General features: G+C 42.6%; 2 protein-coding genes across 2 annotated transcripts in view; both read right to left on the bottom strand.

Annotated features, from left to right (window-relative positions):
* The window catches only part of st6gal1 (ST6 beta-galactosamide alpha-2,6-sialyltranferase 1), a 27833-nt gene extending 12289 nt beyond the window's left edge, over nucleotides 1–15544 (bottom strand). Inside the window, exons 1-5 of the mRNA XM_079248217.1 lie at nucleotides 15408–15544; nucleotides 13977–14064; nucleotides 3667–3873; nucleotides 2705–3067; nucleotides 2352–2616 (exon numbers count right to left, since the gene is read on the bottom strand). Of these exons, the coding sequence (XP_079104343.1) occupies nucleotides 2352–2616; nucleotides 2705–3067; nucleotides 3667–3873; nucleotides 13977–13988 (847 nt within the window). The 5' untranslated portion in view covers nucleotides 13989–14064; nucleotides 15408–15544. The remainder of the gene's footprint in view (nucleotides 1–2351; nucleotides 2617–2704; nucleotides 3068–3666; nucleotides 3874–13976; nucleotides 14065–15407) is intronic.
* Nucleotides 15545–19546: 4002 nt separating this feature from the next.
* ncf1 (neutrophil cytosolic factor 1) lies at nucleotides 19547–32711 on the bottom strand. Its single transcript, XM_079247200.1, has 11 exons — nucleotides 32628–32711; nucleotides 32438–32518; nucleotides 32255–32330; nucleotides 25858–26023; nucleotides 25695–25753; nucleotides 24944–25066; nucleotides 22306–22413; nucleotides 22118–22235; nucleotides 21537–21644; nucleotides 19894–20072; nucleotides 19547–19796 (listed from the first exon to the last, which is right to left on the bottom strand). The coding sequence occupies exons 1-11, from the start codon at nucleotides 32703–32705 to the stop codon at nucleotides 19633–19635; spliced, it is 1260 nt and encodes a 419-aa protein (XP_079103326.1). The 5' UTR covers nucleotides 32706–32711; the 3' UTR covers nucleotides 19547–19632.
* Between the last annotated feature and the right edge of the window lie 39378 nt (nucleotides 32712–72089).

Raw genomic sequence — 72089 nt, forward strand, 5'->3', positions numbered from 1 at the left:
GATTCTCATGGTGACGAGGTGGAACGGGAGATTCTCATGGTGACGAGTTGGAACGGGAGATTCTCATGGTGACGAGGTGGAACGGGAGATTCTCATGGTGACGAGGTGGAACGGGAGATTCTCATGGTGATGAGGTGGAACGGGAGATTCTCATGGTGATGAGATGGAACGGGAGATTCTCATCATGATGAGGTGGAACGGGAGATTCTCATCATGATGTGGTGGAACGGGAGATTCTCATGGTGACGAGGTGGAACGGGAGATTCTCATGGTGACGAGGTGGAACGGGAGATTCTCATGGTGATAAGGTGGAACGGGAGATTCTCATGGTGATGAGGTGGAACAGGAGATTCTCATGGTGATGAGGTGGAACGGGAGATTCTCATCATGATGAGGTGGAACGGGAGATTCTCATCATGATGTGGTGGAACGGGAGATTCTCATTGTGATGAGGTGGAACAGGAGATTCTCATGGTGATGAGGTGGAACGGGAGATTCTCATCATGATGAGGTGGAACGGGAGATTCTCATCATGATGAGGTGGAACGGGAGATTCTCATCATGATGTGGTGGAACGGGAGATTCTCATTGTGATGAGGTGGAACGGGAGATTCTCATCATGATGAGGTGGAACGGGAGATTCTCATCATGATGTGGTGAAACGGGAGATTCTCATGGTGATGAGGTGGAACGGGAGATTCTCATGGTGATGAGGTGGAACGGGAGATTCTCATCATGATGAGGTGGAACGGGAGATTCTCATCATGATGTGGTGGAACGGGAGATTCTCATGGTGATGAGGTGGAACGGGAGATTCTCATGGTGATGTGGTGGAACGGGAGATTCTCATGGTGATGAGGTGGAACGGGAGATTCTCATGGTGATGTGGTGGAACGGGAGATTCTCATGGTGACGAGGTGGAACGGGAGATTCTCATGGTGATGAGGTGGAACGGGAGATTCTCATCATGATGTGGTGGAACGGGAGATTCTCATGGGGATGTGGTGGAACGGGAGATTCTCATGGTGATGAGGTGGAACGGGAGATTCTCATCACGATGTGGTGAAACGGGAGATTCTCATCACGATGTGGTGGAACGGGAGATTCTCATGGTGATGTGGTGGAACGGGAGATTCTCATGGTGATGAGGTGGAACGGGAGATTCTCATCACGATGTGGTGGAACGGGAGATTCTCATCACGATGTGGTGGAACGGGAGATTCTCATCATGATGAGGTGGAACGGGAGATTCTCATGGTGATGTGGTGGAACGGGAGATTCCCATGGTGATGAGGTGGAACGGAAGATTCTCATGGTGATGAGGTGGAACGGGAGATTCTCATGGTGATGAGGTGGAACGGGAGATTCTCATGGTGATGTGGTGGAACGGGAGATTCTCATGGTGATGAGGTGGAACGGGAGATTCTCATCACGATGTGGTGGAACGGGAGATTCTCATCACGATGTGGTGGAACGGGAGATTCTCATCACGATGTGGTGGAACGGGAGATTCTCATGGTGATGAGGTGGAACGGGAGATTCTCATGGTGATGAGGTGGAACGGGAGATTCTCATGGTGATGAGGTGGAACGGGAGATTCTCATCACGATGTGGTGGAACGGGAGATTCTCATGGTGATGAGGTGGAACGGGAGATTCTCATGGTGATGTGGTGGAACGGGAGATTCTCATCATGATGTGGTGGAACGGGAGATTCTCAATTAAGACAGTTCTGGGGTTAAAGAAGGGGGATCAACTCTGTTTGAAAAGCTTGACCAGTTTTTGACCAGTGGGTGTAAATAAGAGTGTCATCAGCATAAAAATGTTATGTAGAAAAAAACATAGCAAAGCTATTTACTGAGAGCAGACTGGGTCCCAAAATTGAACTTTGAGGAACACCTTTAGGCTTTATCCACAAAGTCAGGTCAGACACCAGACATTAGGGTAGTTCTAGAGGAAAGAGTGGTACAACCTGGTACCAGAAGATGGACCTGATAAAGTGTTTATTTAATATAATCTGAGTTTTTGTTTAATTGTCTGTTAAAACCAGGAAAACATGGTAAGACATGATTTCATTTGTGGTTGCTTTTAACCAGGCATCAAACTCTGGATTTATTTATAGTTTTGGTTAATTTGCTGTATGGAGGACAAATAAAGACGAAGGAAAACAGCTCCGAATATCGACACATAACTCTTTGCTGAACTGGTTGCATCTCAAAACAATCTGAGCAAATGAAAGTTTTACAGTAAGAGACAAATGGGGAACAACTGCTGAAAATTGTTGATTTTTTTAAAAACCAAACTGCATTTCCAATTTCATCAAAAATCAGACCCATCGGAAACATCCCTTACCAATCTCCTTGCCAAGCCCAGAGTTGAGCAGCGACCCTGCTGAGGACACCACGGCGCAGCTCTTGTACGGCCCGAGGTCAGAGGTCAGCTGCTTTTGAGGCAGTTGAGCGGCCCAGGGCAGGGTAGCGAAGGGCTGGAGGTCTGAAGTCAAAGTCGCCACTTCTACCTTCCCCTTAAGCTGGCAGAGAAGCTCGGGGCCGCTTAGCTTCGGCCTGCTGGAGTCGCCACCGGGGCCAGTCATCTTCACCCCATATTTATTCATCGCCTGATAGAAAGTCCACAAGTAAACCACCAAGAACCAACAAGCTGCTCCGGTTACCAAACCCAGTGTGGGTTCTGGTGGGAAGTCTCACCTGGTAGTTCTGCACCACTTTCTTCAGCCTGCTTCCCAGCATGTTGCTGCTCATCTCATCGTTCCACACTTCTCCCAGAAGCCCATGAGGCCCAAACAACTCCCCGCCTTTGCCGCTCAGCTCCCCTTTCCTCCGGCCTTTGAACAGGGTCTCCAACGCTCGGGTGAAGGGGCGGGGCAGCAGGTGAGAGAAGAACCCAGAGGACTCCCGTGTCTTCGATGTCCGTTTGGATGGAGAGTCCCTGCTCTCATGGGTGTGGTTCGGTGAGGAGAGGACGGGGATGGGACGGTTAGGATCACCTGGAACGACACCTGGGAGCTTCTTAAGGTCGATGAACATGGGTTTGGCTCCACCTCGCAGCACCTACGGTGATTATGAGACTAAAGTTAGCTTAAATAGCAGAAGAACCAGAATTGTGTCGACACGTAAAAGAAAACACAGCAACGAACTGGTTTAAAGTTGTTCTTTAGGCACTTTTTCCACACACCCAATTGTTTCCATTGCTTTAGTTTCCTGTCTGAAAAGCAGCAAAGATCAGCCAGTCTGACGGACAGAAAACAGGAATTTAGCAGCGACCAAGGGGGTTCCAGTTAGCTGCTAGCGGTTAGCACGTCTCAGCATGGAGGCAGAAACTGGACATGTGGAGGACAAACAAATCAGGACTAAAAGACTATGTACAGGATCTGTAATCCAGCAAAGACCTGAACCAGGACCTGAGAGGTGCATCTGCAGTTGGTCAAAACCTCATCAGCTGGCTGAAGGTAACTGATGCACCGTTGAGCCTCCCAGCTCTTCTGCTGGACAAACATGGCAACATGCATGCTTCACAGTGAACCTCCACAACGATGACAGACGTGCTTCGTGGGAAACAGGACAGCCAATCCCAGAAGAAAGTCATGCTCTTACTGTACAAGAAGTGTGTCCAAAGCTGCAGCATCTGAACAGCAAAACCAGCTACAAACCTTGATGACGGAGTGCGTGCGAGGCTGAGCTCGGGTTCGTGCTCGGACCCCGAAGATGGCGTCGGTGACGGGCACGCTGTTTTCAGCACAGAGGGCGTAGAGCAGAGCCATGGAGATGCAGAAGAAAGCCATGCAGACGGCTCCGCGGCGAGCCCGACGCCTCAGACGCCACAGCAGGCTGACCCGGTCCATCGCCGCTCCGGGGATCTGCAGAGGAAACAAGTTGCTTAAAGCGCCAGACAAAAATAACCACATGGAATCAGGAACTTTTTACTCCCCGTGGAATTTCAATTTGCCAACATACTTCTTAAAACACCGTCAGCCATCTTTAAACCGTTGATTTAAGGATCCTCAGGCAGCACTGCATGAAAACGAGACATGATCCTCTACTGGGAACCAGTGCATGGACTCAGGAAGATTCAGAAACCACTGTCTGTGAACACAGTTCAGCCTGAAATGCAGAGTTGGGCGATACGGCCAAAAAATAAAATCTCAGATTTTTTTAAACCAAATCCAATTTCCCATTTTAATTGATTTATTCCCCTTACTGTAATGAAACAAATAGTAATAAATTACAAACGTCAAAAATTATTCTTTTTCAAAAATGCTTTTATTGCAGCCAGCCGAGGAGTTTATCTGAATTTAAAGAGCAACTAAACAAGCTGTTGAACTAGATTATAAAAAGAGATGCAGGCGCTGCCGCTGTAAACATTATAAGTAACAACATGTTTGTACTTTGTGCGTTTCCTCTGTGAGATAGTTTTTAACTTTTGATCAAACATTTAAAAATAGGTCTCACTTCACTTGTGTAACTTTATTCTAAAATAAAAAGCTAATAAATAATAAATAAAAGTTCCTCCTTTTGGAATAAAAATAATAATTCCTTTTAGAGTATTTTGACATTAAAAAACTAAAACAATTTCCCACGTTGGCAATGAGGGAATAAAAATGAATGTTTCTTTACACTTAACGTGTGTTTAGAAAAAAATTGACCTCTTTGATACAAAATACTACTTTTAAAAAAATCCCTGAATGTTATTAAAGCTATATTTAGAACAGACATGTATTATTACATTCTTGCTGTTTTTTGTTTAATTTACACATTTTTGGCAAGAAAGACGAGTCTGTCAACTTCATCTGGCTTCAGACCCCTGTAGCATGTGACAACACCCCTCCCACACTGAAAACCCTGCGTTTCCATTACAACTAGAACTGCACAAAAAACTAAGTATCGCCATAAAAACCCTCTAATGGAAACACCTACATCTAAATAAAAGTCTCAAATATTGTTAAAATCGACCAGTGACCAGGTAAAGATGGCACGGTGTGGAATGAACAATTTCAGAGTTTTAGAAAAGAAAGTGAGAAAGAAAAGCTTAAAAAATCGGAAGCAAATTCTACGCAGCAAGAAGAAAAACGCTACGTGCCCACTTCGCATTAACCGCATTTTTGATGCATGTGATGCTAATGTGATGAACATTGTTCAATGGAAACACACGCAAATCACAAGTGTTGTTTGTCGAAACGTACAAATACCGTTTTTATTTAGCAAAAAAATGTAAAGGAAACGCAGAGAGGGAACTTGTTGTTCGTTGCTAGCTGCCATGTTGTGTTTATGCGTTTCTGTGGGAAACCAGCGGGAGCGCACTGATGTCACTATAAGGTACGGAAGCCCAAAAGGTGCTGGCGGGGCAAAAAGAAATCCAGATTTTCATAAAAATAAATCTCCATAAACAGCAAATTCGAATTAATTGATTAAATTGATTAATCGCCCGGCTCTAGCTCCATCATATGTGAAGAGGATCCAGATCTCTGATGGGATGGGGGGTTACATTAGTGCCGATGGAGTCGGCAGCTTCCACATCTGCGAAGCTCCGTTATGCTGAAAAGCACATGAAGGTTTCAGAGCAGGGGTGTCCAAGTCTAGTCCTAAAGATCAACCATCCTGCAACTTTCAGGTGCATTTCTTCTGGCTGGATGTCGCTTATTTGGCCTGCTAACCAGACATTATTCATATCCAGTGTGTTGCAGGACAGCAGATCTTCAGGCCTGGACTCGAGGCACCTCTGCTTCAGAGCATCTGCTCCCTTTCAGACGTCGCTTCTACGTTCAGAACACAAGTAGCTCAACGGTTTCCTCCGAGTGCAAAAAGTACATAAAGCCTAGAGAGGAATGAGAGCGCCTTCGGTGCCCCGAGCGAAACCAGGGAGAGAGGAGGAGGAGGAGGAGGAGGAAGAGGAGGAGGAAGAAGATGGTTGGATTCACAGGAGGACAGATGGAAAAAGAGCAAGACAAAAAGAGTCAGCAGAGAATGAGAGGAGGAGTAAAAAAGGGGGGATGGAAAGAAGAGAAGCAGTGAGATTCAGCAACGTGACTGGACTGTCAGTCACATCTAATGGACGTGAAGCCGCTGAACCGTACGAGTTAAAGATGAGCAGAGGGGCTGAATCTTCCCTCTTCCCATCTAAACACAACAAGATGCAGCAAAACGTAGAAACTAGTTCGCCTCAACAGGAAAATGTTCGAGTTTAGTCGCGAACAAAGAGACAGAAAGGTGCGGAAACGAACTGTGGGAGCAGAAACGAGTGACCTAGAAATCAGACAAAAGGGAATTTGCAACATGACTGCATAATTATGTGTAGACTCCAGCCGACAAAACGGTTTTCAGCTCTTCCAGGACGGAGCAGAATCCTGGCTGGTATGGAAACCACTCCCTTTAAATGGAGAAACTGGCTCCTGTCAGCGCTAAAGACACGTCTGTCGGCAGTTTCTGGCAAGTTTATATCTAATAAAAATGAGCCAAAAAGAAAAAACGATGCAAATCACTTTTTATGTTTTCCTTCCATTTAAAGTTTTATTTAACCCTTAAAGCGACCACAGAGGCAGAAGCAGAAGCAGTGTTGATGCTGGGTTCATACCGTCTCACGCTTGGCTCTGCGAGGTTTTGCTTGTTACCTTCCTACATTTTCCAGCTGCTTCCAGTCTGCTTGGTGACCATGTTGCTCTACGATGAATCGCTTTTGCCTGACGGCACCATTCAAGGCTTTACTGGGATAAAGGCTCCCTGTGGAGATCCAGTCATGGACCATCAGAGAAGGGACTCAGGGACAGGCCTGGGAAGTGATGGAGGGGTTATCTATCCCATCACATCCCAGCGATGGGAGGTGAGAAACCACAACCTTGACCTGGATAAGCAGTAAACACATCAGTGAGCTTTCTGCAACCTAACTACAGGCATGTGGTGAACCAGAGTGGGGCAGGAAGCAAGCGGATCCATAGACAGCAAACAGCAGAGTGCCATGAAGTCAATACTTCAGTTCTGGGTTATGTCTATCCATCCTGCCGCCAGAGGCAGAACGAACGGGCTGCTGCACAGAGAACGCTCAGATAACGTCGATATATTCCGGTTCTCTCTGGCCTAGATGCAGCGCAGGGACTTGTGGATTTTAAGGGACTCTGTATTGAGCGGAAAAAGGACTCTGGTGACACAACGGTAGCCGAAGCTCAAGTGATTGGATGAAGGTTTCTTAGCCCAGGTCTTCAGGACCTTCTGGTCTGCATGGTTTAGAGGTAACTCGACTCAAACACACCTGAATGAAACTAATGACTTGTTTTATACTTGATGAGGAAATTATTAGTCTGAAAAAACCTCCAAAGCTCTTTACGTCCCTGCGAGAACTTTGTTGTTCTTCTAGGGCTCGGCGATATGATGATATATATCGTTTGGACGATAGAAAATGTCTATTCTTTCATATGAGGCTCTATCGTTTATGCAGAGCAGGATAATTCACTAAAAGATGAGCAGGGAAATTTCTGTTGCATGGATGCAGTTTGGATATAAAAAGACCGACGTGGAACCGACAACAGACTATCTCACAGTCCCAACAAGGGACTCTGACACAACTAACTCATTTTATCTCCTGCGCAGGAATCAGGATAAAGAATACAGAATAAAGAACAGAGTCAACGAGCAAAAGCAGCGTCAAGTGGAGGCGAAAGCTCAGAATAAACTCCAGACCAAACGCTGCAGCAGGTGGAACGTCCTACGGCCATAGTTCCCCCAGATGGAAAGAAATCACTGCTCCCGTTGCCTAGCAACATCTGATACATAACTGACTTACACAACATTATAGAAACAGTTTTATATAGTTATTTATATTGTTATGGGGATATAAAAAGAGCTATTTTGTTAAATGAGATTTTGGTCATATCGCCCAGGCCTAGTGTGATGGGTGGCTGGACTTACTTGTGTACGACGCTTGTAACCACAGGACACCACTAGGGGGCACATTGAGCAACCCGGACCAGATAAAGTTGCCAAAAATTGTCGAGTGTAAACAAAAACTATAAACACGGCAGCAATAGAGGAGGTTTGCATTTAGTTCTTTCTGAGCACACAGCAGAAAAGTTTAGCTAGTCTTTTAAAAACCTTCCGACATCTTTCCTGCCGTCGACCATAACGGCTTATTTCTGCTTGACGAAGGAGACAGAAACGCAGATGGATGTACAACGGCATGTTACGTGCATAATTTTGTCCATTTTTAAGTAGCTTAGCTATCTGTTGCGTGACGTAGGAAACGGGGCAATACCACCAGAAACCACACGGGGGCAGTGTTGAGTTGTACAGCTGAAAGACACAAACCAGAGAAGATGAGAAAGATGAAGAAAACGATGCTGTAAACGGCAACTAAATGATACCCGAAGAAGACGCAGAAGTTGAGAACAGCAACAAACCTTGTGGTTTTATTATTCCATGTCTGGTGTTTTCTGACAGTTGTAAACAACTTTATAACGGCGCATTATAACGGCACTGCTGTCGTTGCTTAGCAACATCTGACACATAACTGATGACTGACACGAAGTTAGATCACACGATACCTCTCGGAGTGCCACAAGAAGAAAATTCTGTTTTCATCCATGTCTGCAAGAACAAAATGACGTAATTTTCTTCTCGGGGCCTCGACAAGAAGAAAAAAGTCCCCTACCTGGTTGCAGTCGGCAACGTGGAGGAAGTTCTGTAAATTAGGAAATTATTGTTATGTTGCAAAACTGAAAGAACATAAAATTGCTTTGCCTTAACGTGAGATCGGCGTGTTGTAACGAGAGAGAGGTCGAGGTTTAGCGAGGTTTTTCACAGCCAGTTTAGCAGGCGGGAAGTCGAGCGGACTACATGCTGGACTGATGCCCTGGTCTGTCTGCAGTCTACAGGAGACTGTTCACTGTTCGCCATTACTTAGTGAAAAATACCAAAACTAGTTTTGGAAACACTTTCTGTTCCCACAGAAGTCCCTCGGCAGGCAGTTATCTCTCACGTGAAAACAAGCTGTCTGTACATCATTACGCTAGATGTTCGTTTCGCCTGAGCGATGCCGAATAAAAGCTACGCGAAGAACGTGAGAAATGGTCAGAAGTAGAAGAATGTACGATTTTGCAGTTTTTCTCGATATCCTTCATACATATTTTTAATTTTTGATACCGATACCAACTGATACTGATATTTTGGGAGCAATCGTACCAAACAACAACGATACATGACATCTCAGATATTTTCTCATTTTGAGTTAGAGGAGACGTTTGATTTATAATACCTACATGTTGTATAAAGGCTGAGTCATTAAACAATTAAAAAACGATGCAGATCATTTCTGATGTTGCATTTCAATGTCGATATCGGCCGAAAATATCGGACATCTCTAGTTAAAAGCTAGTGGGCCTTTTGTAATGACTGAGACAATGCAGTGTGTTCTGAAAACCACTTCTGGTCTGTAGTCAGGAGAGAAGGTCTCAGTAGACGTCTGAGCGTTCCCCTCACCCGATCTGAGTGCGTCCATGTTCGACTGTAGAGCACTGGACGCTCGTTGCGTCTGTGAGAAGCTAATCTGGCCGGTTGAGGTCGTTGAGTTGCTCATTTTGGCGTTCCTCTGGGCATCACAGCAGGAGATTTCCAGTGTTAAACTGATTTGTTTACTAAACAAATCGAAGTCTTGATTTGTTTTTCCCCACAGTTTCTCATGTAAACAACCGCAGTTTGCATTTACCAACTTCACATTCTTCACTCTGTGTACAAAGGAAAAGCACTGACAACCTGTTCTCATGTGGGAGTGTGGGTAGGTACGATATCGTCTCAGCCCTGAACTCCACTGTGAAGAGACAGGTAACAATAACAACATGTGATGCTACAGTTCATCACTGGACAACAACAAGTATTAATTTATTTACCTAAAACCTTTTAGAAACAAAGTTCAACATTATTTAACCCAACCAGTTTGCATTTACCAGCCTCCACACAACACTTCCCATAATGTAGAAAGACAAGTCATCAGCAACATGTAACAGCGGGGGGTCATGCTCGCTTTTCAGCTTTCTGCATCACAACAACAGATATCTTTGACCTCCACGGATCTTTTTATCACACCAACTTTACCACCTTTTTCTTGTGTTTTTATGTGAATGGTACATGATCCATCAGTAAGTCATCCAGTATTCTTCCTCTCATTGAAGAAAAAGTACATATGTGCTTGTTCTTTCTTTTACTTTGTAAAGAACTGATGTTAATGTGGAAACAGATGTTTAGGTCAACAATCATCAGTGGAATAAACGTGAGAATCAATAAGCACTGGTGCCTTCCTGCTTCCTTTTTGACATATTTATCAATCAATTATATTTCTATTTTCTTGCGTTTTTATGTGAATGGTACATGAAATATTAATAAATTAATAAATATATATTGTAAAATATCTGTTATATGGGCCAGCTTATTTTTCATAAATTAAAGAAAAAAACATTAAAAGATAATCATCATTGTATGTGTCTGTAGTAGTAAAACATTGTATGTTTTTTAATTATCATGCATCAGGGTTGTGGTGACGTCATGCTGGAAGATGAAACATGATGGACAAAGTTGTGCGGCAGCTTGGCCCCATTTCAGAGCTGGTTTTAAACTGGTGAACCAGTCCACAGCTGTCTTCTAGCTCCTTTCTGGGGTACGGTCAGGTACATGTCCGACGGCATCATGTGTCCTTCCTCTTCACACAGCTAAAAATATGTATCATCATCATCCTCATCAGCTGGTAATTTGCTAAAAGTCACCAGAAGCATGTGGAACTAACTTTCCTTCACATCAGAGGCGTGAAAAACCTGCAGCTGTGGTCTACAAAATGGCCGACGGTGAGGGTAAAGCTGGCGTCAGAGTCGTGACGAGGCGCTGCAAACAGATGGCGGCATCACCCGGCATCTGCTTACACATGTCACATGACTTCTCAGGCAGATTTATGTCCACACACACGTTTGTCTGGTTATCTTTGTGGGGAAATGATGCCTGGACCTGCATCGCTGAAGGTCTGGCAGAAAGCAGCTTCTCTCCTCCTGAGCCCCACAGTCTGAAGCCAGACTCACGAACAAACACACACAGTCAGCAGAAATGTGTGTGTGCTCAGACTTACGGAGGCAGAAAGTACACGATTAAAAGGCAAGAGTGTGTTTTAATCTGTTCGGGTGGAGTAAGAGGGAATTAGACGGTTATGCAGCAGGATGCAATCAAACCAAGGAGCGGCGGATTGGTTGGCCGCAGCATGAAATTTATCCCTAATCCCTGCAGAGCGCACAATCCAGCTGCAACAGCAGAAAATGACACGCTGTCCCTGCACGGCAATGGAAATGCAGCAACACAGAATGGAACCGATAAACTGCCTCCTTATCAGGAAATCTCTACTGGATGTGGACGGATACCTTCATCCAGTGACTGTGGAGACAACAAGCGCTCTGCATGAAACGCTACATGAAGCACTACATGAAACGCTACATGAAGCACTACATGAAGCGCTACATGAAGCAGTACATGAAGCACTACATGAAACGCTACATGAAATGCTACATGAAGCGCTGCATGAAGCGCTACATAAAGCCCTACATTAAGCGCTAATTGAAACACAACATGAAATGCTACATGAAGCATTACATGAAATGCTACATGAAGCACTACATGAAGCGCTACATGAAGCACTACATGAAGCGCTGCATGAAGCGCTACATGAAGCCCTACATTAAGCGATAATTGAAACACAAAATGAAATGCTACATGAAGCGTTACATGAAGCACTACATGAAGTGCTACATGAAGTGCTACATGAAGCGTTACATGAAATGCTACATGAAGCGCTGCATGAAACGCTACATGAAGCACTACATGAAACGCTACATGAAGCACTACATGAAGTGCTACATGAAGTGCTACATGTAGCGCTACATGAAGCAGTGCATGAAGCGCTACATGAAGCGCTACATGAAGCCCTACATTAAGCGATAATTGAAACACAAAATGAAATGCTACATGAAGCGTTACATGAAGCACTACATGAAGTGCTACATGAAGTGCTACATGAAGCGTTACATGAAGTGCTACATGAAGTGCTACATGTAGCGCTACATGAAGCAGTGCATGAAGCGCTACATGAAGCGCTACATGAAATGCTACATGAAGCGTTACATGAAATGCTACATGAAGCGCTGCATGAAGCGCTACATGAAGCGCAAATTGAAACGCAACATGAAATGCTACATGAAGCGCAACATGAAATGCTACATGAAGCGTTACATGAAATGCTACATGAAGCGCTGCATGAAGCGCTACATGAAGCACAAATTGAAATGCAACATGAAATGCTACATGAAGCGCAACATGAAGCGTTACATGAAACACTACATGAAGCACTACATGAAGTGCTACATGAAGCGTTACATGAAATGCTATATGAAGCACTACATGAAATGCTACATGAAGCGTTACATGAAATGCTATATGAAGCGCTGCATGAAACGCTACATGAAGCACTACATGAAACGCTACATGAAGCACTACATGAAGTGCTACATGAAGTGCTACATGAAGCGCTACATGAAGCAGTGCATGAAGCGCTACATGAAGCAGTGCATGAAGCGCTACATGAAGCGCTACATGAAATGCTACATGAAATGCTACATGAAGCGCTGCATGAAGCGCTACATGAAGCACTACATGAAACGCTACATGAAGCACTACATGAAGTGCTACATGAAGTGCTACATGAAGCACTACATGAAGTGCTACATGAAGCGCTACATGAAGCAGTGCATGAAGCGCTACATGAAGCGCTACATGAAATGCTACATGAAGCGCTACATGAAATGCTACATGAAGCAGTGCATGAAGCGCTACATGAAATGCTACATGAAGCGCTGCATGAAGCGCTACATGAAGCGCAAATTGAAACGCTACATGAAATGCTACATGAAGCGCTACATGAAGCGCTACATGAAGCGCAACATGAAATGCTACATGAGGCGTTACATGAAGCACTGCTTCATGTAACGCCTCATGTACCTTGAGCATTTGCCCAACTACATATATGGGGAAAGAGGTGGAGCTGAGAGGGGGGCTGTGAGCATCATGGTGGGTGATGGACATCGAGCGAACTCCGAGCTTTCTGTAGCTAAGAGCTAACCGAGCTAACCCGCAGATAATAGGAGCTAACCAGCTAACTGAGGTAAGCGGGCTAAAGCTAAGTCACGTTGTTTACCGGCTAAAAACCGCGGTTGTTCTACGTGCTTCTTACTTGAAGCGGGAGATCGGGTACCTGTCAATCAAAAAGACACGCCCCTAAATATGTCGAATTTCGGGATTAAATTACTTTTAAACGGGCGAGTTAGAAAAAAATTCACTCCCCCCACAGTTGTGGGACATGAACGTAAACCTGACCTATTAAACCGAAAATGGATTTTTGAACCAGGTTGTAAACATGTTTATTTCTGATGTAAACATGTTTATTTCTGCTGTGAAGTTGGTCTTTTTAACATGGGAGTCTATATTGCTCTGTTTTGTAGCCCCTAGTAGATGAAGGGGGAACTGCAGTTTTATGCACTTCCACATAGGCTTACTTTTAACCGCCGGAGGCTCCATCCATCTTTCTTGTACGGTCTATGGTCCAACTACATGAGTCCAGTCCCTGGCTGGATGATCTCCTGCTTTCTCTGCAGGACATCCAGCAGGTGATTCCGTTTAAATGCCTTTCCAGCCTTTAATCCTCAGCGACCAGCCGACACCGGAGCCAGGATGACCCTGTCTCCTTCGTCCTCTTTGGTTTGCAGCATTTCTCTCGGTTAAACCCGCGTGATTCATGCAGCTGGAGGAGTGTGACACCTGCAGCGGCCGTTACTACCTCTGGAGGTGTGAATCATCACATTCAGACTCAGTTCCACTTATATTCATAAAGACATCATCAGCACGCCGTTCCCTCCTCGCCTTTACGCTGGAGAAGACGAAGACGGGACATTACCTTGTAGCCCATGATGAGTCTGCGAGCGTAGGCGGTGTTGTTGTTGCTTAGAGACGGGCTGCAGCCGCCAGGTTTGCCTTCATCCCCTCTGTGGATGGAGACAGACGGACATTTTTACTGCTTTGGCTTCTTTTGAACACCTGAAACTAGTTGGTGTGTTTGTGTTTGCTGGAACACAAACATCACATCAGATGCTGAAACTGAGACATTTACATTTACAGTCAGATGGCAGCATTTTCCTAGGTGTCCTACCGTTTATGGAGGGGCGTTATGTCCACTGTAAGTTAAAGAAGTTTCCACATTTACTTTAGACTGAAACTCATTTCGGCATTAAAAACACTCTTTTTTTATTTCTGACAAGGCAGGGAATAATAAACAACAAAGTGTTTTCTGTTTTTGTCATGTGTGTTGCGTGTTCGTCTCTCATTTCAGTTCCAGGACTTTGTGTTTTGTTTTGCTTTCAGCCGGTCTGACAGCTCTTCTGCCACGCTGACCTCTGTTCCAGCTGCTTTCATTGTCTGGTTTAGTTGCAGCTTTTATTTCTGATACAACCTAAAAGGAGTTTGGCCGAATCAAAGGCAAAATATTCTGCGTATCAGTTGTGTAACTGTGGAATAACATGGGATATTTTCTGAGGGCAGAACTGGGAAATGCCAGCAGTCCCAGTCCCTGCAGGACTCAAGATGGAAGCGCTAATGAGAACGTAGCTGAAACTGTTCTGCAGGTTGCTCTCTGTTTACTTTCCAACCGTTGTAATATTTTAAAGTTGTCGTTATCACAAGTTCTAAAGCTACAAAGGTATTTCAAAGTTTTTATTTGGACGTTTTGTCCTTTTTTCCTTCATTTTCCGAGAATTACAACAACCTATGACCTATTTCAGAGTAGAAAAATGCCCCTAGAATGTCACAAAACATTTTGTTCCCATTTCTGTAGTTTCATGTCTGAAAACCAGCAAATATCAGCCAGTCTGACAGACAGAAAGCAGGCTTTTAGCAGCACCCAGGTGACAAGGCCATGCACCTATTTCCCATTTCCCCAGCGACATCCACAATATAAAACTGTTCATATTAATAACATTAACGTCCCTTTTCTGTTGCTTCAGATTATCCAGATTCTTTCATGGCAAAAACCAAAACTATCAGTGTCAAAATCTGACAAAACAACGTGCAGATATCAATGATTTACTGGGATTTCAATTCAATTTTCATCCTCCTGCTGAGACACATTCATCATGTGATCAATGCACGACTCGCAAAAAAAAAAAATGCACATATATATATATATATATATATATATATATATATATATATATATATATATATATATATATATATACACACACACACATATAAATAAATAAATAAAGATAGATAGATAGACAGACAGACAGGCAAGCAGTCGGCCTGAGGTGTTACATTGTTATTTGTTAACCTGACTTAATTGATGCTCCTCCGCGACGCTGCGTCGTTCCTGTGATTTATCGTCGCTATGGGACCGAGCAGCTTGACGTTCCCGCCGCCATGTTAGCGGTGCCTCCGCTCGCCCTGTCCGGGTCGGCTGCGGGTGTCTGGTGGCATCTGGAAGACTGACACCAGGAGCTGCGTGGATCTTTGTCTTCTTCTCTGTGGTCTCGTCACAGCGCGACCTGCTGCGGCACAGCGAAACAAGTTCGCGAAGAGCGGAGAAGGATGTTTCCGGTGAGGGTTTTCTAAATAAAATGAAATAAAAAAAGGCGCACAAACCGAATATATGTTTGCTTGATGTATTGCTTCATCGTAACAATGCTTATTTACTGCAATTATATTATAACTGTAACTGTTATATTGTAACTGTTATGATTTTAAATGAACTTACATTTATAGTGAAAATTTATTTGTTGGATAAACATAAAAAATTAGCCAATTCTGCTGTCCACTTTTTGTGGTACATTTATGTCTAAATTAAAATTAAAAGCAACTACACATGATTGCTAAACTTATTTTGGGAATGAAAGTAATGTCTCTTACTTTTAATTTTGGACACAAGCTGTGGGTCGTGACGGAAAGAACAAGATCTCGTATACAGGTGGCTGAAATGAGTTTCCTCTGCAGGGTGGCCGGGCTCTCCCTTAGAGATAGGGTGAGGAGCTCGGTCATCCGGGAGGAGAACAGAGTGGAGCCGCTGCTCCTCTGCATCGAGAGGAACCAGTTAAGATGGCTCGGGCATCTGGTCAGGATGCCTCCTGGACCTCCCTGGTGAGGTGTTCCAGGCACGTCCCACTGGGAGGAAACTCCGGGGAAGACCCAGGACATGCTGGAGGAATTATATCTCTCGGCTGGCCTTGGAACGCCTCGGGATCCCCCCCACAGAGTTGGCATGGATGGATGGATGGATAACGTAAAACTGAACTAGATTTTCACTTGTTTATCTGCCTCACCTCCAGAAATTCTCCATCCAAGCGGAAGTTTTTGTAGTATATGAGGTGTATTATAGACAGAGGAAAAACTATACTTACACTTACTTCTAACAGAAGTGACAAAGTCACAGCTGTAAATGGGCAAGTATTTTGCTAATGTGAAATTCTGAAGTTAGAAATTTTCGTTTGACCCTACAGTTCAATCGTGCATTTTATTTTGAAGGGAGAGAATTATCTTTACTTTTCCGGTTCTGTCATACTTAAATCTTTGTAACTTGTGTATTTCTGCAGCAACTGAACGCACGCAATCTCTGCAAAAGAGGAGGGAGTGAGGGTGAAGAAGCATCCCTGCTTCAGCCATCAGTCTGGGCTCTCCTGTTAATAATGTGATGATGTTTAAATAACAGAGTTTTTCACCTTTTCTCTTCACGTGAACTCTGAGCTGCGTCTCAACAAGTGACTTAATATGTAAGATGTAAACCAGACATGTTGCATAATGTATACCGTTGATATTAGCTCAATTACTTTAAATATTTTATTCAATTTTATGGACTACTCAATACAATCAATTTTACCAAGGAAATAAAAAGAAAAGCGTTCCCTGACCGGGAATCGAACCCGGGCCGCGGCGGTGAGAGCGCCGAATCCTAACCACTAGACCACCAGGGATGATGAGAACAGATGGACATGAAAGGGTTTTCAACATGAAAGCTGTAGTACGTTTTTTTTTTTCGTTTTTTGTTTTTGTTCTTTTTTTTTTTTTTTTTTTTTTTTTTAAATTTCAGGCATTCTCTTTCAGCCAGATGTCTATTTATCCAGCTCCGGAAGAAAATTATGGTCTTTCGAGAAGTACAAAAAGTTTGCTTAACATTCTTCTTGTGTTAACTTGTTGTTACCATCCCCGGGGTTAACGTGCCGGTTTTGACCCGTGTTCCAAATCAGCTTTGGGACATTGTTACTCGGAAAATATTTCTGCCTCTAGACGACTCCCAGAAACTATCACAAAAGAGACGGATAACGAAACCAGTATAACATGAATGCCTTTATAGATTCAGATTAAAACATGAGAGTTTTCAGAGGACCTCGTGGCGCAACGGTAGCGCGTCTGACTCCAGATCAGAAGGTTGCGTGTTCAAATCACGTCGGGGTCATTTCTTTTCAACTTTGTTGGTATATTTAAATATGTGCTTTGATAGTCCATGGGCCAGACCAGATATCGGTACCACTCAGGGTGACGAAACTTACTTATGATTTTTAAAAAGATCTATGTCTGTAGATGATATTTTGGTATGATAACCCTTTCTAACTGGCAGCTGTATCATTATTATCAGCTCATGAAGTTACCCGACCCCCATTAGAAAATTACATGTAAACTCTGGTGCATGTCCTGGTTAAACTTTGGTATCAGACACCTGTCAATGTTTAACAATATTGTCTTTGGTATCATTCTAAAGGGTTTTTTTTAACCCAGTTTTCATTCAAGCTAAGATGTGAATCTCTCGGACCAACATAGAGGCCACTGTAATCCTTTAAACAATAGACAACACTCATTTTTACACAGTTTTCACCTAAATTATATCCTATCTTTAAGCACTGTGTCATCTGAGAAAAACAGGGAAACAAAATATAATATCTGGAATACTCCCAGGGCCATAAGGATTCAGAAAATGTATAATATGCTAATATTCTTATAATGCCAGAGGTGATTATTAACATTAAACCAAATGATCTACTTTTGGAAGTTCATAAACTGTAACTATACAGCCATTAAGATAATGTCACAAACGTTCTGTATTATGCAACTGTATGACATGAATGACATCACAAAAAGATAAGAAGCCAGCTGGGTTTAATAACAAACACTGAACCTATTTATTTACCATATTTATGTAACAATATGGTGAACAAAATTAACTTCAGAATCACCACATATTATTACTCAAAATGCTCATCACTCTCTTCATCTGACTCATCAAGTTCTATGACAGGTTTTGGATCATCCTGCAGTTTTTGGTTGCTGCAAGTCTGCAACTTGCACATGTGTGTGCATGCCAGTCCATTTGATAAGCATGTGCAGCTTTGCATGTTAGCAGCTCCAAGACTACATATGGTGCAGGTGCAGAGTACATCCAGTAAATGGTTAGCTTTCCCTCATCTTCTTTCCATCCATGTTCTATAGGCTTTGGTACCACAGGGTTAGCCTGCAGACTGCTCCTCCAGATGGCTGCCAATTTGTAAAATTTTGAGCTCTGGCCCATGGACTATGATTGATAAATTTAACACCTGTTTTAACGCCACAAATCCTAATAATGATACAATAATGATGTTAATGTAAACCTATGTGAGATGAAAAAAAACATGGATTACTTACATCAAAATTAATGGAAAAATTGTTGGTAGTCATTTACGATTAATCATTTATGAAACCATACAAAAATATAGATACATATAGTCTTTACAATGAATCAAAGAGGTAATGTATCACCCCTCATGCAATGTCCTAATAATATTATGTATATATATATATATATATATATATATATATATATATATATATATATATATATATATATATATATATATATATATATATATATATGTATATATATATATATATATATATATATATGTATATGTATATATATATATATATATATATATATATATATATATATATATATATATATATATATATGTATATATATATTATTACATACATAATATTATATATACATAAATATATACATATATAGAATGCAGAACTCCTTAACAATAGAAGCTCCTTGTGTGTGCGACCTAATATTAACCACTACAATATCATAATTTTGCAAAACTATGTCGTTCATGACAAATCACATTTTTAATGATCAACTAATCAGATCAATAACTTCTAGAAAAACAAAAAAAGGTGAAATGTAATCACTGAGCTGCCAAGAACTAAACCAACACCATTTATTTGTCTTACAAATTCCTTTTTATTATCTGTAATTATTACATTTAGGTGGTTGTTTTTTAAATATGAATGAACTGCCTGCTGAGCACAAAAAAAAAGCTGAATATTTTCACCTTTTTTATAGTTTCATCAGTTTATTTAGCAAATAAATAAACAACAAATAAACATTCAGAACAAACATCAAGAAACGTTACTCCCAGATGTTATTTTTTACGCATTTTGAGTAAAAGTAAATCAGAGCGAGGTGAAGCTGGACATGCGAAAGCCTGAAACACTCCATCCTGATCCGGCGACGCGGAGCCCCGCCGCTAGCTGGCTGAGTCGTTGCGAGCTTTGTGGATGCTGACTTTCTTACGCGTGTTGTCGGTGCAGCGCTCCAGGATGAGCTCTGGACTGGGTCTGGGAGGGATGACCGGAGCGTCCTTCTTGGGCTCACTCTCGGAGCCGGAGCCAGACACCTCAGGGATGTTATCTATCGATCAGAGCCAAATGACAAAATGTGACACAACATGTGGCATTATTTCAGATATAAGTCCCCTTAGAGAGGGATGTGGGAACGTCTTTGTTACCCTGGTTCTTCCTCTCCTTCAGAGGCGACTTTGCAGGAGAGTTCCTGGAGTTCCTGAGCGGCGAGGCGAGGCGGCCGCCCTTCTGCTGGAGGTATCGGCGGCTGTTCCTGCGGTACGCGTCCTGACTAAGCTGTTGGCGAGACTTCTTGTGGATGCTTTTGGCATTTCTGATGGTGGATCTGATACAGAAGGACACATTACAGTTTTTTACAGTCCATTACATTTCATAAAGAACAACTGCAATTTAAGACGTAATTTATGTACAATCTCATCCTGCAGATGAGACAGGAATTGCGGCTTACGCCAGGTAGCATTGTTTCAAAGTTTTCCACTTGCAGTGGAGGATTTATGCATATGCATATAGAAAATGGCACAACGACAAAGATTCTGTCAATCCCTTCCTGAATCCAGATAGTGATCCGGATCACACCCAACATTTAATGCTGGGGTCCTCGGGGGCTGCAGTCCTGGTGCAACACCGTTGACACAAATCATCAGGTAATTTATCGCATCGGCTTGGTTTGTAGGGTTTTCCACTCGGCTTTTGGACCCGTTTACCGGTCCTTCTTTTGTAACCCAGGTTCTCAGCGAGCTGAGTCAGGTTGTGTGTGATGTCACCAGACTGCATGCTGCTGTTGGTCAGGGGTGCGGCCAATCAGAGGTCAGGGAGTGACATCACTGGTAGAGCGACTCCAACTCGCAAGTTGTTTACATGACAAGCAATGGTGCAACAAAAGTCTGTTCCTTGGTCCAACACTGAGGTGGAGACATTTCTTTGGTGAGGAAAGGATACAGAGGGAACCAGATGGAGCGACACGAAATGAAAAAAATCTATCAGGAGCTTTCCGGCTCAGTGGCTACGGGAAGCAACGGAGTTTCCAGCAGCGTCGAGAGACGCTGAAAAACCTCCAAAGTGACAATCGGCAGGTCAAGGACCATGATGGTCAGAGTGGATCACACAGACGAGACTGGAAGTGGTTCCAACAGATGGGTATGATTTATGGTCAGCGACCGGCGAGCAGCAGACCAAGTAGCAGATTGTCTCTAGGTCCTGTCGTGTAAAACACTGACGTCACAGTGATTTCACTCAAACCATTTCAGACCTGGTACTAAACTGTGATGGAATAGAAACCGGACCGAGTTGAGACGAGTTGAGGCGGTTTGAGTTGAGACAAGCTGGTACGAATGGAAAAGGGCCATTAGTCTGATGCGAGTCAGGTGTGTTGCAGCAGGGAAACATTTCCAGCCCTTTAGGACTTAATGGAATCTAATTGAGACCAAGACCTGTTCTCTGAATAACGTCATGAAAAGCCCTCCAGGAGTTTTAGCGTAAGTTGCTAACAGACCCAGATCATCCCAGATCATGCATTTGGCATTATCTCTGCAAGAGAGGCTGATTTTGGACCCTTGTCATTTTCCCGGCATTGTGTTCAGTGTTTTACTGTTAGATGAGAGTCGGGGTCGCCAACGTCAACATGTTATCTTGGTTAGTGTTCAAAAAGTTTGAGATCCACTGCGATAGGAAGCTACTAGAGGCCTCCAGTCAGGTAAGGGGGTCGCAGCCCTGGGGGGTCAGACTCTAAGGCAAATGAAGGAGAAGAAGCAAACTGCTGGACTGGTGGGATAAAATGAATAACAATGACCTGCGGGGTGGAGGTCTCTGCCCTCTTGGGTTTGTCCTCCCTGCTTCACCTTTCTTTCCAGCCTTCTGCAGGAACGTGGAGGGAAAATGACCAGTTTCCTCTCCTTTCCTGCCAAAAACATGACCAACAAATTTAGTTTAGAGGAGTCCAATACATCTAAACCTGAATGGTGCACCATTCTTTCCCAAGGGTGCCAGAGTGTCCTACGTTTTGGGATCCTTTCGTTGGATCCACATCTTACTAATCCAACCTTAAAAAAGGAGCATAACACTGCAATCCGCTGATTGGTCCAAAGAATATTCACTTTCTGCATGAACAACAAAATTCCTTTCTTAAATATAAAGTCAAGTAAATGTATATATATTATATAAAGTGGATTTGATTTTGTCGTTTAAAGTCACATGCCAAGAAGAAAGAACAGCTCCTGGCTCCTTTTGGCTTTTAAATAAACAAATTATTGCAGAATTATTCTGTTACATCTGTCAGATATGAATGAATTTTTGGCTCAATGACAAGGTCTCCAAGTGGTAATTTAGGTTTAGGTTTGTGTACTTCTTGTGTGTGTAGATTTCATACCATACCTGACAACCCACCAACCATCCAGAAGCTTGTGAATGACCTCTACGGTTTCACCGATCTCCAGAGAAATCTCGTCCTCCTGCTCGGCCTTGTAAGCGTTGGTGGTGATGTGCAGCTCCCCTGCAGAGACATGACAATGTAACACACCAAGACAGGAACAATCATCCAGCACATAACTGTCAACACTTGCCTTCGTAGTCCGGTTCAGCCTCCTCAGCCTCCTCTGGTCCATCCAGAGGCTCCAGGTAGGATGCGGGCACCCAGCCTCGTTTGGACTCATACTGGCAGAACCACCAACCTGAGCAGAGTATCTGCTTATCATCAAGAAAACTTTACAGGCAAAACAATTCCAGTCAATTTATCACGATCCAATCGATACTCGTACACGTCGATGTATGGTTAACAAACACCCAGCAAAGGAAACTGACGGACTGCACTGAATCTAGACTACGATTAAATCCCCCGTCCTGAGCTGCATGGGACAGCTGCCGACATCGGGCTGAAGCTCTGAATTTAAACAGAAACAACAGAGAAAGCATCACAAAGACTGGGTGGGTCGATACTGCAACAATACCAAGCGGAAACCTCCGGCAGTATAAAGTGAAGCCGATGCAGTGCATAAAACTGCAGTTCCCCCTTCATCCACTAGGGGCTGCAACACAGGGCAAATCCCCATAGACTCCCATGTTAAAAAGACCAACTTCACAACAGGAATAAACATGTTTACAGCAGGAATAAACATGTTTACAGCAGAAATAAACATGTTTACAACAGGAATAAACATGTTTACAGCAGGAATAAACATGTTTACAACAGGAATAAACATGTTTACAGCAGAAATAAACATGTTTACAGCAGGAATAAACATGTTTACAGCTGAAATAAACATGTTTACAACAGAAATAAACATGTTTACAGCAGAAATAAACGTGTTTACAGCAGGAATAAACATGTTTACAGCTGAAATAAACATGTTTACAACAGGAATAAACATGTTTACAGCAGGAATAAACATGTTTACAGCAGAAATAAACGTGTTTACAGCAGGAATAAACATGTTTACAGCTGAAATAAACATGTTTACAACAGGAATAAACATGTTTACAGCAGGAATAAACATGTTTACAGCAGAAATAAACGTGTTTACAGCAGGAATAAACATGTTTACAGCTGAAATAAACATGTTTACAACAGGAATAAACATGTTTACAGCAGAAATAAACGTGTTTAAAGCAGGAATAAACATGTTTACAGCTGAAATAAACATGTTTACAACAGAAATAAACATGTTTACAGCAGAAATAAACGTGTTTACAACAGAAATAAACATGTTTACAGCATAAATAAACGTGTTTACAACAGGAATAAACATGTTTACAGCTGAAATAAACATGTTTACAGAAGAGAGCTCGGAGTTTGGCGATGATGAATACCAAGGCTACTATCGGTATAGTTTGATTGCAGCATCATAAGATCAATATTTTCTTTGAGATTCTTTGAGATATTTTCTTTAGTTGTCATGACATGCGTTTTGTTTTTTTTTTTTTCTTTTTTGAAAACAAAATATTTTCCAAATACAAAGTTAAGACAGGCATGTTTAGATATCAATAAATTCTAATACTAATAAATATTGATTAAAGTACATACACATTTGAAACTAAATTAATGTTTTAAACCGTGCTTTAAAAATCATGAATTTATGTTTACCAACCGCTCTTCTCATGAAAACCAAAGTATACAAGAGAATCTATGTCGGATCGATTTTCAGCCTAGAAGAAATCCTACGAACACTGAGACCTTTTACAAACATTTGATGTTTTTTGTTTTTTAAAGCAACTTCCAAACATTTAGTCATTTTACATGAATGGAGATGCCTATTTCAACCATTGTTATATGTTGTCACCCTCATATTTCCACATATCTTTTATGTTGCCATGGTTTGCTCATGGGGGATGCTGTGTTCAGTTTGTGTTTTGACAGTGGCTGGTAGTGGTAATGGAAAGCTAGAAAGCTGTTTGCAACCGTCGCAAAACACCACATTAATAATAATAATAATAATAATAATAATTATAATAATAATAATAAAAAACGCAAAATTATTTGTTGTTATTCTTCTCAGCTACTTTTTTTTGTTGTTTTTTTTTTGCCAGTTTTGTGTCATCTTCTTCTTCTGTTCCTTTCACTGGTTGTGTGTCAGATACACAACTACACAGCTTACATGTGTAACCGACGCATGAGATGGATGAAACTATCTGTCTGTCCGCGTATCACTCGTCTGCATCAAGCATAAGCCTCTAAGCACCATGCTGTGTTATGAACGGTAAATATGGATCCCACAGTTGTTTCAAAGGTTTTGTGTGAACACAACCCAAAAAATAATGTAAAATTCCATGCCGTGTTTACATTCGATATTACTATGTTGTGCATTCTCCAGTGCAGAACTGTGACCTGTGCATTACACGGTTATAATGCACTTCATGAAGGAACATCTCGTCTAGAACATCTAGTCCAAAGTCTAGAACACCGCGACGCGCAACGTTAAAACCATGTAATGCAAGGCTCCTTGATATTTAATCCTTACAAAACCTAGCATAATAGAAATGCATTTCCCTCTTAGCTGTAGAAATTACCATCAAACTAAACATACAAACACTGAGCTGATGGACAGCGTTAAAAAGTTCATTTAAGTTTCAAACACAAGAGCGAAGATTTTATTTTATTTTTTTATCATAAGAAAAAAAATCCTTGTCTGTTTGTCCTATGATAACTTGTTTTATGGTTTTAACGGCTTGTAACATCCCCATTTTTATTGGGGTTTTTTTTCTTACCATTCTGATTTTTTTCCACAATTTCCACCAAGTCTCCAGTGTGCAGATTGATTTCATGTTTGGACGTTTTTTCAAAGTCAGCGATCACTCTGTAGGTGTCCAGGATGATTGGGCCAGAAATCTCTGAGGGGACAAATACAAGAGTTGCATCCAAAAGAGAAGGAAAACTCCAACATCAGTGTGAAAGTCTGCCTGAAAGCTCCGAATTTAAACAGAAACACCAGAGAAAGCATCACAAAGACAGGAGATAGACGTTTGTGTGTACAGTAGGGCTGTTTGGACCTATTTAAATATCGACTGTATCGATACAAAGGCTAATATCAGAATCGTCTGATAGCAGCATTATGAGATCAATATTTTTATTTGGGGGTAAAAAGCCCAAAAATGTGTATAAGAGCCAACAAATAGTAGGTTTTGCTTTATTAGTTAATGTTCACTTCTTAAATAATCTGAGATTAAATTGGAAAAACTGTTTATTTTTTACGTTGTTTACTAACAAAAACAGCTTAAATTCAAATAACTCAGTTCTGTCATTCAGTTTGTTGATTAAAAAAGTTTTGGAAAAAATCTTTCTAATTGTTTTGCTATAATCATTATGACGATCAATAACTTTTATATTACTTTTATATATAAAAGTAGGGATGGATATGGATATTGGCATTGGCAATACTTGGCATTTATTTGGTAACCAATGGATACCAAAACTTTCAGTATTTTCAGATATTTATATGTGACATGGAAGGGATCCTACCAGAAGCAGTGCCTCTGGCCTTCTCTCTGGACACCACAAACGTCTCGTTTCTCTTCAATCTAAAGACAAAAATGGACAATCAGGATTAAAAAACCTGCAGTTTACAAAGAAGTGCATAATTTTATTCCCTCTGGAAGCAGGCATGATCGTGCGATGTACTGACGTGTTCGGGGCAGGTGGGTTTTCGTCTTCTGGACGGACCTTGAAGAACTTGGAGAGGTGTTTGCAACGAGAGATGTGAGGCGGCAGGTTGACCAGCGACTGGCAGTACTCAGCTAAGGTTGTCTTTCTGGATTCTATTGATTTCTGGGTGTCCACCCATCGTGGAGCTGACGATACAAACAAACAGCTCCATGTGAGAACATTTTAAATTATATATACAGGTATCTTTTACCTGCGATGGATGGGCGAGCTGTCCAGGGTGTATCCTGCCTTTCTACCAAGGACTGCTAAGATAGGCTCCAGCTTCCCCGCAAACCTTCATTGGACTAAGCGGTTGGGATAATGATGAATGTATGAATGAAGGATTTCTTGTACTTGCTAAGTAAAAAGTGAATTAAAATGATTGTACACCCCCAGTTCAAAAAAAGTTCGGACTCTGTGTAAAACAGATTACACTCATTTCTAAGTTTCAGATGCTCGTTTTGATCGGATCCCATCAGACTCGTCTGGGAAAAAGTACAATGGTTCTTCAACTTGCATTGGCAGATTTCAGGGTGAACTGGGTTTACAGATGGGATTTTGGAAGTCTTTCTGAGTCCATGCAGCGATTCCCAGTAAAGAATCATGTCTGGTTTTAATGCAGAATATCATTAAAACATGTACTTGTACCTAATGACAGCTGGGTAAAGGTCACCATCATAGATCACTACACAGGATATGCCAACAACTTCAGGTCTCCACTTTTTGCGCTGTTTGCGCTTTTCTCTCTCACTCTCTCGTGACATGAGAGGTCGTGACCAGTTCATTTCCAGTAAAGATGGCAGAGTATGGAACTAACAACAGTGAATTTCAGTCTTAGAAAAGAACATGAGGGAGAATAGCTTCGAGAAAAAATTCTCCGCATTAAGTAGAAAACCCCAAAACCTTGATGCGAGGTGACCTTACATTAGCAGCAACTCTCGTAAAATCTTGTCTGGTTGGTGAAATTTTAAGAGAACTGAGGCTAAACACTGTTCAATGGAAACACCTGAAAATCACAATAGTTGTTTACCTAAACTTCCAAATATCGCTTTTATTTTATGAAACATTGTAATGGAAACACAGCTGTGGATTTCTGAAAGTCTTCCTGAGTCCATGTGGTGATTTCCTGTGGAGTGATCTGACTCCTATCCTTTTAAATAAATTTTAATAAATTTATATTTTAACAAATTTAATTATTTATTTATGACAATTATTTTATTTATTTCAATTCATTCATTAACTGCCTTATATCCATTTGTTTATTGCAACAGCAGCTTTAGAGAAGGACCTTGTCATCAGGATTCCACGTGAGCCTGGCGCCTACGCGGAAGCCAAAGGTTTCTCCATGCGCAAGCCTGACAAAATAATCCCAGTCAATCCACTGTACTTTTCGACAAATCGATTGATTGATTTGTTAAATCTTTTGCAGTTCTTGGATTATGGAAAAGCAATTTTTGTACGAATCACAGATGAGATCATGGAGGAGCGAATCAAACTCTCTCCAGCACCTAATCCATTCGCTTGTTGGATACCGGGTTGAAAAAATTTGGCTAAGCTAACGAACATGACACCAAGCAAGCGTTTCTTACATGCACATTTTGACGAGGCCTTCATTCAGTCATTCCTTTGTTCATGCTCTTTTTTCTCAGAATCTTTTGATAATATTGCACATTATTAATGGATCTATAAAGTCAGAACAACAATATTTGTGAAATTATTTCACAATGTTTGGTGCAAAGTTTGTCTTAAATGGTGAAGCTCCGTTCATGTTTCCATCTGAAAGACTGCCTCTCTGAAATGACCTTTTCATACAATCAACTTGTATTTCACATTAAATGATAAAATGTCTCACTATCAACATGTGATATGTTGTTTATATTCTATTTAGAACAAATATAGGTTGGTGAGATTTGTTTCCTCTGCATTTTTTTTACATCTTACAAAGTCCCAACGTATCTAGAACTGTGAATTAAATAATAGAACCATCTTAGAAGTAAGATTTGTTCAAGATTTTAATTGTGTCTGCACATTTCAGGGATTTGCTTAAACTATTGGAAAGAACAAAAAGATTAGTCACATTTTTGTTTGTCCTTCTTCCCTCCAAGAGACGGAAAGTTGTGTCAGGCCTGAGGTTTTGTTTTTACTTCTTCTTCAACTGTGCAACATGTTTGGTAATGAGGGTTTCACAAGGAGAATGTGTACAGTTCTAGTTCTGTTTTTACCCAACACAACATGGCTCAGAGAGTTTGAACAGGAACAGAAACACCATGAAGAGGGCTGATCTGAATGTTTCTATGGCGATTCCTGGATGGTGGTGCAAAATGAAACTGAACTCACAAAATGTCCACAAAGTTAAATTTGTGCACGTTTATGTCTCACTGTGTGACTTGTGTCATGTCTTCATTTATTTTGTTTTAGTTGCAAGATGTCATCTTGAAATCCCACATCTGAAAGCTGCTCTGCTGGACTAAGATCTGCCAACTGTGGAGGCCGTTGGAGCACAGTGAACTCATCATCATGTTGAAGATGATGTGAGCTTTGTGACTCTGTACATTATCTTGCTGGATGTTCCATCAACACTATACATAATTATAAGAGCACTTGTTCACACAGACCTGGTGGCAAACTAATAGCACCTACTTACTGCAGGACACAGTCCTGGTGGCTAACTGTTAGCATACTCAGCAGGACACAGTCCTGGTGGCTAATTGTTAGCTCACTCAACAAGACACAGTCCTGGTGGCTAACTGTTAGCTCACTCAGCAGGACACAGTCCTGGTGGCTAATTGTTAGCTCACTCAGCAGGACACAGTCCTGGTGGCTAACTGTTAGCTCACTCAGCAGGACACAGTCTTGGTGGCTAATTGTTAGCTCACTCAGCAAGACACAGTCCTGGTGGCTAATTGTTAGCTCACTCAACAGGACACAGTCCTGGTGGCTAATTGTTAGCTCACTCAGCAGGACGCAGTCCTGGTGGCTAATTGTTAGCTCACTCAGCAGAACACAGTCCTGGTGGCTAACTGTTAGCACATACTCAGCAGGACACAGTCCTGGTGGCTAACTGTTAGCACATACTCAGCAGAACACAGTCCAGTTGGCTAACTGTTAGCTCACTCAGCAGGACACTGTCCTGGTGGCTAACTGTTAGCACATACTCAGCAGAACACTCAGCAGAACACAGTCCAGTGGGCTAACTGTTAGCTCACAGACCTGGTGGCAAACTAATAGCACCTACTTACTGCACCCCCCGAGTGGGGGGGTGTAGGTCCTCAACATTGACCTGCAGTATTGGAGCACCTCAGGGCACGGTGTTGTCGCCCCTCCTCTTCACTCTTTACACCTCTGACTTTCAGTACAACTCAGATACATGCCACATGCAGAAGTTCTCCGATGACACTGCAATTGTGGCATGTATTAGGGAGGGTGAAGAGGGGGAGTACAGGGGCCTGGTGAAGGACTTTGTGGAGTGGTGCCAGCACAACAAGCTCCAGCTTAATACATCAAAGACAAAGGAGCTGGTGCTGGATTTCCGCAGGGCGCCCCCTGCTGTACAGTCCATCAACATCAGTGGATCTGAGGTGGAGGTGGTCTCTAACTACAAATATCTGGGGCTGCAGCTGGATAACAGTCTGAGCTGGGCAGCTAACACAGATGCTGTGTACAAAAAGGCTCAGAGCAGGATGTATTTTTTAAGAAGGCTGGCATCCTTTAGAGTCTGTTCAAAGTTACTGTACATGTTCTACCAATCGATTGTATCTAGTGCTCTTTTTTATGCTGTTGTGTGCTGGGGGGGCAACGCTAAAAAGAGGGACACTCAAAGGCTGGACAGGCTCATAAGGAAAGCAGGCTCTGTGGTTGGACTCGGCCTGGACTCTGTGGAAAAGGTGGTGGAGCAGAGGACGCTCTCTAAGATCAGGGCAATCCTCTCCAATCAGAGCCACCCCCTATATCTTGTCTTCTCTCGGCAGAGGAGCTCTGTTAGCTCCAGGTTTCTCTCATTGGGCTGCTCCACTGATAGACTAAAAAACTCTTTCATCCCTCGTGCCATCAGGCTGTATAATGCAGCCACTTCAGGGAGGAGCAGGAGAAACTGATACTAGTCCTGAACTTTGTTTTTTCAGTGCCTTAACTTGTAGCACCTTAACCTGTAGCACTTTATCTTTTAATGCTGTTGAATTATTTATTTGTCTGGTTTTTTTAAACTTTAAATTTTCTCTTTTGCTGTTTTATGAATGTGAGCAACGGACAACTGCACAATTTCCTTCGGGATTAATAAAGTATTTATCTATCTATCTATCTATCTCAGCAGGACACTGTCCTGGTGGCTAACTGTTAGCTCACTCAGCAGGGCAGAATGAAACCACTGTTTGGATATTTTGCACCTTCTAAGTTAGTCAGACTATGTGATGAAATATAAACTAATCCAGGTGAATTACAGGGAACACAAACCTGTTTTCTTTTATTTACTGCTAACTACAGACTAAACCAGGCCTTTTCAAATGGCAGCCCGCGGTCCACATGCGGCCCAGAACCAACCTCTATGTGGCCCAGCTTATGTAAAAGAATAAAGATATAAATCAAGAACCTTCAGTCATTCTTTTGCTGATTAAGTAGCCTACAATCCTACAGTTGTGCAGACCATGAATGCAACACCTGGTTGCCTAGCAACATAAACCCCAGCACATGTTGTTGTGTTTTGAAGTTGTAAGAATAGCGCTAGCTAGCATGTTGCTCTCTGTCCCAAAACACAAAATTGACAACGAAAACCACAGATGTAACCCCGCCTGGACTGATAAGTATTTGTTTATTTTCCGTCACATTCAAGCACCAAATCGATGTGTTTAACATGCAATGAGTGTGTGGCGGTTTTTATAGATTATAATGTAAGGAGGCACCACATCAAGAAGTTTAGTTTGATGTGAACTGTTTATGTTAAAAGTTAGGAGAAAAATAGGCTCTGACTGGAATTTTCATTATTTTATTTTGAGCATTTGCCTTTGTCATGTGGGACTGAATTTAAAATTGGAAAAAAAAACTACTTATTTTTCAAAATATAAATGTGTCTTTCTTTCTTTCTTTAGTTTTTACTGATTTATCTTCTCTCACTTTATTTACTGGCTCTGATAAAAAAAATTTTATTTGAAAATATGGCCCACCTGAATATCTAATTGAGTCGCCCTGGACTAAACCTTTTCAAATGATACTGTCTTAGTGGGTCAACTAAGCCAGGACACTGATATTACCTACAGAAAGGATGTCCTCTCTTTGTCCTTACGATGTAATGCAGATTTTATGAAGCTGAATTTATCGAAGCCTCAACTATTATTGTTGTGATGTGATTTTGATATTTTTATTGGTTGAACGTTTTCTCCTTGTGGGATCTATTAAAGTGATTTGTTGAAGAGGTTTGATGGTGACGATGAGGTTCAAGGTCGCTGATGAGGAGATGCTTTTTTTTACCCATACATAATGAAAATGAACTCGGGGTGAATATAGCAATGACCTTGTTTTTTTTTTCTCAGCTCTGCTGCTTTAAACTCACAAGTTATTTTAAAAAACAAATTTGCAAATCTAGAAAACATCTGTCTGCAGCAAAAGACCTCTGAAGGCGCTTAAAGTTTCTATTAATTATTTTCATCATGGTACAGCAGGTGGCATTGATATACATGTTTTGCTTCAGCTTAGAGTTATTTTTATTGTTTATGCATGAATTTACCAACAGCTGTTGTTCAGGAGCTAAACATGAGTGCAAGTTCAGCCTGACTGCATTAGAAAAAGAGAAGTGGATTCAGCTGCCTGAGTTTGTTAATCACAGGTGCTTCCTGAAAGATTACAGCTAGCAATGGCGTCAAAATATCAGATTCAATACTTTTTGGAGTATACCACTTTACTGATACAAACCAAGACATTTGTTTTTACTTCTGAAAGTTTTAGGAAAACTGTGAAACCCAGAAACTGTTTTCCTTCTGTGTCACATGATGATGGCAGCCAGTCAGAAGTCCAGATGTCACTGCCGCAACTGTTGGTGAGGATGTTTTGATATTTTACTGGTTTAATGGAGGTGCACATTATGTTTTATTTTATCTATCATTATTTTCATATATACTTTTATTTTCCATTTAATAAAAGTCAATCTCATATTCTACACTGAAATTGCATTAAATGTGTTCATGCAGAAGACGTACTGATATCAGTATTGGTATAGATATAAAAATACCATAAACTAATGGTATCATATGGACAGGAAAAATGTCGGCATTGCCCATTTCTAATTACAGCTTGTCAAACACATTCATACATTTTTTTTCCAGACCCAAGCAGAATGGACGTACACCAAACCTTCCACCAAACATGTTTAATAATTTTTTTTTTTTTACCTGGCAGTGAAGGAATGATTCTGTCCCTCTTCTCTATTTGACCAGACTCGATTGGAAACATCTCCTTCAGTTCTTTCTGTGACCAAACAAAGTTTTTAGGAGTCAACGTTAGAAGTCTGAACGTCTTCCATGTTTAGCTGCAAAGATGAGTCGAGTTTTTCTGCATTGAGCAGAAGAACTCACATGGAAAGTGTGAATCTCAGGATACGTCCTGTAGATCAGCTTCTCCGTGAGGTCGCTCCATTTCACCATCAGCATGTACACCTGCACAGAAAACACACCACATGAACTGCTTCCAATGCCTGGATCCACCAACAAGTCATTGGTTAAGTTGGAAAATGACCCAATATGCACGAAGGTCTTTAAGCCGTACATAGTGCAGACTTGGAAAGTATCGTTTCTCGAAGCCCAGCAGCTCCACATGCCTGACGTAGATCTCCTCCATGTTCATCCAGTAGACAGTCCAACAGAAGTGAAAACGACAGAAAAGAGGCTCATATATAAAAGGCAAGTGTGTGGGTTATTGTGTGTGTGTGTGTGTGTGTGTTGTGTTTCATCATCACACAAGCTTAGTTCCTCTTTATGGGTCTTTGAAAGTCACAACTTCACCACAGATGAAATGAGGGAGGAAATAAAAGTTGCTTTCATTTCCAGACTGCAATAACACTTAAAAAATCTTCATCTACTTCTGAGCAGACTAAAAACCCGGTTTTGTGCAGTGAAAATAATTATAACCAAACAAAAGGTTTGTGTGACACAAGTATTGTAATATTTGAAGTTCATTCATTCATTATCCTAACTGCTTAATCCTTTGGGCGAAAGGCGGGGTACACCCTGGACAGCTCGCCAGTCCATCGCAGGGTAATAGTTCAAGTATTTCACTTAAAAAAAAAAAAAAAAAGTTGTAGCACATTGCATTTGGCCATTTCAATGTTTAATCATGTATTAAAAATCACCAAAAATACAAAAACCGGATTATTTTTCAAATAAATTGAACGTTTGTGTTGATCATCTCTTTAGATTTAGTTTCTAGAGAGTGAAGGAGGATTATGTACATACATAAATTCTGATATGAAAGCTTGATGTTTTATCTTACTATTATGGGACCAAATATATATTACTCTTATTTACTTTTGTATTACTTAAGATGGAGAACAAATGCTTATCAGGCCAGACCTCTGCTCTCTCCCTCTCTCTCTCCCTCCCTCTTTCTCGAAGCAGCAGCACGGCCTGAAACCTAACTGGTGACAACGTACAGCTGTGGTCTGTTAAGGTAGACCTCTGGAATCTGAATATTGTGGATTTATGGTGGACCAGGACAGATTCATTTTGTTACCCTTAAGGAATCCAGGACCATATGTTTTACGGGTAATACAAAACAGAGGGTACATACTATTGTGTCAAGTACAGGGAAAATTAACCCTCAAAGATTGGGAAGTAAGGGGGCCCTGACAGCTCTTGGAAAACTATCACAGAGCAGATGGATAAATTAGAAGGAATAATCTCCCGGGTGCATTCCGGGAAAGAGAGAAAAGAAAAAGTAGAAAAAATGAGAAGTTCAGATGCACAGGTATTGGAGAAAAGCACAAGTTCGGAAGCAGAAAAAGGAAGAGAAACAGGAAGGATTCTTTGGCAAAGGAAAAAGGAGGAGCAACTTAAACCCGATTTTATTATGGTGTTTATAAAGCAGAAATATGATGAAGACATAAGTACATTTTTTAACGTTCTGGTGTGAAGAATGGAAGCATTATAAGCATGTATCAGATGGAAAAATTGGAACAAAAAAAGAGTTAATGTGTGTGCTGGTTCACTCTCCATAGGAGGAATTAAAAATAGAGGTCTGACCTGCTATTCTCTGGAGAGTTGAGTGGAAATATTGTAGGAGACTTTTTGTTATTTTTTATGACTCTTTTCATTGGTGAATTAAAACTGTGTGATTGGCTGGCTTGGGTGACATCACGGGGCCATAGCGGCCATTCACACAGAAATCAGTGTGTGTGTAAGTTTGCTTATATGATGGCAAGTCCTGTGGCAAGTGGTTGTAGGATCCACATATCTGATGTACATAGCATCAAAATTATATACACAAATTGCTGTCCACACTAACTAATGATTCAGCAAATTTTCTCAAGTCAGTGTCTAAGAATGTGAATATATATGTTGAAGATTGAAAATCAGATCATGGGCATTTCTCCAAAAGATGACAGTAAAGCCTGGTTCAGGCAGACTGTTAGATATGACAGAACGTGCCTGGATGGACCAGAAAAGAAAAGAGAGAACATTATCCTCCTCTAACAGTTTAGTGAAGAGGAGGTTAAAGATTAAATGACAAATATGTATTATTGCAGAGTTTAGCAAATTGTAAGAAATTTAGAAAGAACTGTTAGAAGCAGAGGTCGAGTTCAGAGCACATCTAACATGTTTACATGTATTTTACAAACCACTGGTCAGTGCAGGTGTAGGAGATACGGAGAAGGTTGGATGAGGAAGGCAGAGCAAAGGAAAGGAAAACATGAGAGAGGGAAGTGAGGAAGAAGAGTGTGTTCATTAAAGGCCTTATGCTTACTGAAGGGGATGATGTCATAGCATGTGTAAGTGGGGAGTGGACCGAAATATGAGGGATGTGATGTGTGGCGTTGGGAGCTGATTCTGTTGGGTTGGTGTGCATTGCGTGGACTGGATGGGCTTGGGCTTCTGTTTAATCCCTTTCAGACATTTAAATGGTGACTTTTGTTTCTTTCAGATTACAGTTATTTTATGTTTATGTCTAGTATGACTAAATATATTGACGTTGACTGAAAATAAACGGAGAACGACTTTGGCCTGTGCTTGTTAAATACCCAGCTGAGAGATGTTGAAGATAAGCGTAATGTTAGAGGGTAAAAGAAGAGGAAAATTCTCAAGCTTTAAAACAGGAACGACACACCAACATCGTCTTCATGTGTTAAAGCTGCATTATCTTCTTGGCGAGGTCATGTTCAGCTTTCCCAGGGAAACACTGACTTATGGATCCACTGCCACTATAGACTCCCACAGATACAGTTATAATCCAAAGTCCAGGATTTTCACAGCACAGAACATGGTCCACATGATATGTTTGCAACAGTATTCAACAGAAGAATATTATAATTATGAGACTATAATAAAATGACTAAATGATTCAGATGCAGCCTCAGAAGCTCGTCTGCTGCACGGCGTCGACCACGGCAGCTCACCGCCCCTTTAACCCTTGTCAGCATGCACCATGGTCTCCACAGGGACCCCAACATGTCTATCATGCCCGAGGGGGATTCGGGGGGGGTGGACTGGGGAAGGGGGAGTTTTTGGTCTGGGCCACTGCAGAGTTCTGTTTGTCACACATGCTGTCAGTCAGGACACTGGAGCAGAAACCGTCCCTACAACATGCTGCAACACTTCACCTCCCTCCTGTGTCAGCTCTGAGTCCTGGAGCAGCACCTGATATGCAGATGTGACTGCAGGGACCCGGCCACTGCTGATGGGGCCCGGCGATCCCAGAACCAGAGGGTCTGGCAGAGCCCTGCTGGTTGTGACTGTGAACAGTGTGGATATGGATTTTATGGGGGACATGTGGGCTTGGTTTTCACCTTTGACCTCTGGAGGTGATGGATCCTCCTTGTCCTCAGACTGACTGTGGGATTTTCTGGAAGTAAAAGACTAATGGATGTGGCCGGCAGGCAGCACGAATCCCACCCCGACTACAGAGTCAGATGATGTTTTCTGGAATAAGCTGCACCCTGATTCTGTCAGAAAGACTGTTGTGTTCACTCAGTTCACTGTGGAAAACCTGGATCTGCTTCCTGAAACCTTTTGCCCCCCTCTCTGATCCTTTACATGTCAGTCTTTATTAATTACGCATATGAACCTGATTTATCTACCAGGAAGCTTTAATAGACATGTGTTGGGCACTTCCTGGCATAAATTTCTGCTTGTATGCTGATTGGTGGGCAGGGCGTGGTGACTGTAGTGGATCTGATTCCTAAGCAGACCAAGTGGTACGAGCTGAATGATTATACACACCTACATAAATTCCTGGCATTGTATCCACATGACCAGGCCACACAATAAAGCCAAGGACCAAATATTTTCTCATTATTTCTGCTTAGCTTCATACCACACACATGAACATGCATAAAAGTTCTACAGTACTGCAGACTTTTGCAACTGAACAAGGTCCCAGTATTTTCTCTGCTCTGCTGCAGTGAAACTAAACATCAGTTCATACAGACAAAACAACTTCTGGCACGCTCTACATCTACATCTCTAGCTGTGCCTTATTACAGAACGTTTATCTTCGGCGTCTCTGACAGAACATGCACCAGGCAAGCCGTTAAGGTGGCAAACCCGTCACACACAGCACACAGATGATCTCTGAGTATTCCCAGCTCGAGTACATCTGTAATTTTTCAGCCCAGACAACATAAGGTTGCATTAACTGTATGACAATAAATAAGAAGGTAATATGACCAATCGAAGAAGAATATTAGGAAAGGATGGAATCCTCCATGTTTTTATTTGCTGACAGCCCAGTGTTTTAGCTGTATATAAAGAGATGGACGGAGCCTCCGTGACGTCACCCATAGGTTTCTGAAGAGCTGAATTGAAGCTCGGTGGGCGGTTCCTACCGTCGCCACGTTGGTAGCGTCATGCGCATCGTCTCGCCCAGAAAATACTAATATGGGCAAAGAGGTGGAGCTGAGAGGGCAGTCATGAGCATCATGGCGGATGATTGGCATCGCGTGAACTCTGAGCATTCTGTAGCTAAAAGCTAACTGAGCTAACCCCAAGACGACGGGAGATAACCAGCTAATGGAGGTAAGTGGGGTAAAGCTAAGTCACATTGATAACCGGCTAAAAACCGCGGTTATTCTGCATTCCTCTCACTTGAAGCGGGAGATCTGGTACCTGTCAATCAAAAGGACACGCCCCTAAATTTGCCAAACTTTGAGATTAAAATTACTTTAAAATGGGTGAGTTTGAAAAAAAAAAAAAAAAAAATTCACTCCCCCCACAGTTGTCATGAAGGTAAACCTGACCTATTAAACCGAAAATGGATTTTTGAACCAGGCTGTAAACATGTTTATTTCTGCTGTGAAGTTGGTCTTTTTAACATGGGAGTCTATGGGGATTTGCTCTGTTTTGCAGCCCCTATTGGATGAAGGGGGAACTGCAGTTTTATGCACTTCGGCATGGGCTTCACTATTAACCACCAGAGGTTGCTGCTTGGATAATGTTGATCTTTCCGAGGTTAGGCTACTTATGTTAAGCCGTTAGCCTTGGCCTTTTCTATTACCCGCATTTGCATTAAGTCCAGTGAAGAAGTGTGTGTAACATTGGAAAACATTCTCAAGAAGGAGGTGTTGCTGTGTGTGTGAGTGTTAGTATGCACGTGTGCACGTGTGTGTGTGTGTGTGTGTGTGTGTGTGTGTGTGTGTGTGTGTGTGTGTGAAATCTTGTAGTAGATGAAATCATCTTTAACGTCAGTGTTGGATGATTTGTTCTCGATTTTCAATCGATGCACAGTCCTACATCCAGCCTCTCTACTCCCCACTGCTGTTGATGACACGCTCTATGACTGTGTGGTTGGACTGACCATCCGCTGCACCCCCAGACCTGACCTCTCTGACCAACCTCTACTTTGACCCTGACTTGATTTTTACGTTGACGGCTCCACTCTCAGAACCCAGACCCAGGTGTGGGTTTTGGAGCTCTGTGGAAACACCATGGTTTCCTGACATCTGATGGTGACCCAGTTCGTCACCGTCGCCTTATTGACCTTCTTTCTGCCATTTTGCTCCCTTGACAGGTTGCTGTATGCACATGTGAACTAACTTTTCTGACCATGTCTCTACAGGTGACTCTCCTGCAGATGAAGGCTGCATCTCTGACCCACCCTCTTCTTGCAGCCTTTCACTTCCTCCTTTCTCTCACAGCTCACAGATGGAGAGATTTCCTCCTTGGTCTCTCTCAGGCTTTCCTTGGACCAAAGCACTTCCTCATGCTGTTGTCCATGCGCATGCGTAACAAGGGGCGACCCATCAGGTCCTCCCGTAGATTCTTTTCACAGGTCCACCCGATTGGGCATGGGCCCCTCTGAGGCTCCTCCTCCTGACACGGCCCTGTGTGATAGTAATGTTTTAACATACTGTGCTGATCTCATGTGAACCTTTTCAGGCATTTGCTCTCAGGTTGCTGCAGCCATTCCTGAACCAGCATCTAAGCAGCTCCGTTTACTTCAGCCTGGAGACTTTGTCTTGAGAAGCTTCAAATGTCAGTGCTGGGACCACCCATTTCAAACTCTTCTGACAACCCAGACAGAGGATCATGCTACTTGGGTGCCTATAGCGTTCAACTGCCATGTCATCGCTGCAAGAAGTTTCCTGCACCGACTGCGGCTCCCCGGCTTGCTGCTACACATGACGCAGCAGAAAAACGCACCACCCGACAGAGGGCAGAATAATCCCTGTGGTAGCGTGGGTAGTGAGACAGTCTACTCTCACACCTGAAGACCAGCCGCCATTCTCAAGCAAGATCAGTGAGAAAGACATGACTGCTACAGCTACGACAGGGGCAGAATAATCCCCAGGTGTAGCATTAGCTGTCAAGGTAGTCCACCCTTGACAGCCGAAGTCGCAGACAACACACTCAAGCAAGATCAGTGAGAGGTGAAAAAGCGCTCCACTGCACCAGTAGCGTGCCAAGCTCCTCCTCTTCAACACCATGTGGGAAACAGGACCATGGCATCCATCTAGGATACATGGGTGGCCACTGGGAAGGTCAATGTTTATTCTGGGGGTTGTTTCAGTAGCAATAGTACTGCTTATTCGCATGCTGCATATGGATTTTGACAAAAGGGGACATCTTAATCCTACCAACGCGTCATCCAATGCCACCATACGTCGTTCCTCGTTCCCTGAACACAAATAGCGCCACTAATAACGCCCTGTCTTTCGTCTTGCCGGTAAATAGCTCGGTTGAAGTATTCATCCCATGGAATGCCCTTAAGGCACAGAGAGGGTCATACGATGGCTATAGATATGCCGACCAGCCGTGGTGCGCGTTTATACACACTTTAAATGACTGGACAAACCTAATAGGCGAAACTACGTATGACTGGTCTGCCTGGTCCAAAGGCCAGGCAGCTAAATGGAGAAGGCATTGGGATGTTACAAAAACTATCGGAGGACTAAAATTCGTGTTTATAAATAAAACAGGCCCACCGCCGTCAGCTCAACAATTACACTTTAGGATTAGCCCGGATATGTGACATCCTCCGTGGTGGTGTAACGCATTCGCTCATTCCTCGGAATCATGGGCCTATGCGCGTTAGTGACCCTCCTTCTACCAGTGACCATGACAGACATTGATGCACAGCAACTGATGGAGGCTAATGTACAGCGATTAGGCAATTGGACACAGGCAGGATTCGAAGCGGTACATGAGCAACTGTCAGCCACGTCCCTAACGGCTTTCCAGACTCGCATTGCGGTAGACATGCTACTGGCTGAACGTGGAGGGGTCTGCGCGATTTTTGGAGAACACTGCTGCGTATTTATTCCCAACAATACCGCGGCGGATGAGAGTCTGGTCAAGGCCATAGAAGGCCTGAGTGTTGAATGGAAAAATGAAGGAACATTCGGGAGTGGATACTGCCATGTGGGATGATTGGCTTACCGTATTTGGAAAATATAAAACATTGGTCACATCAGTTCTGATATCTATTGCAGTATTCGCGTCAATTTTGACCCTATGCGGTTGCTGTTGCATTCCCTGCATCTGGGCGCTTCTAACTAAACTCATTACTACAGCTATAACCCCGCATCCCCAGGACGCACGTTACATGCTCCCTCTCTTGGCCGCTTTTGACGACGAACAAGAACCCCTGCATTTTAGGATTCATGGTTAATATCCAGTTCCGTATTGGTTGAACTCTTAATAGAGTTCAAAAGGGGGAATTTGAAGGATGATTATGTACATACATAAATTCTGATATGAAAGCTTGATGTTTTATCTTACTATTATGGGACCAAATATTTTACTCTTATTTACTGGACCAAATATATATTACTCTTATTTACTTTTGTATTACTTAAGATGGAGAACAAATGCTTATAAGGCCAGACCTCTGCTCTCTCCCTCTCTCTCTCTCTCTCTCTCTCCCACAGAAAGATTCCCTTGTCTGTCTAAACATTCTCTGCAGCACCTGAATGTGGAAGAATACAGAGCATTGTGTCGCACAAGACTCCGTGAGAATAACAGTAGAAAAGATAACGCTAAGACCTTGAAAGATAGCAGGAGGAAGGATGCGATTGACTATTGAATACAGGATTCAGTGTTGTAGGGGAAAGGAAGACAATTCCATAAATGGTCATGCTGTGTGTGTGTATGTAGAGAACTTTTTGTGGGAACATTTATTCAATTGTATGTATCGCTCCACCCATAATGAGTTAATAAAAACAGCCTGTGTGAAAAGAAGGCGGATTCCTCTGCGGCAGACTGCGGTGCTAGTAAGCTGTTAAGCTTAACTTTAATATTCAACTGGTTCAGGAGTCGTTCTTTTGACTTACTAAAAGACATTATGTTGTGACTGACTGGGAATCAGGGGGACATTCATATAATGCAAATGAAGAGAGTGGGGTAAAACATACTGGAACCAGTAAAAAGAGCTGCGTCAACTGGAAGCTCAGATGGTGGACGTGACAGAACTAATCGAGACTAATTGACTAATCTAAAAAATTGTTTACAGATTAGTCAACAGTTAAAATAATCGTTATTTGCAGCCCTAATGTTGCGGCCAAAACTATCAGCGCTAGGTCACCGCTAGAGGACAGCACACTGCACCACAACTGTGAACGAGTGAAAAGTTCAGTCCGTTGGTAACAACAATAACAGACCAACCTGTTGTGTTTGTTACCGTGCAACCGGGAGGAACAATTATAAAAATGCTGGTCGTTGCAAACAAGGTCCGAGAGGCACTATTCAAAGCCATCTGCCATTGTATTTACCTCAGATCTCCTGTTCATGCGCTTGTTCGCATGAGTGCCTCTAGTGATCGTCAATATTGCACCTCGCTCAGGCAGCACATTAGCTGTGTCCCAATTTTGTGTTTGCACACTTCGAAGTGCGGAATCGTCAGCTACATATGCCATAGTAGTGTGTTAAATGCTGTCCCAAATCAAAGGCTCCTTCAAATCCACCCTTAAAATCCACACTTTGTTTGGCTCCAGATTAGCGTGAAACGAAGGCTACAAGCGATGCGTCCTTCACGGCTTCCTTTCTCCCAGAATAAATGGCGCGCCAGATAGACAAGAGAAAGCAAGTCAAGCACTGATGAGGACTTTTTGTTTTAATGTATACACACATTTTTGTCAGCAGCATTGTGTCCAATAAGCACAAATGAATACGTCTGACCAGGATTATTTTTCACTGAAGTTAACATCAACTTGACAAGATGAGTTGTCGGCCAGTAGAGAGCTTCCCTCTCCTTCACATCTGGAATGTAGATACACAGGTAATTGAAAATAAATAAAATTGAAATTACTGACACCATTTTCTTTCATTTTTAAAAAATATATTTGCGTTTTTTTGTGAAAGAATGGGATCACTAATTACATAAACATTACATAGCAGTTGCTAGGCAACAGAGGACTGAAACGCTATGGGTAATTTTCGTACACTAGGTAGGGCGTCCAATTTACGTTTTCATTACAGTTTTTCACAAAATAAAAGCGATATTTGTAAGTTTCGACAAACAATAGTTCTCATTTGCGTGTGTTTCCATTGAACAGTGTTTTGTGCATTAGCCTTAAGTCTCGTGAAATCTTGCTCCTAGTGTGTTTTTTAATGCGATATTTAGTTTTTGTTTGTTTGTTTATTGTTGTTTGGTCGAATATATATCACAAACAAAACTAAAACAACAAAACATAAGTTTAATAGTTTTCATTTGACCAGGTGTAGGCAGAAGCTAAGGCTTATTCTTCCTACCCTTCTCTCTAAATCTAAAGTACCAAATGCACTGGAGATTCGTTTATAATATATAATTAATATATCAGGAAAAAAAATTGGACAAAATTGTCACCATGATCAAAACATTCCACTTAACAAGAGGTAAGAAAATTATTAACCTATTAAATATTTTTCCATCACTATCTTCTTGAAAATGTTTTATAACGGTAACATGGAAGTAGCTTTTTTTTAATCATCGCAACAACTGTTCCAAAAAACAACCCCTTTATTAGATAAACAATGTTCCCTGAGCGTAGTCCTAACCTTTGGCCCATCAAATATAAATGTTCCCCTTCAGGTATATTTTGTTTCCCTCTCTGTAAACTTTACCTGCAGCAATTTGGGAATTTGATTGTGTTTTACTAGATACATTAATTAAGCAGTATACAAATCCACCAGGTCCTAAAACATCAAAACGATAGCACATGTCAAGTGTGGTGTGATGAGAGAGCAATACAAGAAGTGCAAAGCATTTTTATTCAAGATATATAGCAATATATATAAGACTGCAATATTTTTTATACTTTCTTTTGCATATTTTGTATATGAGCTTTCCTTGTCAATTTACAATCTATAATTACTCAAAGAAATGTTATATATTTAACTCTTTCTATTTCCTGATTATTTATTTTGATATTTTTTACTGAAAATCATCAATTTTGTTTTGTTCACATTCAATGATAATTTATTCATTGCAAACCAGCAGCCCTCCATCACCATCACCAATTCATTGAGATTTTGCCTTAAGCAGTAGACAGTGGTGTCATCTGCAAACAGGTTAAAATTAAGAACATTTGAAACTTTATGCATATCATTTATATATAACAAAAATAATTTAGGGCCCAAAAACAGCCTTGTGACACACCACAATTTATTGTTTGCCAGCTAGACTCTACTCCCTTTAAAGTGGAACTATTATGTGCATTTCAGGCTAATTTATTTTTATTTCTGAGCCCAGAAGGGCTGGGATTGATCGAGTTATTGTCACAAATCGCTTTATTTAACAACATACATTGTAAATTTCTATTACTTTAGCTAAAAATAGGTCATAGGCTTCATTAGGATTTCTATACCTATAAATCTCATCCCAATTATAATTACTAAATTCTTTTTTTCCTATTTCAATTGCTTCTTGAGATTTTTTTTGTGCGATTTCAGGTGTGCCGCACCTACGTAGTCTGCACACTTCCAAATGTGCGGACTACATATGCCCTATGCTATGTACTGGGCGTACTGTGAGAACACGTGGGCGCCATTATACGTACATAAATGTGTTACCAGCAGCAAGTTTATCTCAGGCTTACGATAGCAGGAATGAGCTTCTAGTTCAGTTTCTTCAACCACTGTGCCATGGTACACCAGTATGCCGTGGAACACCAGTGTGTTGTGGAACACCAGTGTGTTGTGGAACACCAGTATGCCGTGGAACACCAGTAATAAATGATATGATAAATGATCCAATTTCATCCAATTGATCTCAAAAGCAGCTCTGTCCATCCAAACAGGCTATTGTTTCTCACTCAGTGAAAGATCAGAAAATTACTTTTTTGGGGGGATTTTATATTATTAATATACACTAAAAGAAGGTTTTGGCTTGTGGTGTGCCTCGTGGTTTTTTTCAGTAAAAAAAAGTGGCACAAAAGAGGTTTAGAAACACTCCAGTCAGGTTGGACAATAAACAGTTCCCATTTGATCCTGTTAATGTGTGAATGTTTATTTATCAGAAGCTAAACTCCCAACTAAATGATTAGTACTGAAGATGCTTTTAAAATTCCAAGAAGCTTCTTGAAGGACTAAGAAAAAGATGTCCAGGTGTGTTTTATTTTATCTCTAATTACTTTTTTACAGATGACCTCACACAGGTGAGGCTGATAAAATCTGAGCATTAATTAGCAGCACCTGATCCTTGCTAGGAGTTAAATATGGGTCAGTTTGGGCCCTTCCCTGCATCAGTGTTTAGGTTGCTTGGATAAATTAATATGTCCTGTCTCATGTGTTGTCATGCTGTTTCCTATAAGTCTTAGCAGTTAAGCGTTTGTTGCCTGTTTAGCCTTGAAAACAGTCAAATGTTAAGAAATGTTGCAAGTGAGGAATTTCCAGCCTGTAATAGGTATTTCTCAATGGCCCAGAAGGGGAAACACCGTTAAATTTACACTCCGAGTCCATCACAATGAAAAACAGTTTATTTCTGTCGTAAATGTCAAGGTGGGCTTTCTGCTAAATGTAGGATTTCTAAAGGTTATGCAACAAAAAGAGGAACAAAATAAAACCCCAAACTCATCCACATGAGTGAACTTCCCCCGCTGTGGCAACAAACCAGTATGAAGTTAGACATAACATGTCTGGTGCAGTAAAAAATAGAATGAAAATGCTTTTACTAAACAAAATTGGGCATTATTTACAGGTTGAAGTCATAGTTACAGTGAGATATCGGTAGGCATAATTGGTCTGATTTTTTTTTTCCCTTCCCCCAAAATCAGGTTTAAACTGAAAATCAACATCTCACGTCGATGTTTTTCATCAACTGATGGTGCTTTTCAGGATTTTATCAGGACGGGCTAAACAGGTGTCCGGCAATAAGTTTATGTAGTTAGAGGGGAAAAAAAGTGGAACACTAATGTTTTGGACGTTACGTCATCATGTCATTGCCACCAGTTTCCGTAGTGTAGTGGTTATCACGTTCGCCTCACACGCGAAAGGTCCCCGGTTCGAAACCGGGCGGAAACATTTGTTTTTGTTGGAAAAATTTATCAGTAATATTTAGGGATGATATTATCTTATACGCATAGTGATGAGAACTAAAGTAAAGACAACAGTAAAGACCACCACACTCTGTGAGATGTATGGCAAGCCGTAAGAGGACTTCTAAATTCTAAACCGTACTACACAAAGACTTCAATATATTTAAATTCACTTGTGTTTTATTGAACATTTAAAAAAATAACCAGTATTTCGCTGAAAGATTTTTATGAAAAAAGGGACAAAAAATAAAATGTAAATTATTATTCTACAACTGTTGCATGTGAAGTGAAGACTTATAGTGTAAGCACTAACATGAGATGTCCAGCTAAAAAAAGCAACCAAAGCAAATTGAAAATGTTTTAAACACACCAAGTTTAAAACATTGAAACTCATCCATAACATTATTTTATAATAGAATATTTACAATATATACATGAAAAACCAGAAAAGTAGCGGAACAGTAGCGGAAGAAGGGGAAACAGCGCCCCCAAAATCCCGCTCATGGCCAAAAATATATTCTTATATTAAGAAGGAATGTGAGAAGTTAAGAGATAAGCTTAAAGCGGAACTATTCTGTGCATTTCAGGCTAACTTATTTTTATTTCTGAGCCCAGAAGGCTGGGATTGATGGAGTTATTGTCACAAATGGCTTTATTTACTTCAGACCGACCCTCTCCGTAGGCTGTCAGATCAGCCTGCGGGCAAAAGGAGTGGATTGAGACTCTTCCGCATTAAGCCCCGCCTCCCGCCACTGCACTACATCGGGAGCGCGCACCGCACTTGCTTTCACCGTCATTGTAACATCTCATAAACAGAAGGATTAGGCTAATATGAACTCAATAAAAAAAAAAAAAAAAAATACAATGTCAACACATAGCATGTCCGTTTAGAGCAACATGATAGGGCGCTGCAAGTGTCTAATAAAGGTCTCTACCTCCGTACAAGGGAGAGTAATAGTTATGGCTATTAAATATTTAAAGCTATTCGTACTCCGTGCATAAAAGGAGGTTCACCATGGTCAGACTATCTCACGACGTCATCAATACTGTGTCTACGGGTTTCCGTAGTGTAGTGGTTATCACGTTCGCCTCACACGCGAAAGGTCCCCGGTTCGAAACCGGGCGGAAACATTATTTTCCGCTGGAATGAAAAAATAATTTCTCTGTTTTGTCTCACAATACACTTGTCTCTGAAATGTGGCTCCAATGGTTAAAAAAAAAAAAACAAACAAAAAAAAAAAACTGTACACAATAAGGTACGCGAAGGCTTAGCTGTACTTGTCAGACATCTGTCTGCATTGTTTCAAGTTCTGCCTGTCGTCATGTACTACACGTTTCCGTAGTGTAGTGGTTATCACGTTCGCCTAACACGCGAAAGGTCCCCGGTTCGAAACCGGGCGGAAACATTATTTTTCTTTTTCCCCCTGATTAGTTGTAGTTTCAGGCGTCAGACATCCTCTGAGCTTGTGGACCTGCTGAATCCTCCCCACTTGAACAGAGGAACACTATCAGGATCAGATTTAGTAAAGCGTTCCACAACACTCTCCACCCTCACAAACAGCTCTTCAGGGTCACTTTGCTGCAACGGTGTTCCTAAATGTGCAGCCTTGTTGGATTTGGAATAAACAGGAAGCCAAACGTTTGCAGCATTATGAGCATGTTCTTCAGGATGGGACTGAGTGGATCTCTCAGGAAACGTCACTCAGATGAAGCCCAGAGGATTAAAGACAATCTCAACAGGAAGCATTGCCGGACCAAAATCACACCTCAAAGAGCTATTTTTACTTTAGACCAAAGGCAGCCCGACTTGAAGCTTTATTAAGTTTTTAGGTCTGTTTAAATGCATTGAGTTTATATTACTTCCCATCAGTGGAAGATAAACATGAAAACACCACTTACACACCAAACATTCATGGGTGCTTTCAGCAGGTGACTGTGCGATACCTATCCTGCTAAAATATATTTGTAGGCTTCCAGACTTTTCTACATTTTCAGGGCTTTGTGTAGTAAGATCATAATTTACTACATATCTGTTTATATTATGGGAGGCCAGATCAGACAAATGGCTGAACAGCAGTTCCGTATATCTCTGAACAGAGAACGAGGCAGATAGTACGACTCAGAAATCCCTAACCCACCACACTTCTCCGCATAACTCCGCCTCACATCCATCATCCTAACCGCTTTGTCCGATGAAGGGTTGCGGGGAAGCTGGAGCCTAACATGCATGTCTTTTGATGGTAGGTGTTGCGCGTGCCATGGTCAGCTGTTTTAACTTACCGTTTCCAGCTGTGTGTCATTATGTCTGTTTCCTCTACAGTGATTGGCTGGAGTGGCATGTTGGAATGGACATAAGGCGGGGGTGCGCAGTGCTCAGTGGGAGGTCACTGCCAACCTCTCCACCAGTTCATTTTAGGTTGTTTTGAGTTGGGAGTCTCCGGTAGTCCAGTTTTCGGTTTTGGTTCTTTGGTTTGATCTTTTGTTTGGGGAGCAGCCCAGATCCTACGGCCCATTGCGTGGCTGCTTTGTGACTGCTTCATTCCTTTGTTTATTTTGGCTGGGGCTCCCTCCTCCTTTGGTTGCCGTTGGTTTCTTTAATAAACATTGTTTAAACGTTGATTGTTGGCGGTGGTCTCTCTCTTATGTTATGGTTCCTATTGCCTCTGCCTCACATCACCTTTCAAACACCTTTAGAATTTATTGTGGGAGGTAAACGCATTGTTTCCCTTATTTCCCTGAGAATTATCCACATGGTGCATTACGCTGCGCATCATGATCTAGCAACTCGCCATCCAATATGGCGACGTATACACAGGCGGGTCATGTGACCGCACATCCTCGTGTTAGCCACTAAATGTGGCTCTTCGTACGAAGCAGTTCGGATTTTAAACGGAGCCAAAACTTCAAGATTTTAGCTCCTCCTCCCTCCAACACAACTCTGTTGGCTTGTTGTTTGGTTGTTCATTTAAATCCATGTTGGAAAAAGTAAGAGGGATATTTCCGACGCCCAGAAACTGGTGGAGCTGGACGGTATGTTTGTATTGATCCAATATTGAGTAAATTAACTGCATGTATCGCCAGTACCGATACGCTGTGCTCCAAATTTCACAAATCATTTGATTTTATTATAGATAATGATTATAATCAGAATCCAAACGGTGGAAAGTTTTGTTATATATTAAACTAATTTCTGGAACCCTCTGACGGCACAAATAATACCAGTCATCGTTAAAGAACGGTTTGATACAAGGCACCGCCCCTGTAATCTGCATAAGGTAAATAACAGGAAATCAGAATATGGGTGGAAATAAGCTGCATGGTGGAGGTCTGCACACGAGTGTTTTCTAATTTAAACAAACAAAAACTCTTAATGACTGCTTCCAGCTTCCATCTTCATCCTGTTTTATCTGCAGCCAGTAAGTCGGTCCAGTCTTTTCATCATCCAATAAGATCCTCTTTCATCAGATTAGTTATTTAATCAATAACAATAGTAACCTGACAGAGGCAGTTTGTATTTAAATGATTTGATTAAATTAAAAAGGAGACTAATGAGGCAGCAGAAATCTAATCAGTCTGCCTCCAGATGATCAATTGTTCTTCTGTTTTTAATAAAGTTAATGTTTCTGTCATTTCCTTCACATCAGGTGCTCCGTTGGAGCCCGTTGGTCTCCTGCAGTCTTACAGAAACTCAATTCAACTTGTTTATGAGCGGGCCAGCCGCGTATAGTTGGCACGAATGAACGAGCCAATAGGCAGGCGAGGTTGTCTTGCTCATGAATAATTAATATCCTCAAAGCACTAGCAACGCCAGCAACACCAGTAACCTCAAGGTCACGAGTTCAAATCCCTTTTGAAGCATGTCAAATCGGACATTTAAGAGTGGAGGTCATTTTAAGGGTTCAGTATGAACATCAGATTGATAATGGTGGTATGAGTGGTACTGTTCATATATGTACACACATGAAAAATTATATGTATGTATATGTATATACAGTTTCCTTGCTTGTAGAAGTAGGCACTATTTTTAATATTATTTGTGCTATCATCATTATTATTATTACTGTATTGAGAAGAAGTTACATGATAGTTCTAAGAAGAGTTAGGACAAAATAAATTTGTACTTCCTACCACTTCCTTTTGTATATAAAAATTTAAAATGTAATTGTTAACTTTGGGGTTTTTTTTCATGTACGTCTGTGGTGGAATTATTGGTTTGAATATTTATGACATGTTTGAAATAAATGATCTGATATAATTTTAGTTATTATTGTATGAAACTCTATATTGTATTACCACTTAATGTCGGTGGACATATAACTGTATTGAAAAAAACTTTCCTACCACAAAGTACTTTCACAAAGTTGTTTTTATTTATCAGTGAAATTCTGTGCACATCAGCAGTTTCCTGTGTGGAGGACTTTGTGCTAACTGAGTATGAACAAAGTAATGTAAACATCACACAAATAATTATGGAAAACATATGGCTCCAAAATATTAATTATAAGTACTTTACAGTGAATAACAGTGTGTGTAAGGGGCAGAGTTTGTGTGTGTGTGTGTGTGCATGTGTGTGTGTAAGAGCAAGTGATAATGAATGAGTGAGAAAAGTTGTAAAGAGGTAACAAAAATTAATATATAAATATCAACATATATTTGAAATAATAAAATAAATGTGTATAAACATGACTTTACAGTAAAAAAAACATTTACAGATATTTACAATGACTATTATTGAATAATGAACGAAGCAAATGGTTTTACAAGAAAGCGTATGTACAGACAACTCTATATATCTAAACATGTTTGTAAAATATGAGAATTTGTTTATGATAAAATAAGTGTATCATACCACATAAAACGTTTTACATGAGCAGAAAACATTTCAATGAGAATAAAATATATACAATTAGATTATTTCCTTTCCTCTGACCATCTCTTTTTCTCAAGGTCATAAAATGGAGACTTCTGGAAGTCTTTCCAAGTCATTTCAGTCTCCATGCCCTGGCCACGATACAAGGCGTGCACTTTGGCGGGGCAGTATAAATATTTCCCTGCAACACCAGGAAAGCCTGTGTGGATGTGTGGGCTGTTTGGTCCTTGCTTCAGCTCACTGTGGCAGAACCTGCAAAGTCGGCCAGGCCGCTGGCTTGTCTCAGGCCTCTTCCTCTTCTCTGATCTCTCCTCTGCCCGTTGCTTAGTAGCATCCAGCTCCCTCTGGAAAAAGTCTGTCTGGACAAACTTCTCAAAGGGCATCTTGGGGTCTGAAAGACCCTCAGCAGAAAACAGCTGATGGACCTTCTGGGAACAGTAGAAATAACAGACCGGTCCTTGCTGGTAAAAAAAGTGGACGGAGGATCCATCTGTCTCATAGCGAGACTTGGGCTGTCCACAGGCAAGACAGGTCTTTGTTTGCCTTTTCTTTTGTTCCAGCTGCTGCTGCTGCCTCACCAAGATGCCCTCCACGATCCTCTCTACAGACTAAGAGAAAGAAAAAGAGAAATAGCGCCACACCTTCGTAGTGGTTTAGGACTACCATAGAGAATGAATGGGAAACGCGCGGGTCTCTCTGCAGCTTTCAGGCGTTTTCAGCTGAATGGCATGACGATGAAGAGCAGTTAATCCAGCTCAGTGTTCACTAGATGGAGCCAAAGTCCAACTTTCCAAACATCGTTCTCTGGAATAAACTAGAAATGTCATTTTGCAGCTGCTGAAACCAGAATGAGGCTGATGTAAATTTGTTTAAATGCAGGAATTTAATCATTTTAATCAGATGAAACTGAATTAATGCAGGTTTTATTTCAGTTTGTCTTTTTCTCCTTCACATCTTCCTCTGGCTTAGCTGGAGAAGTTCCAGCTAGTGTTTCCACCAGTAATCCACTTTATTTCTCCATGATGGATCTCCTGCTTCCTCACAGTTTATGAGGAGACTATTCCCCCTGTATCTGTCTGTAATTCTCAGTTTCAGACGAAAAACTGGACCAGAAGGTAAATAAGACCTGAAAAAAAATGTCTGATTCCGAGTTTAAAATCTCAAATACCAAGAATTTGGGGGTGTAAAGAAATACGAGTCTTGTTTCAGAATGTGTTCATGGTAAAGTTTACTGGCTGATAATCCAGACCCTGAAATGGACTCTCCAGTCTAATCTGAAATGCTTCATTGTCATCATTTTGTACATTAAAAGAAGTTAAAATTAATTATAATAAAAATTTGTCTCAACAGTTTTTTTTTTCTCCCTCATATCTTGTGGTGTTTCAGCACAAATCATCACAAATCTCAGCAGTCTTTACGTTGGTTTTCTGGACACGGCAGCATGAGGGGTTTTATTCAGTCCCTTACAAAGTTAAAACTGATGAACGATGCCTACAAGGCTTCTCCAGAAGAGCAAGTTCTGAATCACATAAAGGCTAAACTAGAGCTGAATGAAATAATTAACCAAAAAACCCAGTTTTTGCTACAAAGACTTCGCTTAGAGAATTTTGAACATAGCAACAAATCTGGAAGATTTCTCACAAATCAATTAAAAGCAAACAAGGAGAAAACAACCATCTCCTCTGTTAAAGATTCAAGAGGAAATATCCTCCATGACTTTGATGGAATAAATGACACATTTAGGGATTTCTATAAAACATTATATTCCTCAGAAACAGATCCATCAGACAACAGCATTGAGGAATTTCTCAGCTACCTCAATCTTCCAAAGTTACAACAGGATCAGGAAATGGTTTTGGACGCACCCATTTCAGTAGGGGAACTACATGAAGCTTTAAAACACATGCCCAGCAATAAAGCTCCAGGACCAGACGCTTTTCCAGTTGAAATATTATAAAGAATTTTGCTCTATACTAGCACCCACTTTTTATAAAATGGCTTCAGAAATTAAGGAAAAAGGTCGAATATCTCAAAACATGAATTTGGCTAGTATTACAGTAATACTAAAACCAGGAAAAGACCCCAAACTCCCATCTAGTTATCGTCCAATATCACTAATGAACGCAGATCTTAAAATAATCAGTAAAGTGCTTGCTACAAGACTAGAACAAATAACCCCACTTATCATACATCCTGATCAAACAGGATTTATCAAGGGACGACATTCCACCACTAATACGCGCAGACTAATAAATCTAATTGATTATGCCACCATACATAACCTGGAAACTACAATAATCTCTCTAGATGCTGAAAAAGCATTTGACAGGGTGAACTGGAAATTCTTATTTGCAACATTAAGAAAATTCGGGTTTGGCTCATCGTTTATCGACTGGATAAAGATACTGTATAGCAATCCAAATGCATGCGTCAGGACAAATGGTCAAACTTCTCACAGCTTCAGTTTGCAGAGAGGCACCAGACAAGGCTGTCCACTCTCCCCCTCACTTTTTGCAATCTTTATTGAACCCTTAGCAGCTAGCATTAGACAAAACAAAGACATTAAAGGCATTAACTGTAGAAATATGGAGCATAAGACCAGTCTTTATGCTGATGATGTATTACTTTTCCTTCAAAATTCACAATCATCCATCTGTCAGACAATCGCACTCATCAATAAATTCTCATCAATTTCTGAATATTCCATTAATTGGTCTAAAACCACCGTTCTACCCATCAACTGTTCCTTCCATAATACTCCTGACACTGCTTTACAGTCAGGAGATATTAGATACTTGGGAATAAACATCTCACCCAGACTGTCAGACCTTATAAAGCTAAATTATGTCCCCCTACTAAAAACAATTGAGGACGATCTCACACGGTGGAAATCTTTACCCATATCACTAATGGGAAGAGTTGCCACTATAAAAATGATGATTCTACCTAAAATCAATTATCTGTTTTCAATGATCCCCATTAAACCTCCCTCCACCTGGTTTAAATCACTGGACTCTAATGTTACTAGATTTCTCTGGAAAGACAAACCACCACAGATTAGTCTAAAAACACTCCAGAAGACTAAAGATAGCGGTGGCTTAGACTTGCCTAATTTCCAAAATTACTTTATAAGCAATAGACTACAATACATCTCTAAATGGCTTAAACCTAGCTATCTAGATGAACCATGGCTTAATATAGAAGAAGCTATGTGTGAGGATGTGGCAATTTCAGACCTGCCATTTATCAGCACAGCTGTCAAACGCCAAAAATGCTTTAAAAGCATTAATATCAGCTCCTCACTAATGGCCTGGTGGGAATTTCTTAAACTAACCAAATCCTTGCTTATTCCATGCAAACTTACACCTATTTGGAACAATCCCGACATCCAGCAAAACCGGAAAATGATAAACTTCCCTCAGTGGAAGAATAAAGGAATAAAACAGTTAGAACATTTAATAGAAAATGGGAACTTTCTCCCTTTTGATACAATTACTTCACGATATGAAATCAGCAGCACAAAATTCTTAGAATACCACCAACTCAAATCTATTATAGGTAAGAAATACACCCCTGATCAATTAAACTTGCAGCTACCTATCAGGGCTGCAGAATTCTTAAATCTCAATGCCCCGAAACTGTTATCCAAAATATATAGATTACTATCAAAGCTAGACGATTCCATATGTCTCCCAACTTCTAAATGGGAAGCAGACTTATCCAGTAACTTTGACCAAAATGAATGGTCACAAATCTGTTCAAATACATTTACAATGACTAAGAATTCAAACATGCAACTAATACAATTTAAAATTCTGCATAGAACTCATTATACAGGACACAGGATGTTCAGGATGGGTCTGTCACAATCAAACATCTGTTAGTTTCAAAGGGTGAAACTAACATAGAATTTAATTCTGCAAACTTAATCCTCACCAGTTTATGTATCGCAAAGAAAACTATCCTTCTAAACTGGAAAAGCAAACAAAGTCTGTGTATCCAGCAGTTCAGAAATCTCTTATTAGATCACATCAGTGTCGAGATGATGTCTGCCTCCTCAAGAGATCAGTCAGCTGAACTTTATTCCCTCTGGTCCCCTGTGATCAGCTCCATCACTTAGTATGGGGGGAGAATGTGACCTTATTGCGCTCGGGGTTGGTGGCCGGTTGGGGTTCTCTGGAGGCTGAGGGTCTGTGGTGGGCTCCTGGGGGGGGGATCTTGACTGCTCCACTGGTGGGGTTGCTAGGTTTCTAGCCCTACGGTGGACCTGGATGGGCCGGCGGCTGGAGTTGCCACGCGGCGGCGGGGCGAGGTCGCTGGCGGGTGATGGGTTGGCGGGCTTGACTCCATAACGGGCGCCTGTGCCGCCGTGGGGTGGGCTGGGCGGGGTCCCGGGCTCCGGTGCCCGGGGTTGTCCCCTGTCACTTGGGGGTGGGGGGTCGGCTTGTGCCGGGGGGGGGGGCTGGGCTGACCTGGACCTGCCGCTGCGGCGGGCAGGTACATGCTCTGGTGCCTGGTTGCGACCCTGGGACTTGGGGAGTGGGGGGTGTTTGATAGTGTGGATGGTGTGTGTGTGTGTGTGTGTGTGTGTGTGTGTGGAGGGGTGTGTGTAGGGGGTGTGTGTTGAGGACTGGTGGCGGTACATAGGTGTGTAAATGTGTGTGGGTAGGGAAGTGTGATGATGCGTGTGTGGGGGGGAGTGGCGGTGGTGCATGTATACGGGTGTGCGTGGGTGTGTGTGTTTGTGGGGGGGTGTTGTGGTGTCTGTGGGGGGGGGTAGTGCCGTGTGTGTGGGGGAGTGGGGTGATGCGTGTATGTGGGGAGTGGCGGTAGTGCATGTATACGGGTGTGTGTATGTGTGGGGGGGGCGATGGGCAGGGGTATGGGGGAGTGGGTGGTGCATGTGTGTGGTGGGTTGGTGGATCAGTGTAGATGTGGGGGTGGGGGAGATTTGGATGTGACGTGGGGGTCAGGCTGATGGTTTTGAGGGTGGGCTGAATGTGTGGCTGGGTGGACCTGTATGTGTCGGGAAGTGTGTGTGTGTGGGTGTAGGTGTGTGTGCTGAGACAGTGGCGGATGTGCGTGAAAGTGCCAATGTGTGGACAAGGGGGGGCTTCATGTCCCCAGGTGGGGGTGTCCTCTGTGAGTGAGGGGGCGGTGGACAATCGGTCTGGGATTCCCCTTCTGCCGCCCCTCCTCTTCTGTGTCCTCGTGCCCCCCTTCTGCGTGTGGTGAGTTGGTCCCCTCTTGGGTCGGTGATGACTCTCTGGTTAGAGTCGCCGAAGGCTCTGGTTACGGGGATGGCTGTCCCTGGCTTGTCCTGGTCCTTGGGGGGCCCTGGGAGGGGGGGCATGCCTAGTGCCGCGGGCGGCTCACTTTCCTCCAGACTTAAATCCCTCGACCCCTCTTCCTCCCCGCCCCCCATCACACACAGGCAGGGTATTGGGAGGTGTGCACGTGGCGCTGGGTGGTGAGAAAGGCCATCAAGGTGGTCTTGATCGCTGCACCCAGCCTCGGCTCACCTCCCAGTTTTAATTACACTTAGACATCAAAACACCAAAACACTGACGACTCACATGATTGTGGGAGGGCGTGCGGTGTATGGTGGGCGGGGCTGCTTAGGTGGTCCCTCTCCCAACACCGCGTGGCACTTCCCTCAATTTTAATTGCAACTAATACATACTTCACAATCAGTCATAAGCGGGGGGGAGGCAGGGGCGATAGGTCCTCTCATGCCCCTGCTCTCGGGGCTTTACTGGGGGGGGGGGGGTACAGGTGGGGGAAGAGTGCCATCCATTAGACCTAAGTCTGGGTTGGCCTGGCTGTAGGAGGGTTGTCGCCGGCCCTGGGGGGGTGCTGGGTCAGCTGCATCTGTGGAGTGGTGGGGGGGGACGCTGGGAGTGGTGGGCGGTAATTATGGGGGCCCTGATCGGGGCCATCCTGTCCTCTGCCCCCTCTGAGGTATCTCACATGGGACATGATGGAGGGGTGAGGTGAGGATGTGTGGGAGTATGGGGTTACAGATGGATGGTGGGATGGTTGGGGGGGGGGGGGGGGGGGGGATTAGGGTTGGGGATATAGGTGGGTAGGGGGGTGAGGGGATAGGGATTGTGTGTGTGTGTGTGTGTGGAGGGGTATGTTGGTGGGTGGGTTGTATGTAATGGGGTGTGCCTGTGTTGGAGGAGTGAGGGTGTCTGTGGGGGGGCTGTGGGTGGTGGAGGGGTGTTTGGTGGGGCATGTGTGGTTGGGTAGAAGTAGAGGGAGGGGGTGGCGGGGTGTGAGCGTGTGTGGGGTGGGGTGGGGTTTGTGTGACTTGGTATGGGTGAGTGAGTAGAGGTGGGGTGGGGTTTGTGTGGGTGAGTGAGTAGAGGTGGGGTGGGGGTGTGTATGTGATGGGAGATGTGTGTGGATTGCGGAGGGGTGTGTGGATGGGGGCTGAGAGGGGAGTGCGTGTTGGGGGAGGAAGGGTATGCATGTATATGTGTGTGTGGTTTGGTGGTGGGGGGGTGGTGTCCTGTACCCGGGGAGCGCAGCTGGTGCATTGGGGTGCGACCTGGCTGCCGCTAGGTGGCGGTCTGGGGATCCTGGTCCTCCGTCGGTGTGGGCTGTACCCTCTGCCTGCGGGGGTGGGGGGCTGCTCTCGGTCTCTTGGGGCCCTGGGGCCTGCGCTCTGTCTGCCCTGGGTGGCCGGTGCCCGGCGGGATCGGCCCTTGCCGGCCTGGGCCTGCTGGGGCCTGTTCCCCCTGACTGCGGGGGACTCTGGTTGGGGACCTCCTTCACCACTTCCTGGGCGGATGCATGGCTGGCTCCGGAGTGGGGGCTGTGCCTGGGGGTGACTGTCGGTTACCCGGGTCTCTGTGTTCTCCTGGCCTTCCTCTAGCCCTAGGCGGGCGGGGTCACATTGGCATGATCACTCTTCTCTGAACACGTTCCACTCTAAATGTTCTGCATGAATGTTCTGCATGTGTCACAGTCACTGAGTCATCCAGCAAGTTTATTCATTAACAGCAGGTAGCTCTCTTCCTGTCTTTCTGATTTAACTTGCTAGTTTCTGGTCCTCCTGATTGTCAATGGTTCCGTTCTCCACAGGGACCATGAATCTAGAGTTGGCTTGTGTGGGTGTATATATTTATGTGTGTGGGTGGGTATGTATGTATGTATGTATGTATGTATGTATATGTATATACTGTATGTGCGAGTGTATATACATATATATGTAGGTGGGTATGTATGTGCATATACGTGTATGCATTGATCTTTTTGTTTTTTATGTTCTCTTTTCTGTTCTCTTTCTCCCCCTTTCCTGTCCTTTCCGGTCCAGCAGCATAAACTCTGTAATACAAGCTATTATCCAAAGCAAATAGAAAAATAAAATAAGAATCAAGAAATACAAGGGGATTATTACATCTATAAAAGTTCCCCTTGGCAAAATAAATTTGCTCAGCAGAACACAGCATCCAGAACATCAGTCTGCTTGCTTAAATGCTGGACAAGACAAAAAAAACAAACAAAAAAAAAAAACAACAAAAAACTGATGAACGAGAAGCCGGTCAGCCTCTTATTTCCGCACTTCAACAACAGTTAAAGAAACATTTCTACTGAATGGCAGAAAAGTCACCTGGTGAGTCAGGTGAGTCTTCTGATGATGGCAGGTGTGGGAGTCGGCGACGTACAGGAAGTTGAGAACAGGGATGTGGTCAGTCGCAGGGACGGGCGTTAAGTTTCCCTGTCGATGCAATCCCATGACTTTATGGTACTTTGTTTCCGTGTCGTTACAGATACTTCTGTCACCTTCATGGAAAATCACGACTGCATTAATGTCTTTACAAAGGGTACATGGAACATAAATAGTACTGAAGAACATAAATACTTGTAAGAAATGCTTTTAAAACTATAAATTTAGCTAACGATTAACTTAAACTATTGTCAATTAATGGAATCCATTAATCCACATTTAATGAAAAACAGAAATGTAGCTTTAAACTGCATTAAACCAGTAAAATATCAAAATGAACCCTGATTGCTAACGTTAGCATTAGCCTGATTGACTGCCATGATCACATGACACAGAAGAATGCGCTGTTTTATTGACTAAAACTAACATAAGTGAAAGTAAACAGCATGTTTTATGTCCGGAGAGTATCTCCATACTCAAAGTATCGACTAATTTGCAGCCTGTAGCGCTGCCTGTAGCGCTGACCACCGGTAACCCTGCGTCCCGATGGACTCGCAGCAGTCTGACCAATGTAAAGACATTTAACCAGTAAAATACTTTTATCATTTCCTTCCTTTCTGTTGCAGGGGTGGCACTGTGGAAACTTGCGTGTTTCAGTTTGGGTGCCGTTTTTCCCGTTCTCAGGCTCATGTCCGATAATCTCCTCCTCTCTCGCTGCGCCTGCCGTCGCTCCTGTTTTCCATGCTTCTCATAACATCTTGTTTCTCTGACCATCTTGTCTGCCTGTTTGTTACCTCCATATGAGCCAACTCCCACTGGTTCAGTCATGTTTGCTGGATTTCTGTTTGCTTTCTGAAGTTTCTTTCTACTGGAACAGATAAACTTGAGCCTGAACAGAAAAGAGCCGTTTGAAGGTTTTCTGTCCACCAGGCATGTATAAGAGATGTTAAAGTCTCCGCTGAACGCGGGCGAGGCTGGATTGAGGCAGATTTATTCATTCAGCCAGTCTCACACGTGTGTGTGAATCACCGTCATGTGCTTCTGATGCTGTTGGATTGTGTTCTTTAGCATTCCGATTGGCCGGTAAGTATACTCAACTACCTGTCCAATGATCTGTGCACACCTGCCTGCGATTAGCCTTAATTGGCTGATTGATTCTGTATCCACTTTGAGGCAGCCTCCACATGTTGCAGGTATCTCACAGAACAAAGATATTTTTCTCTGATTCGGCATGTCGTTCACCTAAAAACATGTGCGACCTTTGTTTCCAACAGCATGGACGTCCTCAGAACGGTGTTGTGTTCCCCATCATCCAGGCGCTTTGTGTGTTTTTACACTCCCATCAGGCTCCACGTAGACGACTGAAGACGAGAACGAGATGAAGGACAGTTATTTTCCCCCACCTAACCAGATCACGTTGGAGCCATGTTTGGTGTTCTGTGGAAGTGACGTTGTGAGACAGAAGGTTACTCTGATTGGACAGGATCAGAGGCGCTACCGCTGCCTGAAGGTTTGACATCCTGATGAATGAGTTAACAACGCGGATATGTGTGGATGGATTTGTTTTTGATAAAGTCGTGTGGACTTTTTTTGTTGTCTTTCTACTGAGCGGAACGAGGAAGATATTTGGTTTTAGAAAAACCCGTCTGTGTGTGGACATGGTCTGAGACTGCATCCACACCAGACCTGCTTGTTTGTAAAAAAATCTACTCAGGCACAATTCAGGCACATCAATACTTGAAAGAAACATTTTTTAAATAAAAGAATAATTTATTCTAAGTAGATTAAACAAACACAAGATGGAAAAATAATTTAAAGTAACATTAACAAGAGATTTTTCACATGTATTTAATGGAAAATAAAAATATGTAAAATATTTAAAAAAAAACAAAAAACTTTAGTGACATCTGAAAGGGTTCCATGATCATGTGACACAGAAGGAAAACAACTTTAGTGCTCTAAACTCAGTCACGGTTTGCTTCAAATGTAGAAAGTAAATGATGTGAGCCAGAGATAAGTTTACAATGACTGGCGAGGATGTCTTATTTTGAAGGGCCAGTTTGTTTAACTTCCTGCGGTGTCAAACTCATCGCTGAGCTCCCAGTTGTTCGGTCTGGTGGACTATCTGGTGAGAAAATGACCAGATGTTACATCCAAACAAACAGGTTTTACTCTCCGACGTCCAGGCAGCTTCGTTGGCAAACATTTCTGTCCACTCAGGAAAGATGTTAATGCTGTCAGAAGCTAAAGCAACATGGTGATCTATCTTCCAAATTCATTTAAATCTAACTGGTTGCTATAAGGAAGAGAGACTAGAGAAACTGGAAATAATGTGCCAGGGGAAGTCAGATTTTCAAAATAAAAGTATTTGATTAATATTGCATCGATTTTCGAGTGGTATTTGCATGTTGGAGCGATGTCATTCGCTCATCGACCACATGATGGATGCAGATGAGGAAAAACTGCCAGAAAATGCAGAATTACCACACATTTTTACTGAGCATGCTCTGTGGACTCATCCAGTAGTTTTTGGAAGGAAATGTCCTCTCATCCTCTACTTTGGTGTCTTCTGTGTAAAAACTGGTTGCACATCCGCCTCAGATGATGGAGATGCTTCCTCTTGTTCATCTCTTTGTGTTCAGCAGTGATAAAGGATGAGATGGAAGCCTGAAGTCTTGGATGCAGACTGAAGAGTCCACAACCACATGTTGCCTTCAGATCACTGTCGGGTTGTTGTCTGTAATGCGTGAAAACCAGACTTTGGGGGGTGAAATGTGAAATCCGATGAGCCTCCTGCAGGTAACGGTGGAGCAGAGCCACGTCCTGCAGCTCCCGGAAGGAAAAAAAGAGGCTTTTTTTTACGATGTGGATGCTGACAGACATTGGTCCTGCTGGATTATGTCACAGCTCTCTGTGGGTCTCTGAGCAGATTATGAATCCGGGTGAAAATGAGTGGGATGTGTGTGTGTGTTGGGGATGAGCAGCTGCAGAGGTGACGAGTGTGTGCACCCATATGTCGGTGCAGATGAGCTACTCCGGGGGATGGAGTGTATCGCCGCCTGGGGAGCCAAGTCTTCAGCGAGTCTTTACTGTAACACACACGTGTGTGTGTGTGTGTGACTGAGGCTCGTGTGTTCTCACACAGGCGAGTTGAGGTCATGTCCAGAGGCTAAATCAGACAAATTCACATCTTTGTCTCATTTTCTGGAGAACACACACACCTGCCGACTCCTGCAGTGATCCCGTTAGAAGATGATGCGACAACAAACGGGTCAGGAAAACGTGGTTACTGCCTAAAACTGAGCTTTTATGAACCAGGCATGGACCTGCCACAAGTACCTCAGAGCCAGGGGTGGACTTGCCGCCAGTGTTCCAGAACCAGACGTGGACCTGCCAATGGTACTTCAGAACCAGGTGCGAACTTGCCGCCAGTGTTCCATAACCAGGTATTCCACATTTCCAGGTAAACCAGAATCAGACACAAACTTGCCGCCAGTACTCCAGAACCGGGCGCGGACCTGTCGGTAGTATTCCAGAGGCGGGCGCAGACCTGTCGGTAGTATTCCAGAGGCGGGCGCGGACCTGTCGGTAGTATTCCTGAAGCGGGCGCGGACCTGTCGGTAGTATTCCAGAGGCGGGCGCGGACCTGTCGGTAGTATTCCAGAGGCGGGCGCGGACCTGTCGGTAGTATTCCTGAAGCGGGCGCGGACCTGTCGGTAGTATTCCAGAGGCGGGCGCGGACCTGTCGGTAGTATTCCAGAGGCGGGCGCGGACCTGTCGGTAGTATTCCAGAGGCGGGCGCGGACCTGTCGGTAGTATTCCTGAAGCGGGCGCGGACCTGTCGGTAGTATTCCTGAAGCGGGCGCGGACCTGTCGGTAGTATTCCTGAAGCGGGCGCGGACCTGTCGGTAGTATTCCTGAAGCGGGCGCGGACCTGTCGGTAGTATTCCAGAGGCGGGCGCGGACCTGTCGGTAGTATTCCAGAGGCGGGCGCGGACCTGTCGGTAGTATTCCTGAAGCGGGCGCGGACCTGTCGGTAGTATTCCTGAAGCGGGCGCGGACCTGTCGGTAGTATTCCTGAAGCGGGCGCGGACCTGTCGGTAGTATTCCAGAGGCGGGCGCGGACCTGTCGGTAGTATTCCAGAGGCGGGCGCGGACCTGTCGGTAGTATTCCAGAGGCGGGCGCGGACCTGTCGGTAGTATTCCTGAAGCGGGCGCGGACCTGTCGGTAGTATTCCTGAAGCGGGCGCGGACCTGTCGGTAGTATTCCTGAAGCGGGCGCGGACCTGTCGGTAGTATTCCTGAAGCGGGCGCGGACCTGTCGGTAGTATTCCAGAGGCGGGCGCGGACCTGTCGGTAGTATTCCAGAAGCGGGCGCGGACCTGTCGGTAGTATTCCTGAAGCGGGCGCGGACCTGTCGGTAGTATTCCTGAAGCGGGCGCGGACCTGTCGGTAGTATTCCTGAAGCGGGCGCGGACCTGTCGGTAGTATTCCTGAAGCGGGCGCGGACCTGTCGGTAGTATTCCTGAAGCGGGCGCGGACCTGTCGGTAGTATTCCAGAAGCGGGCGCGGACCTGTCGGTAGTATTCCAGAAGCGGGCGCGGACCTGTCGGTAGTATTCCAGAAGCGGGCGCGGACCTGTCGGTAGTATTCCAGAGGCGGGCGCGGACCTGTCGGTAGTATTCCAGAGGCGGGCGCGGACCTGTCGGTAGTATTCCAGAGGCGGGCGCGGACCTGTCGGTAGTATTCCAGAGGCGGGCGCGGACCTGTCGGTAGTATTCCAGAGGCGGGCGCGGACCTGTCGGTAGTATTCCAGAAGCGGGCGCGGACCTGTCGGTAGTATTCCAGAAGCGGGCGCGGACCTGTCGGTAGTATTCCAGAAGCGGGCGCGGACCTGTCGGTAGTATTCCTGAAGCGGGCGCGGACCTGTCGGTAGTATTCCTGAAGCGGGCGCGGACCTGTCGGTAGTATTCCTGAAGCGGGCGCGGACCTGTCGGTAGTATTCCAGAGGCGGGCGCGGACCTGTCGGTAGTATTCCAGAAGCGGGCGCGGACCTGTCGGTAGTATTCCAGAAGCGGCCGCGGACCTGTCGGTAGTATTCCTGAAGCGGGCGCGGACCTGCTGCCAGAATTCCAGAGGCATGTTGCTAACTTTCTGCAAACTAACATTTCAACACGACTGTCATAGAAGTGAAGGAAACATCTAAGAGGTTTGTTAAGGTATGAAGTTTCCTGTCGATACAATACCACAAGTTCTCGGTATTTTTACTTTAATATCATTATTGATATCGATACTTCTTGCAGCTTGAAGGAAATCATCATGACTGGCGTGCATAAATCTTTACTGGCAGGACAATATGGAATATAGAGAAGTCAACAGAAGCAATAAAGTGGCAGCTTCAGCTGTGCGTCTCTGAGCAGGAGATGCAGATCTCCCAGACAGCCGGGAAAGCTTCATTTCCTCCATCAGCGGCGTTGCAGACCGCCTGTCAGGACGTGACTGACGATCTTCTCTTAGAAACAAACTGCAGACTGAAAAGACAAAGAGCCGAGCTCAGTGTTTCCTTCTGATGGTCCAGCTCATTAAATCCCTACGAGTGTCCCCAGGCTGCTAGTTACTGTGGTTCTGGTTAGTTGGCTGATGCTTTTCTGTTGTGATCTTAGTTCATTGACTTTGTTGTCAGTGAAGCTGGGCTGCAGGCGAAACGGAGAAACAGAAACAAGCCTTCGTGTTGAATTAAAGGAGCATGACGTGCCTCGCAGCCAGATGCAATGGCGGATCCAGTTTCAGAGACAAGCCAGAGGTCTGTTGATCCAGCTCGATCCAAAGCGCTGAAGGTAACCCGGTCTCTCTGGCTTCTAACTGTCTTTACTGGGTTTTGCACATTTTTCTGCAAAAAAACAGAGGTGTTTTTATGGAAGGCCATTCCTGCCACACACACATTAACAATATAATCTCATTATTTAATGATTAAATGTCACAAAAATGAGACAAAAAGAATTGACATAAAAATGACCTTTTATGATATAAAGTGAGATTATGGTATACAAAGTCATCATTCAGATTAAAAAGTTAACCCTTTCATTCATCATGTCCACCACAGTGTTTGTGTGTGTGTGTGTGTGTGTGCGCGTGTATATATGTGTGTACGTGTGTGTACGTGCGTGTGTGTGCGTGTGTGTGTGTATATGTATGTGTGTGTGTGCATGTGTGTGTGTGTGCATATGTATATGTGTGTGTATATATGTGTATATATGTGTATATATATATATATATAATATAATGTGTATGAGTGTGTATATGTATATTTATGTGTGTGTATACGTGTATGTGTGTATATGTGTATATATGTGTATATATGTGTGTATATGTGTGTGTGTATGTGTGTATATATGTATGTGTATGTGTGTATATATATGTATGTGTGTGTGTGTGTGTGTGTGTGTATATATGTGTGTGTGTGTGTGTATATATGTATATATATTTGTGTGTATATGTATATCTATGTGTGTGTATACGTGTATGTGTGTATATATGTGTATATGTGTGTATATGTGTGTATATGTGTGTGTGTATATGTGTGTATATATGTATGTGTATATATGTGTATATATGTATGTGTGTGTGTATGTGTGTATATATGTGTGTGTGTGTGTATATGTATATATATGTGTGTGTGTGTATATATGTATATATATGTGTGTGTGTGTGTGTATATATGTATATATATGTGTGTGTGTGTGTGTATATATGTATATATATGTGTGTGTATGTGTGTATATATGTATATATATGTGTGTGTATGTGTGTATATATGTATATATATTTGTGTGTATGTGTGTATATATGTATATATATGTGTGTGTATGTGTGTATATATGTATATATATGTGTGTGTATGTGTGTATATATGTATATATATGTGTGTGTATGTGTGTATATATGTATGTGTATGTGTGTATATATGCATGTATGTGTATGTGTGTATATATGTATGTATGTGTATGTGTGTATGTGTGTGTATATGTGTGTATATATGTGTGTATATATGTGTGTATGTGTGTGTATATATGTATGTATGTGTGTGTATATGTGTGTATGTGTATATATGTGTGTACGTGTGTATATATATGTGTGTACGTGTGTATATGTGTGTATATGTTTATGTGTGTATATGTGTATGTGTGTGTATGTGTACGTGTGTATATATGTATGTGTACGTGTGTGTACGTGTGTATATGTGTGTACGTGTGTATGTGTGTATATGTGTGTATATGTTTATGTGTGTATGTGTGTATATGTATGTGTACGTGTGTATATGTGTGTACATGTATATGTGTGTATATGTATATGTGTGTATGTGTGTGTATGTGTGTGTACGTGTGTATATATGTATGTGTACGTGTGTATATATGTATGTGTACGTGTATATATGTGTGTGTATGTGTGTACGTGTGTATATGTGTATATGTATATGTGTGTATGTGTGTGTACGTGTGTATATATGTATGTGTACGTGTGTATATATGTGTGTATGTGTGTATATATGTATGCGTACGTGTGTATATATGTATGCGTGTGTATATATGTATGTGTACGTGTATATATGTATGTGTACGTGTGTATATATGTGTGTACGTGTGTGTATGTGTGTATATATGTATGTGTACGTGTGTATATATGTATGTGTACGTGTATATATGTATGTGTACGTGTGTATATATGTATGTGTACGTGTGTATATATGTATGTGTACGTGTGTGTGTATGTATGTGTACGTGTATATATGTGTGTACGTGTGTGTATGTGTGTGTACGTGTGTATATATGTGTACGTGTATATATGTATGTGTACGTGTGTATATGTGTGTGTATGTGTGTATATATGTATGTGTACGTGTGTATATGTGTGTGTACGTGTGTATATATGTGTGTGTACGTGTGTATATATGTGTGTATGTATGTATATATGTATGTGTACGTGTATATATGTGTGTACGTGTGTGTATATGTATGTGTACGTGTGTATATATGTATGTGTACGTGTATATATGTATGTGTATATATGTGTGTATGTGTGTGTACGTGTGTATATATGTATGTGTACGTGTATATATGTATGTGTGTGTACGTGTGTATATATGTATGTGTATATATGTGTGTATGTGTGTGTACGTGTGTATATATGTATGTGTACGTGTGTATTCATGTATGTGTACGTGTATATATGTATGTGTGTGTACGTGTGTATATATGTATGTGTACGTGTGTATATATGTATGTGTATATATGTGTGTATGTGTGTGTACGTGTGTATATATGTATGTGTACGTGTGTATTCATGTATGTGTACGTGTATATATGTATGTGTGTGTACGTGTGTATATATGTATGTGTACGTGTATATATGTATATGTGTGTATGTGTGTGTACGTGTGTATATATGTATGTGTACGTATATATGTATGTGTGTATATATGGCCGCCATGGCAGAACGCCAAAAGCAAGCGTCTCCGGTGATGAGAAATCTCTCTTCCACAAATGTGGAATTCATAAAAACTGGCACTCCCTTACCTGTGGAAATCGAGAAGCAGCTCATAAAAGCTCAGAAAAAGATAGCCGATCTTTTGGAGGATGTTGGTCGGCTCTCCGATGAGCTGCGGAGGAAGGACTCATTGCTGGCCTCCTTTAAGTCGCGGCTTCCGACGCTGTCCAGCTGGCTGGAGACCACACAGACCGGTGAGCAACCTCAAAATACCACTGCCGCACTGAGGGACACAGTGATTTGGGACCCTTCTTCCTCCATCTGTCACCGGCCCTCCTGCTCTACTCCGAGCAAGGCAACCCCCTGGTCTGAGGTTGTGGTCCGCAAACGCAGAAGGAATCCCGGTGGGGCTCCATACCCGGTGTCGTCGTCCTCCGCCATTCTCCTAAACAACAAATTCTCGGTTCTTGACGGGAATGTGGACACGCAGGTCCACCCGTTGGATCAGGGGATTTCCCCAACTTTTCCCCAGACCAACGTTGCGTCGGTCACTGCCGCCTTTCCCCCGCTTGCCGCTGTCCCCACGAACGGGGGTCCGATGCCGGGTCGCCCTCCGCCGTCCTCCCGCCCCTCAACCCACCGAAGGCGGCTCCTAAGAGACGCGGTTAGATGGCACTCCGGGCGTCCTCAGCCACGGGAACGTGACGGGGGGACTGAACCTGCAGCGACAACCATCCGACAACAAGCCACCACGCTCGTCATCGGAGACTCCATCATCCGGAACGTCCGTCTGAGGGGAGCTCTCACCCTGGTGTTTCCCGGCGCCACCGTGTCAGACGTGGCGGAGAAACTCCCAGACGTGCTGGATTCCAACCCTCAGGTAAAACGTGTCATCATCCACGTGGGCACCAACGACACCTCCAGGCAGCAATCTGAGCTTTTAAAGCGTGATTTCATGGAGCTTTTTAATAAACTGCCATCACTCCAGTGTAACGTTTCCATCTCCGGCCCCACCCCCACCTGCGGCAGAGGAGTGGGCCGCTTCAGCAGGTTGCTCAGCCTGAACACCTGGCTCTCCTCTGCCTGCAGCACCCACAACGTCAACTTTATAGACAACTTTGACGTTTTCTGGGAAAGGCAACATCTTTTTGGTGCAGATGGCCTCCACCTGAACCGAGCTGGCACCCGCGTTTTGTCCGCCAACCTGGCCTATGGATTACAGCATGCACGTTCCGCTCATCTTCCCACACCTGCACCAACTAACCCGTCCCCCACCGATTGATGTCCCCCAGGTCCCTGTTCCTATGTTTTTAGTTCCACCTCTGGCACATATAATACTGGACTTGGATCTTCTGTTCTTATTCTTAATCATCCAATCCCTGTAATCATTACTCAAAGATATAAAACCAGATTCCATCATAGTTCCTCTGCTAACCTTAATAATCTCAGAACTCCTCCAAAGCATCAACAATTCAACCCTACAGTCCATAAGTCACCTGTCACTGTAAACACGGCACTTTCAAATGTACGTTCCCTTTTTAACAAGTCTTTTATTATCAATGACCTGATATTAGATAATAAGGTTGATTGCTTATTTTTAACTGAAACATGGCTGGGTACAGATGCACCAGTTGTTCTCACTGAGACCTCACCACCAAATTTCAGTTTTTTATTCTCCTTCAGAAGTAACAAAAAAAGGTGGTGGTACTGCATCAATAACAAATAGTCTCCTAAATAATAGACAAATACTTTTAGATCAGTACACCACCTTTGAGCATCATGCTTTTGTTTTTAACAGTCCCAATCCTCTGCATCACTGTTTACAGACCACCCAAACATGATGCTGCTTTTATCAGTGAATTTTCCAAACTTTTATCAGCAATACATGCCGCCCACAATCTTATCATCATATCTGGTGATTTTAACATACACATGGACAATCCCTCTGATTCAATGACAAAAGGGTTTTTAAGTCTATTAGATTGTTTTAACTTTACACAACATACTAAACAGCCGACTCACAACCGAGGACATACATTAGATTTAATTATTAGTTATGGCTTGTCAGTTAGTGTGTCTTCTATCGTGGATTTAGCCATATCAGACCACTACTGTGTGTTTTTTAACGTCACCAGTTTTAACCAGCAGGGGGCCCCAGTGAGAACCGTTAGGAAACGATGTATTACTTCTGAAGTGGCTGAGAATTTTATTGAAATTTTATACCAAACATCTTCTGAGATCTTACCTGCTTCCTGCGATTCAGTTGTTGATCAGTTTAATAATAGATTAAAATCAGCAATTGATACAGCAGCTCCACTTGTATTAAAAACCGTTAAAACCAAACTGAAGCCACCGTGGAGAACTGAAGAAATAAAAAAGCTGAAACAAAACTGCAGGAGAGCAGAAAGACGATGGAGAAAAACTAAACTTGTAGTGCACTATGAAATCCTGCGTGATCACCTAAGAATCTATAATAACAATAAAACAGGCAAGAACTGATCACTTCTCAGAACTCATAACTGTCAACAAAAGTAATCCAAAGTTCCTTTTTAAAACCATTGATATTTTAATAAACACTGGTTTTAATAAGTCCTCCATGCAACCATCACAAACAGCATGTGAGGACTTTGCAGACCACTTCAGAAGTAAGATCAATGCTATCAGATCCGGTCTTTTATCTAAATGCAGTGTTGATTTTAACAGATCTGAAGCATTGTTTTTACCCGAGGAGAAGCTGGAGAGTTTTGTCCTGGTTGATATGAAGATGTTTGGTTGAGTTTTCTCCCAGCTGAACCCAACAACCTGCCTTTTAGACCCCATTCCCACATCACTGTTCAAGAAATTTTATGGCTTCTTTGAGTCTGAGTTTTTACTTATCATAAATTCCTCTCTTCAGACGGGTGTCTTCCCCACTGCCTTTAAAACAGTGGTGGTGAAGCCCCTTCTGAAGAAGAGTAATCTGGATCCCAACATTCTTGATAACTACAGACCTGTATCCAACTTGCCGTTTCTTAGTAAAATGATAGAAAAAGTTGTTTTTATTCAGCTAAATGAGTTTTTAAACAGGAATAATATCTTAGAAAAATGTCAGTCTGGTTTTAGGACAAACCACAGTACTGAGACGGCCCTTTTAAAGATTGTGAACGATCTAAGAGGCAATCTGGATGCACAAAAACTTTCTGTCCTGGTGCTGCTGGATCTCCGTGCCGCTTTCGATACAGTAGACCACCAGATTTTATTAAACAGACTCAGATGTCTGGTGGGCCTCTCAGGTACTGTTTTAAAATGGTTTTACTCCTATCTCACAGATCGACAGTTTTGGATACATGGATACATGCTCCTCAAAGACCCATAAAATAAAATGTGGGGTTCCCCAAGGATCAATTTTAGGCCCATTACTTTTTAACCTGTATATGTTGCCACTTGGGGACATCATCAGGAGACACGGCATTGATTTCCACAGCTATGCTGATGATACACAGCTTTACATCGCCATGTCTCCTAATGACCTGGAGCCAGTCAACACCCTTTTAAACTGTATTTTAGATATAAAGTCATGGATGACAGAGAACTTCTTACAGCTCAACCAGGACAAGACTGAAGTTTTAATCATCGGTCCTGAAGACAAGAGAGAGATCATTTCATGCAAACTGCAGAGTTTTAAATCCTCCCAGTGTGTACGAAATCTGGGTGTTATTTTTGACTCTGAGCTCAATTTTATTCAACATATCAGAAATGTTACAAAGACAGGATTTTATCATCTCAAAAACATCGCCAGAGTCCGCCCATTTCTCTCTCTTGCCAGCACGGAGGTACTAATGCATACTTTTATTTCTAGTAGACTAGACGACTGTAATGCCCCACGCTCTGGTCTTCCCAAAAAGAGTATTTCTAGTTTACAACTACTGCAGAACTCGGCGGCACGAGTTCTGACAAGGACCAGGGGGCGGGAACACATTACACCAGTTTTAAAGTCGCTGCATTGGCTCCCCGTGCATTTCAGGATTGATTTTAAGGTTCTTTTAGTGGTTTATAAATGTCTTAATGGTCTTGGGCCTTCTTATTTATCTGATCTGTTTTTAAGGTATGAACCCTCGCGGACCCTGAGGTCCTCAGGTACCGGCCTTTTAGTTCTGCCTAAAGTTCGTACCAAAACATATGGCGAGGCCACATTTCAGTATTACGGGCCTCGCCTATGGAACAGCCTGCCTGAGGGCCTCAGGGCTGCAGAGACTGTTGATGTTTTTAAAAAAAAGCTCAAGACCTACCTTTTTAGTTTAGCTTATAACTAAGTTTTAACATTCTTATATTAACCCATATTTATCTTTCTTTTTAGTTAATTTTATTTATTTATTTATATATTTTATATATTGATTTACATAGTATAGATTTTATTATTTTATTTTAATGGATTTTATTTTTGTTTAGTTATCACTCCAGCTCTCTCCTCATCGGGGTCCTCTTCGCCGAGGGCTGCCCCTGCTCTGACTGCATGGGTGTTGCTGTGGGGGCTGTCCCTGTCTGGTGGGTCGGGATCCAGCGCTGCAGCTTTACGGTTGTGGTGTGGGTCCTGTCTGCCCGGACCCGGGTGGCCCCCATGGTGATGGCCTGGGTGGTCTTGGTTGGGGGTAGCCCTTTGTGTAGAGGCTCCCTGAGAATACTGTTTCCTTATCTGGTGCATATCTGGTGCAAATGCACCTGGCCATTCATTCATCTTCTTTTAACTGTTACAGGGCAAATAGGGCATGGGTGAGGGTGGTTGTGGGTGGGTGAAAGGGGATGTGTATGTGTGTTAGTGTTTTATCTATTTTGATGTAAATTGTTTTATAATGTAAAGCACTTTGTATTGTTTTTAAGCACGAAAAGTGCTATACAAATAAAGTTTGATTTGATTTGATTTGATATATGTGTGTATGTGTGTATATATACACACACACACATATATATATATATATATATATATATATATATATATATATATATATATATATATATATATATATATATATACACACACATATAGATGATGATTTCCTTTTTATTCATGTGAATAAATGTGAGGAACGTTCCAGTTTACACGAAGAGGCCATCTTTCATCTAACATCACTTCCAGCTCATTTCCACGTCAGGAAGCCGGACAAAGAAAGAGTGAAAATTGAATAAAGTGCTCTGCGTGCTCCGAGCGTTTAACCTCAGCGCGACCCACATGCGAGCGCGGGAAGAAAGACCACCGGTAAGTGGGTCAGAAACTGATTGGTTCGCAGTTAGATTTAACCAGACGTGTGTTTGAAGCACGTTGGTGCACGGAGACGATCCCTGTTCCTGGAAGTCTGGTTGTTTCCAGGTGCAACTCACTTCATTGTCCTCTCGATGACAAAGCTTTCCATTAAAATGTGTTTAAATGGAAGAAAAGAACTGAGGACAAGCATGCTGGGAAAAAGTCCGCACCTGGATTTAACTAGGCAAACGGGAGCCTCCCAGCATCCTGCATGGCTGGCCATGTTTCAGATGCAGTTGAACCCAAACCGATCCAACACGCTTCTCATCTCTGATGAAACAGAGACGTTTATCTGCTTCAGAATAGTCACATTAAGCACAGCATCAAGCTGAGGAGATGCAGAAAACAGTAAAACTGGGTTAAAAACTGTCCCAAACTGCTCGGTGACGGCCAGCGTGTAGCATGTCCAGCCGGATTTGTCTCAGACGATGCACTCAATTATCACGACTGATGATCTATGGTGGGGTATTCCAACCCATTTATTCATAGCAACAACCATAGACACACCATAAGAGCTGAAAGCAAATAAAACATAAGATAATTTACTTCACAGGCGATCACGTTTCCTCTTTAGTTAATTAGCAGTAGCCCGTTAGCTTTCTCGAAACATTAAACAATAAAATATAAATGCAAATTGTACATTCAGAATTCACTTAGCATTGATACCTGTTCGCCTTCTAGCTAGATGCTTATAATAATAATAAAGGAATTATCACCAACAACGACCGTTTACACATAAGAACGTCTACATTTCAACCTTGCTT

This window comes from Telmatherina bonti (genome assembly GCF_933228915.1).
Source record: "Telmatherina bonti genome assembly, chromosome: 10".
Lineage (NCBI taxonomy): Eukaryota > Metazoa > Chordata > Actinopteri > Atheriniformes > Telmatherinidae > Telmatherina > Telmatherina bonti.

What these genes read in the sequence shown, in the direction of transcription:
- ncf1 (XM_079247200.1), bottom strand. Translation starts at nt 32,705, where the DNA reads ATGAACATGGAGGAGATCTACGTCAGGCATGTGGAGCTGCTGGGCTTC. An exon ending in ACTTTCCAAGTCTGCACTAT is followed by an intron (nt 32,519 to 32,627) that starts GTACGGCTTAAA and finishes TTTTCTGTGCAG; the next exon opens with GTGTACATGCTGATGGTGAA. An exon ending in CAGAGACCTCCACCCCGCAG is followed by an intron (nt 20,073 to 21,536) that starts GTCATTGTTATT and finishes CTTCTGTATCAG; the next exon opens with ATCCACCATCAGAAATGCCA.